We start from the raw sequence: 72089 nt of genomic DNA on the forward strand, positions 1-72089 counted from the left end.
ATCACAAAGCATCATGATGATGAACAGTATGCCCAGGAGTCTTCTGCTGGGGGATCCTTCACTGTAAGAGCTCATCAAGGTGAGCCCATTCACTGGGGTGCTAAAGTCATTCTCCACCTCAAAGTCCAGACAGAGTACTTAGAGGAGAGGTGGGTCAAAGAAGTGGTGAAAAAGCATTCCACTTCATAGGCTATCCAATCACCCTTTATTTGGAGAAGAAACAAGAGAAGGAAATCAGTGATGATATTGTAGAGGAAGAGAAAGGTTAGAAAGAATATGAAGATAAGAATGATGAGTAGAAACTCAGGTTTGAAGATGTGGACTCAGAGGAAGAGAATGACACTGAGGATAGGAAAATGAAAATAAAGAAGATTAATGAGAAATATATTGATCATAAAGAACCAAACAAGACCAAGTCCTTTAGAACCTGAAACCCTGATGACATCACTGAGGAAGAAGATGGAGAATTCTACAAGAGTCTAACCAATGACTGAAAAGACCACCTGGCAGTCAAGCACTTCTCTGTAGAAGATCAGTTGGAATTTAGGGCATTGCTGTTTATCCCTTGATGCTCTCCTTTGATCTCTTTAAAAACAAGAAGATAAACAACATCCAACTCTATGTCCATAGTGTGTTCATCATGGACAGCTGTGATGAGCTTATACCAGAATATCTCAACTTTATTCATGGTGTTATTGGCTTTGAGGACCTTCCCCTGAATATCTCCTGAGAAATGCTCCAGCAGAGCAAAATCTTGAAAGTTATTGGCAAAAACATTGTGAAGAAGTACCTTGAGCTCTTCTCTGACTTGGCAGAAGACAAAGAGAACTACAAAAATTTCTATGAGGCATTCACTAAAATCATAAGCTTGGAATCCATGAAGATCCATGGGGATTCTACTAACTACTTTCTGAGCTGCTGGGCTATCACACCTCTTAGTCTGGAGATGAGATAACTCTTCTATCAGAGTATGTCTTTCACATGAAGGAGACACAGAAGTCCATCTATTACATAACTAGTGAAAGCAAAGAGTAGGTGGCCAACTCTGCTTTTGTGGTGTGTGTCCAAGTGGAGCTCAGTATCTATAAGCCTATTGCTGAGTATTGTATGCAGCAGTTCAAGGAGTTTGCTGGAAAGAGCATGGTCTCTGTGACCAAGGAAGGCCTGGAGCTATCTGAGGATGAGGAGGAAGAAAAGAAAATGGAGGCGGGCAAGGCAAGGTTTGAGAACATTTGCAAACTCATGAAAGAAATCTTGGATAAAAAGATCGAGAAGGTGACATTCGTCGACAGCTCATCACAACTGTCCATGATGAACACACTATGGACATAGAGTTTGATGTTGTTTTTCTTCTTGTTTTGAAAGAGATCAAAGGGAGACCGTCAAGGGATAAATAGCAATGCCCTCCAATAGGCTTGTGTCTTCACCCTGTTGCATTGTTACCAGCCCCTATGGCTGGAGAGCCAACATGGAGCAGATCATGAAGGCCCAGGCACTTTAAGACAATTCTACGATGGGCTACATGATGGCCAAAAAGCACCTGGAGATCAACCCTGACCACCCCATTGTGGACACACTGAGGCAAAAGGCAGAGGCAGAAAAAATGACAAGGCTGTTAAGGACTTTGTGATGCCGCTATTTGAAACTGCACTGCTCTCCTCTGGCTTATCCCATGAAGACCCCCAGACTCATTCTAATCACATCTACTGCATGATAAAGCTAGACCTAGGCATTGATGAAGATGAAGTGACAGCGGAGGAACCCAGCATGCTGTCCCTGATGAGATACCCACTCTCAAGAGTGATGAGGATGCATCTCAAATGGAAGAAGTAGATTAGGTGTTGCCACTGAGAAATATGCCCTCTGTGTAGTGTCTCCATGGCTCCTACAGTAGCCTTGAATGGCCCTTTCCCACCTGGCTTCCTCTGCTGATTGATGTCCTAGTGGTTTTCCTCCTGTCCTTAATGTCTAAAGGCAGGAAACAGGGGTCTCAAACCCTTATCCCTTACCTAGTTTGGCAGCAGGGTTGGGTGATATGTTGTGGTTTTTATTTTTGTTTTATTTTGTTCCCAAATTAAAAGTATGCAAAGTAAAGGGGAAAAAAAAAGAAAAAAAATATATAATTCTTCAGTTGTATGCAAAACAAAATTAATTCAAGTAAATTGAAAAGAACCAATTATTTTCTTTTATCAGAATCAAGTCAAATTGATAAACAATATATATATATTATATTGCTAAGTTAAAAATATGTGAATATTTTGTATTGATGCATTTGATTATTGCAATTTTAGATCATTCTCTTATTTCCCAAACTATAATTTAAATTTATGTCAAGCACTTACCATCTGATAGGGACTAAATTTTACAGATCTTGAGAATTTATGTGACAGTTATCTATAAAAACTACACTGAGGAAAACATTTTAAAATTGTCACAAGGTATTAAAAATGACTTGTTAGGGGCTGGGGAGATAGCTCAGCTGGTAGAGTGCTTGCCTCGCAAGCACAAGGCCCTGAGTTCGATTCCCGGTACCGCAAAAAAAAAAAAAAAAAAAAAAAAAAGACTTGTTAGAACTACATTGTTTTTATCAGAAATTTTAAAAGCTTCATCTCCATATTATGACATTTTATATTCTTTTAAAACTGGAGACTTTATTTAAATGATGTATTAGAATCAGTTCAATATAGTGGATAAGAGTATAATCTTTGGAGCTACCTATCTGAGTTTGAATCTTGGCTCTGCCACTTTCTAGCTGTATGATCTTGAGCAAGATATTTGACCTTTTTGTGCATTGGTTTCTTTGTAAAGAATATATATAATAATTCTATTTATTGTATGGTATTATAAACATTGAGTTAATACTTGTGAAACACCTAATCATTCATACACAGTAAACACTATAACAGTTTTCTTTAAAATAAACACATGAATAAATTCTCAGTGAAAAAAATTCTGACAATACTAAAAACATAAGGAAGCAACAAAGCACACCCATGCACATAAAACTCATCACCAAGAAACAATATGAGTTTTATGAATATTTCAAAATTCTATGTGAACATGGATAAAAAGAATAATAAATTAATATTTAGGCATGAAAATAACTTGGCAGAAATATTTGCATGCTTTTTGAAATTTAAAGCATTAGATTTGATTTTATTTGGATTTAACAAATGTAAAGGAAGCTAAAATATAATTGAGGGAATGGTAAATGTCATAACTGTTTATTCAACACAAATTCATATTTTATTAAGATTCTCCCACTTTTAAGAAAAGATATTATGAGAATCATTAAGGTATTAGAGTCTATTTTTCTTCATCTTATTATTTAAATTCCTGTTATAAAAGATGCAGTGATTTAACATTCTGGAATATTTTCATAACTCTCTTCATCAATGCATTATTTTTGCATAATTTAAGAAGTTTTTCCTGAATTTATACCTTTGATTGGCACATTCTGTTACATATTACAGCTTCCTCCCTTTCCTGTTTTAATGGGCATCTCTGATCATCTTTCCTTTTTGGTGTATAATAATCATCCTGTGTTGAGTCATCCTCAGTCTGCCTGCCTTAGCAATCGTTCCAGTTGTTTTAATTTGTTTTCTGTTGCCTTTGAAATTGCTGAAATTAACCTGTTTTACACATAATTAATTTGACTTTTGGAAATGACTATATTTTTCCTTGTTATTTCTAACTTACTTGGTAGGAAATACTGATTTTGTTCTAACCTCTCCACTTAATTTCAACTTGCCTTGTCATTTTCACCTAATTATCTTTTTTCTTTCTTAAGATATTTTTATTTATATTTTGAGAAATTATCTAAAATGAGGCAGTTGTAGAAATCCTACATCTCTTGTTTGATTTACATTTTCTTTCAGATTGGCTTCTCATTTTTCCTTTGCCTCTTATTTTATTTTGATTTATTAGTTCTTGTTGCTGCTCTCTGTATGTAATTGCCATGCTATTTATTTTTATTTTTCTTGTGCTTAATCTAGCTTCTCTTACTCTGGACCATTCATTCATTCCAATAAAATTGTAGGCAAATTCTCCTTGACAGAGTTCCTATCTGAGCTGTGATTAGTTTATCACCCTTCTATTAAACTGCTGAATGTTGTCTTTGAGACATTCTCTGCAGCATGAAGGCATGCAAGTGGGAAGAAGTGCTAGGCTGATACTGAAGATCTGTTGTCTATTCTCCCTTTTGAGATCTTGTCAGGTGTCACTCCACACAGGACTTCTTGAATTGAGTATGTCCCACTGGGGAGCTGGCAAGTCTGAATATCATTCCTTTTAATATTAATATCCTTCCCTGAAAGGTTGGAGCTTCTAATTTTTAGAAGATTGCCTTATTTATCATTTCTTATTTTCTTATTGTCTGTTTCTAAATATTGGAGGGTATATTCATGAAAGCTCTCAGAATTTGGTCAATTAAAGCTTTTTATTCAGCATTATTTTTGGAAGAAAGAGTGAGAATACTGAAATATGGCATGACCTAGTTACACTGTGTCTTTCTTTTTTTCTTGTTTATTCACTTTTATAGGCAGTTTTAATACTTTGATCAATAAAATTGACAAATTCCATGCCCACTTTAGCCTTACATTTTTGGTGGTATGAGACAATAGAGAAAATAAATTCAGGAAATTACATGGTATATTCACAATGGATAGATAATATGGAATGCATAGTATATAAATTACTCAAGGACAGTAACTGAAGAAGCTTCTGGTATAGAGGGAACACATTTGAGTCTGATTTTCTGGGAAGTCCTCAGGTGATAGTTGTATGCGGGGGATTGGTGGTAATTTCTCTGGTAGATGCAGTATGTGTAGAGCTTCACAAGAATTATTTTGTGAGTCCTCAGGTTGGTTTTGTGACTGAAGAACTTTTAACATGCAATGCATGTGAGAGACTTGTCTTTTGTGTGAATCATCTGATGCTCATGTAGGTCTGATGTCTAGAAATCTTTTTGACACTCAGCACAACTGACTTCTCACTCCTGTGATAGAGATATCTAAAGATCTTTGGTCGTTCTTCACACATTTATGATTTGAGGCCTCCGTGGAATTTTTCTTGGTGTCCCTCACATGTGGAGGTTCTCTCTTTGCTGTGGTGGGTAGAGACAGTCTCAAAGGAGGACTGGACTAGCCTGGAGAGAATTCCTGGTTGTACCTCCACAGGGCCATTTTGATAAGAAGGTCTCTTCAGGGACCCTTATTGGGAATTAGAGGTGGCTACCCTGGCTCTTTTGGAGTTGTGTTGGTTCTCACAAGAAGCACCTACTTCTTCAGGCCTCAGACAGTTCTTTTCCTGGATAATGCTTAGAGAAGATATTTGAGTTCCTGAGGAATGATACTGTCATTTACTTGAGTATTTTTCCGGGAATTGTTGCATTTATTTTTTTCATCTTCATTTCCTTGTCTTGTTTCCAACGGAGTATCTGAAGGGGTCTGTAAGGGTAGCCCTGTAATGTCTCCTGTTGTAGTTTCTTCTGACAGCTATTTTTTGAGATGAAAAATGACTTATCTTAAGGGCATATTAGGGAAAAAAAAGGTTTTTCTGTTGTTGTATATGAACATGGATTAAGACAGGTGGCTTCTTGCAATCATGGGTCAGGTCTTCTATTAATTTCTACAGGTTTCTGCTACTTGATTCCCATTTCTCTTTCACAACAGATTTGTCCCTACAGTTTCCATTAATCATGTACTGCTCCAGGATCAATTGAGTAATAATTTCATCCTTTTGATTATTTTCTGGCTGCAGCCATGGGTGAAAAATCTCATGAAGTCTTTGCAATTCCTCTCTTGCACATGAGTTATTGCTATATTGAATTGAGTTGAGCTGAGAGCTTGAGAACTCAGAGATATCTCTCTTCTGGACAGCAGATTGATTGGTCTAAATTCAATATTTTCCAATTCAAGATTATTCTGGAATGTTTCACACTGTAATGAGTTTTTTTTAGATCTAAAGCTATTTTTAGCAAAATTTATCAGAAAGACTCAAATTTGATAATTTAATCTCTGCTGTCTTCTTGTCTCTGAGGATCTATTTCAACAATTGGTGGATGCTTAAGTTGTAAGCTCCTTCTCAGTTGAACTTCAAATGGGGTAATCCTGGGCTGCATACTGCACTGAACCAAGACATGACTAGCTTTCTTCTTGGGGTGAATGTCTATACTGCGTCTTTCCATGGCCACAGTTATGAACTTTTGTCATAAGGGTTCTTCCATTAATTAAACATTCTTCTTTTCTCTTCTGTTTCTGTCTCTTTTCCTCCTTCTGCCTCACTCTCTCTAAATCTGTAGCTCTTCAGTGAAGGGAAATTTTAATTTATTTTTCCATTTTACTCTAATTTTTCAGTTCTTTTTTCTTACTTTAATACTGCTATAATTTACTTAGGGCTCTGACCTACTTGAAATAATCTCTCTAATTAGACTTCTTCTATTTTGACTCTAAATATTTAGAAAAATAGAGATAATACTTTTAACCAAAACAAACAGACAACCTTAAACTTAGAGAACTTGGTAATTTTTAGTAATACTTCTGTGCTACCATTCAATGCAACATCATTAGAGTAATTCCTTACAATGCCACTTGATCTTCAGAGGGGAGGGAGAACTGATGAGATGTCCCTGAAAGACCTTTTAGCAGCACAGATTGTATCCTTACCAACAAACTTCACACTACAGCAATTAGAATTTCAATTCATACAGATTTTAAACATGGACAAAAATAGTAACTGTTACGGAACAATGCTGAGCTTCTTTCAGATGTTTTTGGTGCTTAGATTTTATTTTAATTTTTAGTCAGACCTAGATTTACATCCTGAATCTATTCATTGTACAATCCTTTGTAAACTATTTGATCTTCATTTTTTAATGTCACAAATGACATAATGGCTACTCAGAAGGTCAGATAATATTGTATGTACATAGTACCTAAAACTTATACTTGCCTAATATTTTCTTCTTATGATTTTTTCATTTATGACTTTTCAGGGCTTTTGGTGATTTCCTGTCAATCATATCGTGATATTGTAGAGATAATCATCAAGTGATCTTTTCTCTCTTATCTGTTTAGGTTCTTTAAAAATAGAGATCCCAGAGTGAATAAGAACAAACATTTTAGATTTGATTTGTTCTTCTATACAATCAACTTGCAATCACATGAATTCTCAGGAAATATGAAGAAGATTACAATTTGATGTTTCTCTTCACTTGAAGAGAGGCTCTTGTATTAGAGGTATGGTTAAGAGGGTAGCAGTTAGGAGCTCGAATTTTGGAACCAGATCTTTGGAATTTCAAACTAGTCCTCATCCCTTTGTACTTTGATGAACTTAATTCTTAAATTCTGTACCTTAAACTTTTTAGCAGTACAATGAAAAAAGTAATAGTTCTTAAGTAATGTACATATACACATGTATATGTGTGTATAAAATGTATATACATATATATGTATATCTCTTTATTTTTGCAGAACCAGAGCTTTCACTGAACTATATCTCTAGACTTTTGATTCTCACTACTTGCTGAGGCTGAGCTCAGCCTCCTTGCTATCTATCCTCTTGCCTCAGCATCCTTGAATAGGAGGGATTATAGGTGTGTGCCACCATTGCAAGCTTAATGATTTTTAAGGGTACTAAATGAACTAATTTATATGAGGAAGTTAAAAAAAATGTGTGGCATAAGGATTCATTGAAATAAATGTTGTCTCCTATAAAAGCATGCTGATACTAATAAGATTTAGTCCAATTGTTACCTTAAGATTTTCTTGATCCTCTTCATTTCTGTAGGTAGACTTAACTGCTCTCTTCTTTGTGGCCCATTTAACATAGCATATTGATATGGTAACATGTTTTTATATTTTATCACACTTCAAAAATGATCTGCTGTGTCCTATAGACTGTATATCCTAAAAGGCACATATCACATAGGTTTTTCTGTGAATCTTCAATATTTGACACATTCTGTTATGCAGTAGATGCCTAATATGTGCTGAGTAGTGTTTAAATGTAAAAACTCAGGAGTTAGACTGCCTTCATCTAAATCCTGGTAGTGGAGCTTACTCGTTGTTTGAGTATGGCTTAATTACTTAGTGTCCCTATTCCTCAGTCTCCCCTTTGATAAAATAAGGATAGACAAGTACCTATACGTCACGGTTATTATAAAAATTGAACTAATACATATACAGATGGAGATTACAACAGGGTTTGACTTATAGCTGGAGCTCAGTAAAAACTACTTTGTAATACAATGCTCTATTCTGAAATTGAATAAACAAATAAAAATAGTAAAGAATGCCATATTCTTGCCCACAGTTCCCAAAAGTTTCATGATGCAGCTATCATGGGACCATGCAAGGGAAGAGATCAGGCTGTGATTAGAAAGTCGAGACCCCATGTTTAAAAGACTTTCTTCATCTCTAATTTTCCCCCATTCTGGGAAGGAGCAATACTTTATAGTTTAAAATGTAACAAAAATAAAAAATTTTCAGGTAAACTTTCTTCTGTACACTAAGTACCCTACTCAAAATCTTAAAGATTTTAATCTGAATGTGCTCCCTTACATTTAACTCGGTTGATGTCAAGACCTGGTTTCTTAGAGACATTAGTTTTTGCCATTGCATTCTTTACTGCCTTCACAGATTGGGCCTTACCTAACAAAGAGATCCACTGGCTGTTTCAGTTTGCTGAGCTTTAATTTCATGGTCCACTAGGAAGAAGATTCTTTGATGTTATTCCTACTAGCCATTGGAATAGGGTGAAGCAGGGTGAGCAGAACAATAGAGGAGATTTATGTTGACTTGTAATTTCTAATAGCTTGCAGTTTGTGCAAATAATAATAGACAGTTCCTTAGTGGAACAAATTTAATCCAAAACAAACAATATTTTTTCCTCCTTGAGTGTATTCAATTTGTATTATTTTTTCTAGTATCAATGGATCAGAATTAAGAATATTTACAATTTAAAAACCATTCATATTGCAAATAGCTTTCTTTCCTTTTTTTCCTTCTTTCACAATACACATACACATTTAAAAATTTTTAGTTTTAACTGAGTCACAAAAATATAAAAGTGGTACATATTAATGGGTAATTCTTTACATATATATATATTGCATAATGTTTAAATTGGATTAACCTATTTATGTCCCCAATTATCAATTCTTTGTGGTGAAAACTTTCAAAATCCTTCTATCTTTTTGATATGTTGTTATCAATAGTGACTATACTGTGCAACAATACCTCAGAGCCAAACATTTGATTTTAACTGAATAAGCCTACTCTTGGGGGAAGGAATGATACAACTTATTTCACCATCCCTACCATCTAGCACAGTACTCACTATAAACAGTTGTACTCAGTAATTGCTTATTAGTTGAATGATTACAAGTTTTCTAAAGGAGTACATTCCTATTCACCTACCATTTATTAAACACCATCTTCTAAGTCAAGTGGTAAGCTTCTCATTCATTTACCCATTTTGCTCTCACTTATAATCCTCCCAAGAATTGATTTTTAAAATTCTCTTTTGCAAAAGTGGAAATAGAGAGCATATGCTCTAAAGTAATATACCTCAGGACACAAATATAAGTAAAAATGGTGATATGACACAAAACAACTTTCATTGTAGGAAGGCTCCAGTTTTGTCTCAACAAAACTTATAGTCATTAGAAGAGGCGATTTTGAGGCCACAGATAACCTAACTATAACTTAAGAAAACTTACTAAGCCAGATCTCCCTAAATATTACTTTTCTGTAGTTATTGCTTTAATCAATGTCCAGTTGGAACTTTAGCACAGTACTGTAGTGCCCCATGATTTGGGTTTTTCTGGTCTTATTGCTCGTTTTTGTGTAAGGTACTACCTTAGGAAAAATGGGAAAGTTACAACCTAGAGAAAACCTTGGGATATTGCCAATTTATAAAATATAAGATGATTACTGATAGTTCATAATTTGGTACCCTCTAAAAAGTTCTCTCTACATTCAAAGTCATGGAAATAATATAAAGTACCAAAAAAATGAGTTTTGTTTAGGTTTTAAAAAACCTTTTCTGAAAGTTCTTCCTTCTCCTTGGGAAGCACTGAGTCCTAGATTTGTTAATTGAGTTCTTCTGGACTGACTGTTTAGGAGTAAAGGCAAGTAAGACAGCAGGCTCCTGTCTTCAAGTTCTATAACCAAAGAGATAACCAGGGTCCTTTATATGTGTCTTGTATGTTTGAACTGACTGTGTGAAAGAAATTCCATTCTTTCAAATCAAAGAGTTTGCTTCTTTTGTGTAATGTTATAATTCCTTTACAAGTCTAAGAATCAGTTGTAGAAAATATATCATTTCTAAGAGCAAAACTATAAAAAGTAAAATACAATGAGAAGCTATAATTTTTCTAGGTTACCTGAACAGTCAGTGTGCACAATTGGAGTAGACTTGATCTTTAGGGATAAAGTCTGGATTTTATAACATTTTCAGATTTCATATGCCTCACTCAACATTAAAGTAGGATATGTATATATATATTTCCCTTAGGAAATTATGTAAATGTTAAGTAAATTAGGAAAGACTTAGTAGTTTTGAAAATAGGCTCAAAGATCATTAGAAATTTTTGCTTTATTATTATTTCAACTTTGCAGATAAAACAGAACTTAAATAATCACATGTTGTGCTGCCCAGGTTAAGAAACTCTTACACAAAATGCTTGGGACCAGAAGTATTTAAATTTGAATTTAAAATTTTTTTTTTATTCTGGAATATTTGCATATACATAAGAAGTCTAAACACAAAATTGATTTTTATTTTATGTACATGTAATATAGCCTAATGGTAATTTTATGCAATATATTTAGTATGAATGAGTTTTGATTGTATCATATCACATGAGGTCACGTGGAATTTTTCACTTATAGTGTCATGTAGGTGATCTTGGAGCGTTTTATGTTTCATAATTTTAGATTAGGGGTAATCTACAGTAAAAATAATTGTGAGTTGTTAAGTTGTTTTACTTTAATTTATATATTACTGTCATTTGAAAAGTCATCTATCTTATCTTCATTTTAACATATTTCTCTTAAATGTCTTTCATAATTTTTATTCCTATTTCAAAGGTGGGGTAAAAGAGGCACCACATAGGAGGCTAATTGCCTAACCTGTTATAAGTTTTATTTATCTTTCCAGTACTTCACACATCTTGAGAGCTTGTTTGGAGGTTCTAGCAGGGGAGCGCAGCTACTCGTATACCCTTGACCCAAGAACGGTCCTCCTCTATCGGGCGGGGAAGGTCGTCCTCTTCGACCGAGCGCGCAGCTTCGGGAGGGACGCACATGGAGCGGTGAGGGAGGAAGGTGACACCCGCCTAGCCAGCCAGATCAGCCGAATCAACCCTGGCGATCAATGGGGTGACAGATGTCGCAGCCAGATCGCCTTCACATCCACTTCACACATCTTATTCTATGCCTTAGCCTCAGGAGAACACAGCAGTGTAAATTGTTTTGGGGGGGATGGAATATACCATTATTTCTACAGGTTTTACATATTATCACTAGCATTGCATTATGCAAGAAAATTAAGTAAAAATACAGATTTCATTTATCTGGTACTATAAAACAAAATAACTCCTTAGTCTTTTTATGCCTGTGCCTTTGGTTATGAAAACAATGTGCCATATGACTGAAACTCAACCGAAAAATTGCTCTTTATTGTTTGTTGAATGTGGAATTAGTTTAGGACTTCTGCTCTGCTTAATAACAATTCCCAAGAGCAAGTATAGTGCTCAGTGCCTTCTGTCCTGCACCATCCCAATAATTCTCTGAACACCTTTATACCTTCTCTGCCCATAATTTACCCTTTACTTGAAGAGAAATAGGGTTACTCAATTACCCCACATATATAATACCCCACATATATATATGAAGGATATTTCAAAGACAATATTTTTTCTGTGGCTTACTTAACTAAAATGTTACTTCCCCATTTTAGAATGTTTCAATTTTACATATTAGAACAACAGTAAAATGGAAAAAGAGGAAATTAATATTACCTTGGATAGCCTGTTTCTTCTAGGTATTGTAATATTGGGTTGCCATGAAAATCATCTTTTTGAATACTTCCTGTCCTATAGAAGTGCACTTATTTATTTACTTATTTATTTTTGTGATGCTAGGGATCAAACCCAGGGCCCTGTGTACACTAAACATGTACTCTACTACCGAGCTATACCCACAACCCCTGAAGTCTACATTACAAACTTCAGTTTGACCTTGTTGGATATCATTATTTCCATTACTTCTTTGCTTCTCCTAATTTGAATTCCAACTTTTATATCTGAAATAATTTATTATTGATTATGTTACTATGGAGACCTAAAATAAAGTAATAATGGAGATTTCCATGGGAATGGAAAAAATACTAATCTTCATAAGAATGAGAAAGGAAGAAACGAAGTTGTGATATTCATACTAAAGTCAATTATAAAGCAAAAAACAAATTTGAAAGCACATTTTACCAGATTATTTTGATGGCTTTAACAATTTAAATATTATTAGGTATTTCCAGGTTTCTATAAGCATAACCATGGTTCATAGATTTTGCAGACTTGCTCCTGCTGTTTCTGGAAATAGCCACCTGATTTTAAATGTACCATAATCCACTATCAAATTGTTTGAATTTAAGAAAGAACAGGAGAATAATAAAAACAATAACAGCATTAAAAACTAATGTTTCTTCTTGAAGACAATATGGCTTGCCTATCAGAAACTATGTCACTTGTACCTGGATTTCACAAATTCTGGAGCATAGAAAAAAGTTTATTTACTGTAGCTCTTTTCTAAATTAATAATCTTGCTAGCATCCTTTGGTGCCCTGTTTTATGCAGGGCAACCAGGCCTGTTCACTCCAGAGAGAGAGAACAGCTGCAGACACTCTGCCTTGGTGGCCTGATATGTTAACCAAAGATATTTTCAGCCTTTGATTGTTACTAAATATAATGGGTAATGATATATTAGAATATAGCAATAATTGTAATTTATTCTGCAATCATAATTTGGTAGACATTTCACCAATCATGGTATTATGTGCTATTTTATTTACTACAAAAATTCCATAAGGATTACATAAGTCTCATTTCTCAAATGAAGAAATAAGTTCAGAAAGGTATAGTAACTGACCCAAGAATGTACTATAATGAGTTCCAGACATGGGATTTTAATTCAGGATGGTGTAATTTGCCAGAGGCCACATAGACATTAAGCTGTGTTATCGAGTTTTAAATCATTAAAAAGTTTTCTGACTTGACTGAGATTCTTATCAGCATACTTTCACTCTGAAACCTCTAATTTATAGTTCAACATAAATGAATTCTATGACTTACTTCCTCCTAATAGTTCTCCATTTTCTTCACTTTGCTCTTGAGTAGCCTTTTAGTTTTCACTGCTTCTGGTTTGCGACAGTTGTCTATCATTATCCTGGCATGGCCAGTGTGTGCATTTGATGCTATCCATCCTACTGTTCTTTTGATACTCAGATGGTTGTTGACATTCAGACTCCCTGGCACAGTAGTTCTTTCTGGAACTCAGTAAGTTTGGGTGGTAGGAGGCAAAGCAGGATGCACTCTTCCTTGATCCCCATTCCCAGTCAGGAAGGCCTTTTCCTTGGGTTTCAACATAAACTCAGCCTCTGCAATATAAATGATATTCTAGTCCTGGTAATGTAGAGGTACTCTGAAGTTATTGGAGTTGAAAGGAATGTATTTTAGTGAGGGAGATGAGATATAGCAATTTTACTTTTTGAATTTTATTTATTTTTGTGAACAAAATATATATATATATATATATATATATTTCAATCCTTTAGAACAATAATAATAATAATCTTAAAAAAATAACAGTGATGCTTTACTGAGTTTAGGTGTTAGCTATATGCCAACCTGTTTAAAAGGATTAGCTCAATTCATGCTTAAAATGGTCAATACATGAGGCAATATTATTGTTCCCAATCTACAAATGTCTGATGTGATTTTCTTTATAAATGACAAGACTGACATTTGAACCCAAGTCAGTCTCACTCTGAAACTAAGGGTCCTAACAGAAAATAAAGATGCTGCTTCCTCTATAGTGTAAAAACACCCAAACTCATAACTTTACTATCACTTAAAAATGAATGGATTCTGCCACTTAATGTTTTTGGGAAATAAATTGTTAATTGACGTCTCATTAATGTCTCATTGTGACTGTGCAAACATTTCTCAAAGAACAACTTTAAATGAACAAAATTTCAAATGATTTAAGTAAATACACTGATAAATTAATATTTGAAAACCTTAACACAGACATAACAGAAAATAAAAAAAATAGAAACTTTGTAAAAGCATAAAGAAATGAACTGAGCTTCAAAGAGATGAAGCAAAGTACTTTCAGAGTACCACCAAGATTTTATTAGACCACAGTGATCTGCTTTGGAAGCCTTTGAAGTTAAATACCCCTAAGAAACTTGAAAGTATACAGCTTAGAACCCAGAATAAAACTCCTTGCGGCCTCTAATCATCTACTTAGACAGCTTTTTGAATTACAAAAGAAAATCACATTTGGACCTGGCATGTATACATTATGCAGAATAAACCACAGAGAACTGCTAAATTACTGAAAATATTGATCTCTCCATAAACGAACTAGTCTCGATTAGATAAAACATTACCATCTCCTTAAGAAATGGGGAAATGTGTCAGAAAATCATGGGTTTAAACCTTGACACCACAGCTTATGGACTGTGTGGCCTTAGGAAAACTACTTAATCTCTTAGAGTGTAGAAGTTCATGTCTGAAATGAGGGTACTAATCCCTACCTGCCAGTATGGATAGTGAGAGTGATATTAATAATGTCAAATGTTTGGTACAATGATAAGTACACAGTATGTCTTCAGTAAATCCCCACTATGTCAAGTATGATTTTTCAGATTCAAAATTTTAGGGACAAAATAAGAATTTTTGAAATGCATCAGAGTCCAAAGAACTCACATATAATTTTAGAATTTTTCCTTACTTAATAATTCTTTTTCATCTTAATGTAGTCCGTCTTAGAAAGACATTTTTTCATTTCTTTTATTCTCTAGTTTATTTATCATGCATACTTGGAGGCACAAAATATATTTTTTGCATTTACAAGTTCTTGATATCTACAGTTAAAAATGTGGAAAATACAAGAAGAAGAAATAGAAAAAGTCCTATACTGATTACCCTTATAAACAGCCACTTTTAAGCATGTTTTAAACTTTTTATTTGTTTTTCTTTATATATTTTCACAAGGCTAATTCAATGAATATTTTGTTGGCCTTAAACACATATTAAACTGGGTACAATCATTTAACATGTTTAACTGCACATTTTCACAGTATAATTCAAGGCTTACCTTTTAATCCACATGGTTACTTACAATGCAGATACATGGATAAGATACATTTCTTGCACATTCTTAAAATTCCATTTATTCATCCTTAACCAAATGAAATTAATTTCCTTTGACTTTTTTTTTAAATTCCATATGAACTGTCTTTTAGTGGTGATTCTCTGCGTCTTTATCCAGTCAGCTCACTTCCTTCTGCTGATCAACTTAGATACTAGCAAAAAGCATGCATAAGCTTAGCAAAGTCCCAATACATTGTGTACAACCATAGAAACGAAATGATATACCCCATTTGTGTACAATGAATCAAAATGCAGTCTGTAAAAAATTAAAAGCTAAATAAAAATAATTTAAAAAAATAAAATTATGGCATTTGCAGGCAAATGGATGAAATTGGAGAATATCATGCTAAGTGAGATAAGACAATCGCAAAAAACCTAAGGACGAATGATCTTGCTGATAAACGGATGATGACACATAATGGGGGGGTGGAAGGGGGGCAAGAATGGAGGAAGGAGGGACTGTATAGAGGGAAAAGAGTGGTGGGAGGGGTGGGGGGGAGGAAAAAATAACAGAATGAATCAAACACCATTACCCTATGTAAATGTATGATTACACAAATGATATGCCTCTACTTCATGTACAAACAGAAACAACATGTATCCCATTTGTTTATAATAAAAATAAATTAAAATAAATAAATAAATAGTTAAAAAAAATACTACTGCAAAACCTGTAGAATCTCTTTGATTCCTGAGTACACTTGGAAATTTTACACTTGGTCTTTTCTGTTTGTTCTATGATACATTAATGATTCACTTCTGTTTATTTAGATGAATGCAAACAGTTGTACTCCATTAAAATTGATCTAACCAAATTCAATTTTTTCCTCCAAAATAGTTTTATCCGAACCTTGAGCTGTGCCTTAGGGAAACTTTTATTCAGATCAGACCAGTAATTCCTGTTTGCAGCCAACTGTAGTCTCTCTTTGGGAAATGTATTATAAACCTTTATCCCCCTGGTATCAAAATCAAGGAGCTTTATAGAAAATGAAAAGGAGCAGCTGGGAGATCATAAATGCCAAGTTTAATTAAAAATCTTTTCATTTTGTGGTACTCCATATACATGATTGTGTATTCTGTGCAGATTGAGAGGTTTCCTAATTACTTTGCTCAGTAATGTCAGGGAAGGATTAGTTTCCACCTGGAAATGCAGGCACCAACCCAGTTACTGTTGTTCTACTGGTGAGGATTATAAATCTAGTATATGATAGTTCTGCAAGGGAAGGATTTATCTGATTTTCATATAGATCTTACAGATAGTCTTACTATCTAAAAGTGTATATTTGGGAAAACCCTGTCATAAGACACAGTCTTACGTTATAATTTGATAAAGAGTGCTGAATTATATGAGTTCTAAATATTCAGAATTCATGGAACATCAGTATCAAATGGACCCATGGAGACCATCTGTTCCCCCAGGATCTCACAAGGAAAACTCACACATTCATAATTACAGATGTAGTAAATGGTAAATCTGGGCCTTGAACTCAGATTCCCAAATGGTATTAGATTCTAGGTTTAGTGTCTGTGTCCCCAACTTGATTTGTTTTGATTATATGCCCTTAGTGTAAAGATTCTGGGAATTATGATTACTTATATATCAGAGATGGCCTTTAGATAAGTAGTCGAGGGAAATATATACAATTCCATTCAGTATAAAATTTCCTGGAGAGCTAGGGAAATGTTTTGTACATGTGATTTGTATTAATCAGATACCATGGCATAATGAAAAATTAAAGGATGATAACTGGAAAGAGTTTAGTATTTTTAAAATAAATAGTTCACATTTTCTTCAAAATATCATATGGAAGCTATATGGATTTAGTTTAGTTTGTGATGAACTTGTGCAATAATCTTTGAGACAGCCTTACAAGTATCTCAACTCATAGGTGTGATCACTGGTATTTCAACATCCCTACACTATCACATTATTGTGAGTTCTACTTGTTAAGTAAATAGCATTCATAGACATTTATTTTATTTGATGTACCACAGATAAGTTACAGCTACTTTTATTTATAGAATAAAAGAGCCAAGCTTGCATTGATTTTTTCTTCTTTTTTTTTGTGTGGGGGGGAGAGAGGGTACCAGGGATTGAACTCTGGGACACTCAGTCACTGAGTCACAGCCCCAACCCTATTTTGTATTTTTATTTAGAGACAGGGTCTGAGTTGCTTAGCACCTTGCTTTTGCTGAGGCTGGCTTTGAATTAGTGCTCTTCTTGTCTCAGCCTCCTGAGCAACTGGGATTATAGGTGTGAGGCACCGCGCCAGGCCAAGCATGCATTCTTTATTGTGTTTAGAATTAGATCTTCATTAGGTGTAGCAGTAAATATTTATGGAGTACTTTTGACTAAAAATATAGTTAATTGAAGTATCACACCATTAGGTCGATATTAATTTCTAAGTAGTCTTGATTGGTTTACTTCCCAGGCACTTTGTTAGATTGACTAGTCTAGACCTGCTTATGTGGATTTTCTTATTTTTTGCCACCATGGTATTTATTACATCCCCCTTAAGAAATGTCTGAGAATCTAAACACATTGAAGAACCTGGATGGATCAGAGATGAAAGGATTAGGTAGGTAAAGGAAAAGGTAGGTAGCCAAATATTCTTCCACTGTTCCAAAACGGAGTGTATTCTATAAATGCTTGGTTCCTTACTTAACACTATGACCCAGATTCCTTGATCTAGGTGTAGCAATAGAAAGTGGAGAGTAAGAAATTGACACTGAAGCCAAGATAGAGTTAAAATTTCAGTTCTATTTGGTATTTAACATTTGACTTGAAACAGTATTTAACTCTTTAAACCCACAATAATAATTACATTAACTTCTTAGGATTTTTTTGAAAGATAATTAAATGCATTATTCTATGCAATATACGTAGTACATGTATGGAACAAAACAAAGGAGCAATTATAGGCAGGTATAATGAGGATAATTATGATAAGTAGATATCTTCCTATCCTTAACCACTGAATTCCAGAGAACTCAGCAGGTAAAATCACCTTTTTGCTCTTAGTATACTGGTGTGTCTCCTCAAAGGAGTATGCAGACCAAAAATAAAGGAGAGTGGAGAAGAGCGGATAGGGATTGTCTAGAAAAAGAGGACAGAGAGAGAGAGAGGGATTTATCAAGACCTTTTATAGTAAGACTGCCTGCTTGACTCTTGATATTTATAAATATTTCTTCACCCTAGTTGAGAAAGTTATATATCTCTAGGGAATTCTACTGTGGGTAAGGATTTTAAAAAATATATTGGAGTGACCTTTCTGCTTGTAAGGAAAACTAGAAAAAGAAAAAAAATCCATTTGTCATAGGCTCCACAGCAATGAACTCTCTGTATCTCTCAGTTAAATTGAGAAAATACAGTTTATAAATCTTTGAAGGGCATTCAAAGAAAAGCTAAACAGTAAAAATTTGTCCTAAAAGGACAAAAGATTGGGATGTAAAATACTCTGTTAGAAAATGCACTCTGATTGCTCATAATTTCAACAAGGGCAAGAAGTTACAGGTATTTTATAAAGTTGATTTATGTGAACACATAAACTAGATTTAGCCGAATCAAGGTTTTGTTGCATATTAGTATGTGCAAGGTTTATCAGGAGGGAAACCTCCAGATTTTTAAAATGTTCATTTTTTGAGTGTATAAGAAGTTCTGTTAGATACCTGAATACAAAAATATATAAGCTCTTTAGCAACTCAGCATACAGTTCTGCCTGAGTACTTTGCAGGAGACTATTTGAGATCACTTATTACATGCTATCATCAGAAAACATTCATGTGCCTATTGCAAACACTGCACACTGAGTTTCTTAATGCCAAGTGTTGTGTTTTTTCCCAGTGTTATTTCTTAGAACTTGGCACAAAAAGCTTCTAAATAAATCTTTGTTGAGGAGGGGGAAACAAGATATACTGAAGGAGAAACATTGAGTTCTGGTAAAAGTATGGAAGAGTTAAAAGTCTGAATGAGGACTTCTGCTTCCACCTTAAATTAAGCAATGGGAACTCAATAAATGCTTTCTCATGAAACAAATAAAAAGACAAAATAAATAAAGCAACAATTTAAGACATTGGCTATCAGACAATGAAGGATAGTGATCTGTTAGGGCTGAGTAATAAATATAATGAGCCTTAGGATTAACCCAGGTCATGACCTGAAGAAAGTTCTCAGGACACAGTGTGGGGAGAGGGAAGTGCAATGGACTCTGGTGGTCTCCCTGAGTTGAGGAGATGGAGCTAGAGAATGGGGTGATGGAAGTATCTCCTTGTAGTTCTGAGCTTCTAGAGTATGAATCATAGTAAAGACCGCTGCACAGAAGATCTCCTGAGTACTCAGCAGATTTCTGATTCCTACTTGCATCTGGGGTGTTAGGAAATGAACCGAGGCCAGAGGAAGAACTGTTCAAAGGGATGAGTGGAAACTGTACCTATTTTTCACATTGGTTCTGGAATATTACCTATTCCCAGCAGTCAGAGTGCAAGATCTAATAGTTCAGGGTGCATCAGATAGCATGTTCAAAGGGGCCTTCCCTCAGTTGATGGGTAAATTAACTCTCATTCAAGTACTTTCCCAAAATAGTACATTTATATGCTTATCTTCCAAATATATCACTAACTTACAACTACAGTTTTACAACCTTGGAACATCAGTGGATCACGGATCTCTGACTCCTTTCAATGAAAAAAAAAATATATATATATATAAATAATACTGAGGCTTAGGGTTCTTAATTGTGAATGGAAGAACCCAGATTTTAATTGTGCAATTTCTATAAATATTGTCATTTCTAATAGTTCTTATATTAGTATTTCATAGCATGATTTACCTCTGTCTCATTTATGGATCTATAACAAATAAGTAATTATCAAATTTGCTTTTATAATCTTGGATTTTTAGATTATTGAAATCTACCTACCATTATATCAATAATCTATATCTACATATATGTGGGTGTGTATATACTCATATAATTCTAAAATTATTTCAGCATCTTATATTTTGCTATTTTCCATGTTTGTCAGTATCATGGAAAAAACACTAAATTAGCACATTCAAAGGAAGAAACCAAATTTTTGGTGTCCTAGAATGAGTATTGTACAAGACTTCATAAGTTTTGACATTATGGTTAATGTGACAGATTAATTTTCTCATTTATAAATTGAGAGAACTGTTTAGTGTGATGATGTATCTAAGGTAATATCAAACTTTAAAGTTGATAGGGTTTTGTTGTTTTTTTGCAAATTGGACACTTTTTTAGATACATTATTGCTCAAAGTTGCTTTTGAAAGTGTAGGCTTACCAGGTGAAATCCACCAAGCATGTTCTTCTTTGCTACCACATGCATCTCTGTTTTCTCTTCAGACGCTGCAAGAAGCAACACAAGAGCAACAAGCAATAGCAAATAGTGGTTCTTTATTATGTGGTTCTGATCAAACAGTTTTGCCAAATGTGAAGCCCTAAAAAATGTAGACTGTATTGAATTAAAATATTTCCAGATTTCCAGGTAAGGAGTATTTTTCTCCCACAAATGAATTTAAGAATTAACAGGGCAATGTGGTATTTAGTGCAGTGACTTCAATAAAATAGCTGTGTTTCTTATTGATTTATTCTAGAAGCAAAATCAATATAAATCACTACTTAACAATAATTCACAGACCACCAAACTTTATAGATTGGCAATTAAAATTTTCCCAAGTAAGCAATTTTCAAAATAGATTTTATTTCCAATCAGAATAACATATTCATTACTGAATAAATAAATAATAAGAAAAATAAGTAAATACATGAAATTAGACACCTGGCTATAAGTGAAGTTTAGCCATTTAAAAAAATAAAATATGTTATTTAATATGTCCCTAGTGTTTGGCCAACACTGAATTTGGAATATTTAGAAAATCATCTTTATGGTTCTCTTCTTGGTGTAATTTGACAGTGTAGTGCTTATACATTTCTCACTCAGTGGAAAATCCATTATCAATATTAGCTGTACAGAGGTATGAGCTGTAACCATACTCAAAGCTAACCTCAATTCTTGTAGAAAAGTCTTTCAGAGAAAAAAATTCAATGATTTAATTACCTACCATACTTCTGCTCATTCAGTGTGTGCACTGCTCTTGTGAAAATTAATGATCTGGTAACGATTTACACCATGGAACCAACAGTCAGAAGGAGCAAATGTAAAAACAAGTGTTGGATCAAACTATTGTTAGTCATCACCAAATACAAGACTGGCAGCAAAGGACCTGTAGTGAGAGGCAGCTGATAGGTTTCCTCTGTGAATCACCATGAGGAACACCAAAAATGCATGGTCCCTACTGCCAAGAAAACTCTGAGCCCTATAAAATACTTGTTTGGAATATAGTGAAAATTAAGGGATACACATTTTTTTGCTTTGTTTTCACATTTGCTTTCAAGAGACTTGTGTTTTAATGGTTAAGATTCTCTTTTTTTTTTTTTAGTTGAAAATAATTTCTAAGACATTATCCTAATGAATTCAATGCATACTTTTTAAACACACATGTTCAGAGAAGTGGCAATATCAAAGAGATAATGGCTAAAGTTTTCTCAAAACAAATAATATAGACTTGCTGATACTTGAAGCAATATCTACACCAAACAGAATAAATAAAAAGAAATCCACACTAAAACATATTATTTAGAGAATTAGAAGTATATCTATGAGAAATTCCTAAAGCCACTAAGAGAAAAGACAAATTATCCCAAAGGAACATTTGTAGTGTAACAAAAGACTTCACAAGAGAAACAATAGAGGAAAAAAGACGATAGAAAATTATTATTTTTTAGGACTAAAAATGAACAAAAAGAAATAGCTTAAATTAGAATCTCATAAATAGCAGAATAACGTTTTAGGACTAAGGAATAAAAATACTTTCAAATAAGTAAAATGGAGAGAGTTAGCCACCAAAGTACTTTACTAAAAGAATACAATGTATTTTAAGGAAAAAAAATAATTCTACCTTCATATAATAATGTGTAATTGTGACATTAATAAATATTAGAGAACTAAATTATAAAAAAGTGCTCATTTATGTTGGGAGATAAATGATTACATACTGGTTACATTCTTTTGTGGTCCTTATATTATTCAGAAAAGTTATGATATTTAATAACCTTAGAAGGCATTAAATTGTTAATGGACTTGTAATGGTAACTGCCAGAAGAATCTAAACTCAATGTAGAACTTTCAAAGCAATGGTAGAAAAAAATATAGAAAAGTGAAAGTTAAAAAGCAATAAAATGTGTTGATAAATGTACAAATATGTAGACATAGCTACATATATAACTATGTAGGTAATCATGTATATGTAACAGCTAGTGTATGTATTCATGTACCTAGCTATCTTGTACAATGATACTTACAACTGTATAAAATTATGTATATAATATGAATATTTTTGTACATTTGTATTCATAAGAAATACATATAGGACTGAACGTTCCAGTTATAAGGGACTATGGGAATGAATTTTGAAAGCAAAACAATCTTCAGTTTAAAGAACAATATTTTAAAAAGCACATAAATAGTTTAAAACTTTTAAAAAAGAGAAAAATGTGACCTGACAAATATTAAATTAAAGAATATGATGCTGAAATAATATCTGATACCATAGACTTTGCATCAAAAAATGATCAGAGATAAACAGCTTATTTAAGGAAAAAGGTTTAACATATTGAGAACATTTTTATGTACTCAATAAACAACTACAAGTATATTAAAGGCAAAATAAAAACATACTAAGAGGTGATGAATCAATCATCATCCTGTTTGGGTAATTAATAAAACATTTTTTTACTGATAGGCCAAACAATATTTTGTAAATATATAGATTTCAACTAAAAATTTAAAGTCTTTGAAGTAGACATTCCCAGACATTATTTTAGCATTATTTTAGCATTCACAGAAATTATTTTAGCATTATTTTTATAATTGAACTTATACATTGTTATGGTCCAGACTTTCCTTACTGAGAATATACATTTACTATCAAATTTATTCACTAAGATAAATATGCAAAAATGTTGATAGCAGCACTGCATATAATAAAAAATAAGAGAAATAGAAGGAAAATGGAAATGTTCCCTTGTGGTCCGATCATACGTATTAAATAGTATTGCGATTGAGAAATGACACAATGCTTGAATTGACTGAGGGAATGTCCTTTTAGGTGAAACAGTAGGTTCCAGGGCATAACACACGGTGCTGCACACAAAATTAAACACACTACTTGATGGTGCACACATCTGTGTTTTGAAGATGGCATGGTACATCTCAACACAGAACTCAGGAGTAGTGAGTTCTATGCACTTCTCTGGAATTAGAGGCAAGAGAGGGGCACCAATAAGGTAAGGGTGGAATTCTGTTGTTTTTATTGTAAGCTCCAAATATTCATTTCATTTTCATAATTCTTTTTTATTGGTTCTTTTCAGTTATATATGAGAGTAGAATACATTTTGATAGACTTATACAAGCATAGAGTATATCTTCTTCTAATTAGGACCCCACTGTTTTGTATGCACAAGGGTGAAATTCATATATGTACTCATATGTGTACACAGGAAAATTAGGTCAGATTCATTCCACTGTTTTACCTATTTCCCCTCCCTTTCTCTTTATTCCTCTTTGTCTAATCTTCTGCGTTTCTGTTCTTTCCCTTCTGTCTCTTATTGTGGATTAGCTTCCATATATCGTTGAAAACATTGGACCTTTGGCTTTTTGGGAATGGCTTATTTCACTTAGCATAATAGTCTCCAGATCTATCCATTTCCTGGCAAATGTTATTGTCATTCTTCTTAATGACTGAGTAAAATTCCATTGTGTATATATACCACATTTTCTTTATCTATTCATCTGTTGATAGACACCTAGGTTGGTTCCATAGCTTAGCTATTGTGGTTGATCTGCTATAAATGTTGATGGGCTGTATCACTGTAGTATGCTGATTTTAAATCCTTTGGATATATACTAAGGAGTGTGATAACTGGGTGAAATGGTGGATCTATTTCAAGTTTTCTGAGGAATCTCCATACTGCTTAGAGTGGTTGCAACAATTTGCAGTTGTATCAGCAATGTATGAGTGTACATTTTCCCACATATCCTTGCCGACATTTACTGTTACTTTTATGCTTGATAATTGCCATTCTGACTTAAATGAGATGAAATCTCAGTGTAGTTTTAATTTGTATATCTCTAAATGCTAGAGATGTTGACCATTTTTTTCATATATTTGTTGACCATTTGTATTTTTTCTTTTGACAAGTGCCTGTTCAGTTCCTTTGTCCATTTATTGACTGGATTATTATTTTTGGGGGAGGGGCGTGTTAAGGTTTTTTTTAATATATCCAGGAATTAATGCCCTATCTGATGTGCATGTGCAAAGATTTTCTTCCATCTGTAGGCTCTTTCTTTATACTCTTGATTATTTCCTGTCTGTGAAAAAGCTTTTTAGTTTGATGCCATCCTAGTTTTTGATTCTTGATTTTATTCCTTGTGCTTTAAAGGTCCTGTTGAAGAAGTCAGTTACTAAGCTGACATGTTGGAGTGTTGGGCCTATATTTTCTTCTAGTAGGTGCAGGGTTTCAGTCCTTTATCCACTTGGAGTTTTGTGCAGGGTGAGAGATAGGAGTTAAATTTCATTCCACTACATATGGATTTCCAGTTTTCCCAGCAACCATTTGTTGAAGAGGCTTTTTTCTAATGTATATTTTTATCTAGTCAGGTTAAATGTGACTATGATATATCAAATTTGACCAATTTAAACATTAAAGTGACATCTTTCATGTTTAAAGAAATTCATGAGACTGAAATAATGGAAAAAATTATTAGAGTTTCCTAATATATGACCAGTAAATGTTAGCAATTACTATCTTTTTTTCTCAGTGGTCTAAAAAATTAATTTATGTTAGTAAAAACTGTTGCATACTTGATTTTAACATGTATTTATTTCTTGATCATGCTAGAACTACTATTGCACTAATTATATTATACCAATACATTATATGCATCACACATTTATGCAAAAATAGAAATAAAAAAAGTGAAATATAATGGTACATAGTCAGTAGTTACAAATATAAATTTACACTTCTAATGCTACTTTATGTTTTAAAAAGGGTTTAGAATCCTTTTAAAAAAATCTTAGGTAGAATGTGAATTATTGTTTTCATTTCATATTATGAGTGACAAACTCTCATCTTAAGGATATGGCAAAGCATCTACACTACCGCCTTGCTATCATTAGTATTATTAGCAATTATTTTAAAAGTGTAGTTTCTATGTAAAATTTAAAACTGATTGTTCATTTTGGGAGAATTAATTTTATTAAAGTGGATGAAGTATCCGTGGATCTACATAATGGTTTGCAGTTTGTAGTGATGTGCTGGAAACACATGGCAGTGTGAGGACCCCAACCTACCTTTCTTCCTGAAATTAATGGGACATGTGCTCATCTGAAAAAGAGAAAATAATCAAGTGCCAATCATGATATTAAATATCAGCAAAGGTTATTTTACTTTTTAATAATGTGGATGAATTGTTTTTACATCGCAATATTTTCTCCCTACACCTAAATGACAGTTGTGCGCACCCTCACTTTGGGTTTGCTTATTTCATAAGTAAGCCTAAGTTAATCACCAATCCCAGCTGCCAATATCAGTAAGGGTATGTTTTATTTGGGGGCTATCGTTTGTTTTTTGTCTAAACATTAATAGCCTACTAGATGGAACCCATTTGGTTAATGTGTTGATTCACTCAACAACTATTTATCAAACCTACTGTGTTTAGCCAATCAGATAATTCCTGACTTCAAGAAGCTTTTGGTCTAGTGGGGAATTCAAATGGGTAAACAAATATAATGCAGTTTGTCAAGAACTATTTTGGAGATATTCACATAATGCTATGAAAGTCCATTTATCCTCACAACACTCTGTGAGGTCAGGAGGGCACTAATATTTCCTCCATTTACAGATAAGGAAACAGAGATTTAAGGAAAAAACACAAAGCCCACAAGCCTGTCAGATGCCTGTGCTAACACAACAGCTTCTTTATCTGGGTCTGTGAGCCTTCCATTGGCTCATGCCTGTTGCATTGATTTCCTAACCTAGGCACAGCTAAGGGAATGTTCTGCCCATCTTTCAAAATGCTACATATTCTTTTCTTCATCAGAAGTTTAGTATAAAAAAAATCTATGACTTTATGAATTTAGTATAAAAAATCTATGAAATACATTAATAATGTTGATAATTGGTGATGAATGTATGGGGATTCATTAGGAAATTCTGTTACTTTGTAGTGATATGAATTTCCATAATAAAATGTTTTAAAATATTATCCCAAGGAAAACTTCATGAGTTCTTTTCAAAATTTAGCCAGGCCATCATGATATCATGTTACATTAGGTACTAAGATATTAAAAATCTCTCTTGCACCAGCAGGGAAAATAACCTGTTAGGTCATTTTATGTCCAATTTTTATGATGGCATAATGTGCATCATCTATATTCTCCACCACTATTTTGCACACTAGTTAGGACAATATAGCCCTATTTTCAGAATCACTCTAGTTAGCCAGAATTTTTAAAAGAAATTGTTAATCACCCTAAAGAAATTGCAATCATTAATTAGCAAGGAAAGATGATAGCAATGAAATTATCATAAAATTTAAAGAGCATGAAAAGCATTTCAAAAACATATTTTATAAATTAATTTGAAGCACTAAAGTGTAGTGATGATTTCCTATTTAAACCTAAAGCTCTCTTAATTTGAGTATAATCCTTTCTTATGAGCTACAGCTTTGCAGTCTGTATAAGACAGACTTTCAAGAGAATATTTTATGGACTGTGGTTAAGCACTGAAATTTCCAAACTACCCATCTCGTCTTCATTTCCTCACATCATTTTGTTACATTCATAAATCACCTAAAATGTTAAGCTTGTCTTTTTATGATCTAATGAATCACCATTGAAATATTTTTTCCTAAAATTTCATGGGTTTTTACTGAATGAAGGAAATCTGAGAAGGGAAAGGCCAACCAGCATTTTGCATTAGGTTGATTATGATTTCAATAAAATATTAGATCTCTATTCCCATACACTTGCTAGGAAGGAAGTTAGAAGCTTAAATATAAAGTGATTGAGGTCAATGTAGCAGATGTGAAATGCTAATATCTCTTGGTTGTTTTAGTAGTTACCCTGTTGGAGTTAAATTTTTCCTATTTAATTGTTACTTTTCCTTTCTCATCCAAAGAATAAAATACATGAGTCCCATTGAGTTCCTTGTGTTCAAAATCTTACCTCTGATACCAGATTTATGAAGAAAAATCTGTGTTCATAGGGCCATAATGTCAGAGAAAACTTAGGAACCATCTCTTTTAGTCATCTTTTTATTAATTTAGGGAAGTTGACCCTAGGATAAGAAGTGACCTCTTGCAAAATCCCACTGACAATTGAGAAAAATTGGGATAAGAACCCAGAACACTTTTAAATCAGAACACTTTTTACCTATTTTACTCCTTATACTGGTACTTCTGTGATTCACCATGCAATAAATCATACAAAGAAAATGGAGCCTGAAAATATTTTTTTCTTTTCTTTCAATTCTTCCACATCTTTATTATGAAGTCACAAATAGATATTTCTTTATAGAACTCTTGATACAGCAAAGGTGGAGAATATTTGTTCACCCAGGTCTATCATTACCTATCAATAGAAAATTCACATGGATTATCACTCTACACAATAAACTCATTCTCTTTCTTTCCCTGCCCACCTCATCACAAAGAAACATACACAGTGATTCACTAAAACCAGAATGCTACCGGCCAAAAAATGAACCTATCCACACTACCAATGTTCTGCAAAGGGATCTAAATATCTGAACTTTCTAAAGTTCTTTTAGGAAGTGAAAGAGATGAAACATAAACAGAACACAAAACAGAGGCAGAATCAGATTATAAAACTACAAACATGTGTTTATGTGGGATGTTAAAAATAACCACCCAGTTTAAGATGACAGAGCAGAGATGTCTTCTGCTAGCCTCTTATTTAATCCATACATCTTTAAATCTCTCAAAGATCCAAAATCTCACAGTGGCTTCATGTTCTTTTGAAGTCTTATCACTGATTTTTCTGGCTCATCTCTGCAATGTACTCAATGTTTGTTTCCCAAAATTTGTATACAGAAATCTTGAGAAGGTGATGATATTAGCAGGTGTGGAATGTTTTGGAGAATACTTTGGATCTTAAGTCATGAGGGTAGTGCTCTCAGAAGCCACTTCAGTACCATCATGAAAGTGACCTGAGAGAGTTCCTTTGTGTCTTCCACCAGGGGAAGGACCAGAGGGAAGGCACCATATAGGAATCATGCATGAGCAGGGAAGTGGACCTCATCAAACATTGCCTCTGCTAGAGCCTCGATCTTGTCCTTCCTAGCCTCCAGAATTGGGAGGAACAGATTTCTGTTCTTTATTAGTTAAACAGTTTTTGATATATTGTTAAAGTAATCTGAGTGCATTTAAGATAATCTTATTAAAAGTGTTGGGAATGTAGCTTAGTGATAAGAGTTCTGACCTAGTAAATGCATGAAGCCTGAAGTTCAATTCCAGGCATTGCCAAAAACAAAAACACAACAAACCAAAAAACACGTTGAGTAACCTAATACTACCATGTAGAACTTTTGTACTGTGGCAGGTATGTGGTGAGCATGTCCAGTGGGGGTGATAATAAATATAGACAAATATGCATCAAAATTCATCTCAAACTTAAGCATTGATGGTAAAAAGAAGTCATGATAAAAATAAATATTTTATAAGATATATTTAAAATTTAAATCTTATCTCTAGATATTATATTTCATTATCAGCTTAATTTTCAAGAAAATAGCCCTCTTAAGTCCAGAAATCATATTTTATTATAATGTTATTCTAATTCTTTCCAATGCAAAGTTAATAACATACATTTCATAATCTGAAATTCTTTAAAAATATTATCATGCAGAAAATGTACTTTACTATTTGAATTAATATGCCTGTCTTATTCTGAATATTCTGATTCACTTTCAAGGAGTATGAAATACTAGGAGCATAAATAAATAAAAATATTCATTGTTGTATTTCATTAGAGCTCAGACAATGAACAGATAAGGAAATTTCCATAAATTGATGTGTTGAATTTTAAAATCATTTTTATATTGAAGCTTGTAATTTTCCATTTGAATATTCCTTTGATAAAATAATTCACTTATTTTTTAATAAAGACCAAATAGGAACATAGAGCACTACAGAAACTCAGGCTCAAGAGTGTGTGTGTGTTTGTGTGTGTATCTGTGTGTATCCTTATGTGTGTGCGTAACGTCCTCTGTCCCTTATGAAAGTTTTTCTTTATGGTCTATGGTAGAGATTATGGCATGGAAGGCACTTGAGACAGAAGAGACCTTCTGTAGAGCTGCTGTATCTACCTGGACCTGGGAAATGAAAAGAAATTAGAAAGGAGTCCTTGCTTCCTCTGCAGATAGAGTAGATTCCATTTCAAAGCAGAAAGGATATTCCCTTCCCACAACCCTTCCACATCTTTTGCCAGTTTCTCGTTAGCAGAAATTAAGAAGCCAGGGCAAGGGAACCTATTGTTCCAACTCCATAAGTATGAGACTGAGTAGAGAAGGGTGAAATTAGGTCTGTGCAGTATTTAGGGAAATAGCTAGCTTAGCATTTCTAGCTCATGTACAAGAAGATGTGTATATAGATATTTACTTCACATTGAGATCATTAAATAGGGAAGCAACTTAAATGTTCAATGGGATATCAAAAAATAAGAGTAAATTAGAGTATCATGTATCAAGTAGAAAAACAAAATTCTTAAAACATAATTCATTTTATTAAATAATGTTACAAAAGAAAAATGACACTGTATAGATGTTTAGGAAACAGATCAATAACAAATAAAGATGTTTTGTTCTGGGTAACATGGAAGTGAATATAACTTAAAAGGAATTCAGAGGAGAGTTGACTGTATCTTTAATGCATTATTTCTTTAAAAAACATAAATAGAAGAAACATGACAAAAATAATGACACTATAATTGAGTGGTATAGGCATTAATGCTTATTATATTATCCATTATTTCTTGAATATTTAAGTTATCCCACAGTTTCTAAAAGGATAAAAAGGAAAAAAAAAAAGTGAAGCATATATCAGTCTTACTTATTCCTAGTGATTGTAACTTGGTCAGTCACTTATCATTTCTGAACCTCATTTTTCTTATTTTAAATCTCCCACAGTGTCCTTGTGAGGACAAGAGATAATGAATGTAAAGTGCCTATCATTTGAAGGCCCTCAATAATGGTGACTCTTTTATTATTATAATTAATAATATTTTGTTCTACATACAGCACCCATTTATTAAGATAAGTGAAAATGATTGACACCAAGCAATTGAGAAATAGATTTTGTTCTTATTTTTCATATAGTTTCTAATCTTTCAGTAATGCTTAAAAATATTAAGTTGTTTAAATTGTTTATTTAAATTTACTTAAATTCATACATGAAAACTTTAAAACAGCATATTTTATAGATTATCTTGTGATATTTTAATACATACCAATTATGTAATATTTAAACCATGGCAAATGTCTCTATCTCCTCAAGCATCTCCTATTTCTTTGTGAAAATATTTAAAATCCTTTCTTCTAGATTTTAAGATGCATAGTTTATATTTCAGTTTATGGATAAGAAAATTGATGCTCCATTAAAGTAAACAAATTGTTTATGTTCACCCATCCTTGTCTATACCAATATGCCATATTGGATTCTTTTAACACTTAACATTTCATAAAGTAAGAAGGCAAATGAAAATGTAGATTATGTTAATAAAAAGATGGAATGCAGATTAAGGACAGGGCATTCATCTTTCTTTGCCAGGGGTAGACTTATTTTATTCTTATTGTCTCAGTATAATTAATAGAACTCTCATTTATTCTTGAAAACATTAGTGTGAATGATAAATTATATGTTCATCTCACAGATTCAGTAAAGTGATAGACTAGCTTTAGTTCATGCTGGGTAAGATTTTGCCCTATTCTGATGGTAACATTCTAAGGAAGATCTTATCAAAATACAGCCAATCTAAAAAGTAATGAGAGACATAAAAGTTGTATCATTGAAAAACTCTTTAAAAAATTTCAGGCATTCTTACAAGGAAACAGAATTTAGGAAATGATAGAGTTTCTTTGTTTTTTTATTCTTAGTGCAGTTTTTGAGGGGGTATAATGAGTTTACCACTGAGCTACATCCCTAGTCAGTCAGTCAACCATTCAGTTTATATATATATATGGATGTATATATAAATATGAATATTTATAAATATAAATATAAGTATATATAAATATATATATAATATATATATAAAATATATATATATATGAAGCCACATAGAATACATCTGAATTTTCCTCTGCATGTACATATACATGTGTGTGTGTGTGTGTGTGTGTGTTTCTGTTGTATACACACACACACACACACACACACACACACACAGGGTCTTGCTGAATTGCTGAGGGTCTCACTAAATTACCAGGGCTGGCCTCAGCCTCTTAAATCCCTGGGATTACAGGCATGGGCCACCGTGCCTGACTTATTTTTTCAAATTCTCAAAGAACCATCATGCAGAGGAAAATTCAGATGTATTCTACGTGGCTTCATGGAGCAAAATGAAGAGCACCACTGGTTGTTAAGGTGACACACAGTTTTATGCTCAACCAGAACTTTTTAGTGATTTTTTTATTGATCACTAATATATCATCTCACATGAATTATCTGTTGAAATTGTTGCCAATGTTTTATTGGGTTTCTTTTCTTATGATTAATTTTTTCATACTCCATATGAAATTTTTGACAGTTATACATATGTGTGTATGCACACATATATACATGTATATACATATATGTAAACATATATATAAAGACTAATTTAACAAGCCTTTGAATTATCTTTTTATTTTTATTGTAATGTCTTTTAAAATATTTATTAGCACCTTATAATTATACTCAGTAGTGGAGTTCATTCTGACATTCATACATGCATGGAATATAATTTACCCCATTTTGATCCCAGTACTTCCACTTTCCCTCCCATACACCTGCTCCCCTTCCTTTATTCTACTTATTTTACTTCTAAATTTAATCATTTTTTAATTGGTACTTTATAGATATACATAAAGGCAGGATTCACTGTGGCATATTCATATATCTCCATAGCATAATTTTATCAATTTCATTCCAAATCTTTTCCTGTTGTTCTCCCTCCCCATTAAGTTTCCTTCCTCTCCTCCACTGATCTCCCTTCTATTTTCATGACTAAGCAAGACATTTCTCAAAAGAAGAAATACAACTGGCCAACAAATATGCGAAAATATGTTTAACATTTCAAGCAATCAGGGAAATGCAAATTGGAACAACACAGGGATCTCATCTTCCTCCAATTAGAATGGCAATCATCAAGAAAAGGTACATCTGCAAATTAGAACATCTTTGTAAAGCAGTGTGGAGATTCCCATGGAATCACCATGTGACCCAGCTTTCTCAATCATTGGTGTTTATACAAAAGAATTAAAATCAGCATACTATAGTGATACAGGCATATCAATGTTTATAGTATCACAATTTATAATAGCCAAGTTATGGAAAGTTATGGAACCAATCCAGATTCCTGTGAATGGACAAAAGGAATTTTTAAAAAGTGACACCCCCCCACACACACACACACACAATGGAGTTTTACTCAACCATAAAGAATGAAATTGTTGCATTTTCTGATAAATGCATGAAACTGGAGAACATCATGCTAAATGAAATAAGCCAAACTCAGAAAGTCAAAGGTCAAATGTTTTCTCTCATAAGTGAGTGCTAGAGTGAAATTAGGAGAAGAGAAGTGTACGCAATTCAATCATGATGTCATTTAAAAGTCAAATGTTATAAATTTTGGTGATGCTGCTCATTATGGAATCCTCTGCTCCTGAGTGCAAACTCTAGCGTTTCTTATAAAACTATTATCTTTTCACATTTTCTTTTATTAAAAGGAAGTCTTAACTGTTCTGTTGTAATCTCTGGAGCCTACTCTTGTTGCATTTAGACTTTTATAACTCCAGTTACATGTAAATTTATTTTACACTAAACTCTTTTCCAGTTATGATGTAAAGGAGAACAAGGGATGACTTGCATTTTTAAAGTGTTTTTATTTTGTGTACAAATATGCTTTCTCTCTCTCTCTCTCTCTCTCTCTCCCACACACACACACACACACACACACACACACACACACACACACAAAGTTTAGCGTAAGTTGTCTTCATTATTATACCCCTTTTCAAACATATTTGCACATTAGTTTCATCAACACTCATAGGGAAATTATCTCTTTTGTTCTTATAATTTCTATGAGATAGTAAATGAAAAGTTTGATTTTAGCTCTACTTTAAAGATAGAAAAATAAATACTCAGCAAAATTTTTCTTGCTCAAATAATAGGGTGTTTGTTTGTTTGTTTTTTCAGGTGCTATGGGTTGAAGCCAGGGCCTCATGCACTTTAGGCAAGTGCTCTACCATTGAGTTACACCTCAGTCAAAAGGGTAATTTTTATTGGTAACTTAGGAGGAAAGGCATCATTTTAGTGTAAAATGGAAACATTTTATGTATCTAAAAATAGACTTTACATTATCAGTGTTATGTCATAGAAAAAGCATCACAATTATTATTTTACCAAAATATACTTTAAATTTTTCTTTTTGTTTAATCTTATAGTTTGACTATTCCCCAAAAGCTCCAGTGTTAATACAGGAACATTCAAAGGGGAAATGGTTAGATTATGAAAACTATAACCCATTCTACCCATCCAAGTTTGAATGGACAGACAGGGAAGTAACTGTAGGCTGGCAGGTCATGGCTGAAGGTGGTGGGTCATGGGGGACAAGTCCTGGAGGGGTCCATCTGCCCTACTGCTCCTTCCCCTTTCTCTGCTTCCTCGCTGCCAGGAACTGAACAGTGCTCCATAGCCATGTACTCCCACCACAAGGCTTGGCCTCACCCCTGAATCAGAGCAACGGAGTCAGCACTCATAGTCTGAATCTCTCAAACTGTGAGCCAAAATAAACTGTTCTTCCTCTATGTTGTTCTTGTCACATATTTTAGCCACAACAATGAAAAGGAAACTAACACAATTAGCATATTTTAATTGTATATATTGAACTTCAAAGTAAAATTTCAACACATATTTATAGCATGCATTGATTAGATCCAACGTCACTTTACCCACCCCTGCTTCCACATACACAATTCCCAACCTCTAGCAATCACTATTTTATACTCAGTTCCACTTTAATTAGCTTTTACATATGAGAAAGAACATGAAGCTCCTTGTCGTTCTGTGTCTGGCTTATTTTACTTAACATGATATCATTCAGTTCCATGCATTTTACTGCATATGACAGGATTTAATTCTTCTTTATGGATAAATAATATTCTATTTTGTATATATACTATAATTTTTTTTATCCACTCATCCATTGATGGGCACCTAGACTGACTCCATGTCTTAACTATGACCATTTTGATTGACTCACTCATGATCAGAAAGGTAAAATGTAGGAAAACAGTAGTTAATACTCTTCCTATTGTACTGCAATGATTCTTAATGAATATTTTTGTTTTGGAAAATTCCAATGTACTTTACTTGAACAAGATTAATATTAACATTGTAAAAGAGAAGAAATCATCTGCACTGGAACCAACTCAGACTTAGCAGATAGTGAAGAAAGAATCAAGTATGTATGTATGTGTAGGAGTGTGTGTGTAAGGGAGCAGTAGGGGAAAGAGAGAGAGAGAGAAAGAGAAAGAAAGAAAGAAAGAAAGAGAGAGATGGGGAGATAGGGAAGGAGAAGTTGTTCAGGGTTTGAGAGGTTGAAAGAAGGTTTTGATTGTGAGTCAAACTCCCAGCATGTATTATAATTCATAAACTGTGTACACTTTTTATTTATGATCTATATGAGCACTAAAGCCATAGGAACAGTAGTAAAGTTATCAAAGTACAAATCCTATTAAGATTAATTTATCAAATTAAACCAAGAAAGATTTAGTAAGGGAATTACATGACTTTTATTTTCTGAAGATCACTTAAAAGATAAAAAGCAGGAAATTCAGATGATTTTCAATATTAGATATACATTGACTACTCCGGATATATTCAGATATATTATAAACTTTAATAACAGGAAGGAAAAGAGCTACAAATCAGCAAATGAATTCCCAGTCATCTGCTGGTGTAACATAGTCTATTAAATAGGAATGTTTATAAGCATGATCACCTTAAATTTTGATGCTGATTTATAATTACAAATCCTAGTGAAATGAATTTCACACATCTCAGTTATCATTTATGGAGAAACACAGATGTGAAATGTAGCTCTGTAGTTTCACTTATTTTATAATCATCTTGATCAGCTAGGTATTCTTGATGTCTCTACTTTAGTGATTATTAACCCCATCTGCACATTATTGTCCCCTAAGGAGCAATTTAAAATAGCAATGCTAGTGTTTCATGCCTAGAAATTCCGGGGTTTGTCTGGGGAAGGCCCATGTCATTTCAATCAGGCCTTCAAGTGTATCTAATGTGCCAACAGGATTGAGGCCATGGCTCTTTTTAACATGACCAATTGTGTTAAAGAGAAAAACAACATCACAAGAGACCTGTCCACCTCCCCATTAATAATTTATATTTTATTATTATTGCTTAGTTTCAAGAGTGGTTCACTTGATATAAGAGGTTTTATATCAGATTGTGAGGTAGAATAAATGAAATTAGATTTATTTCTACTTAATTCAAAGATGAGGGGAGAAAATCTGCAGAGTTGTGGATGAATAGTGTATAGAAAAAGAAAGGTAGATTGTGAAAAGAGAAACAGCTATTTCTGGGAGTAAGAGGATACTATAGACAATAAAAATTTATGAATCCAAGCATTCTTATAACAACTTTATATGTATGTAGATGTTTTGAATTTTCTTCGTGAGGAGATTGTCTCATAAAATTAACTGTGGTTATCTATTGAAAGACTACTTCATAAAGATTTTGACCATCAAATTATGAAATCAATCCAGCTATACCTCCAAGAATTTAGGCTTTCAAGATAATGATTGTATTTGTGAAATCATTTTATAGATAAGGGAGTAAGGCATTCATTCCTAGAGAAGAGGCAAGCACTTTATTTCACCCTGACTTCACAATGTGATTCTGGAAACACATAGATCAAGATAAAGAGTAACATTTTGAAAAACAGTAAATCCAGCATCAAGAAATCTTTTCTGTGTGAGATCCATTTCCTCCATTAGGAGTGTCTAGCATCTTTATTTTTGAATGATTCATCTAAACTATTTTGGAGGGAAGAATTGTTGCTACAAGCCATCTTTAGTACTTTGAGAAGGTGTTTCGACTTATGGGGTTCTATTAGGTTTGAGCCCCTTAAAGAATGAATGTAAACATTGATGTGGCTGCATTTTAAGTCCTTTGGGTATAAACTGAGGAGTGGGATAGCTGGGTCAAATGGTGGGTCCATTCCAAGCTTTCTGAGGAATCTCCATACTGCTTTCCAGAGTGGCTGTACCAATTTGCAACTCCACCAGCAATGTATGAGTGTGCCTTTTTCCCCATATCCACGCCAACACTTATTATTGCTTGTGTTCTTGAAAATAGCCATTCTAATTGGAGTTAGATGAAATCTTAGGGTGGTTTAATTTGCATTTCTCTAATCGCTATGGATGACGAGCACTTTTTCATATATTCGTTGGTCACCTGTATGTCTTCTTCTGTGAAGTGTCTACCTGTTTCATTAGCCCATTTATTAATTGGGTTCTTTGTATTTTTGGTGTAAAGTTTTTTAGGTTCTTTATAAACTTTGGAGATGAGTGCTCTGTCTGAAGTGTGTGTGGAAAAGATTTTCTCCCACTCTGTAGGCTCTCTTTTCACATTATTGATTGTTTTCTGTTTCGAGAAAAAACTTTTTAGTTCGAATCTATCTCATTTATTGATTCTTGCTTTTATTTCTTGTGCTATGGGGGTCTCGTTAAGGAAGTCTTGTCCTAAGCCAACATGATGGATATTCAGGCCTACTCTTTCTTCATTTTGGTGAAGGATCTCAGGTCTAATTCCAAGATACTTGATCCATTTTGAGTTGAGTTTTGTACAGGGTGAGAGATAGGGGTTTAGTTTCATTTTACTGCATATGGATTTCCATTTTTCCCAGCACCATTGTTGAAGAGGCTATCTTTTCTCCATTGTAAGTTTTTGGCACCCTTGTCTAGTATGAGGTAACTGTACTTATGTGGGTATGTCTCTGGGTCTTCTATCCTGTACCGTTGATCTACCTGTCTATTTTGGTGCCAATACCACGCCGTTCTTGTTACTATTGCTCTATAATAGAGTTTAAGATCTGGTATAGTGATACCCCTGCATCACTCTTCCTGCCCAGGATTGGTTTGGCTATTCTGGGTCTTTTTTTCTTCCAGATGAATTTCATGATTGCTTTTTCTGTTTCCATGAGAAATGTCATAGGGATTTTAATTGGAATTGCATTCAATCTGTATAGCGCCTTTGGAAGTATGGCCATTTTGACAATATTAATTCTGCCTATCCAAGAACATGGAAGATCTTTCCATCTTCTAAGGTCTTCCTCAATTTATTTATTTAATGTTTTGTAGTTTCATTGTAGAAAGCTTTTACCTCTTTGGCCACTGAAAGACATACCGAATCTTTTGGTAGAATCTACCGAAGACATTGATAAATCTCTAGAGACATATGCTCCTTCCAAACTGAACCAAGAGAACATACACAATTTAAACAGATAAATATCAAGCAATGAAATAGAAGAAGCCATTAAAAACCTACCATCTAATAAAAGCCCAGGACCAGACGGATTCTCAGTCAAGTTCTACGAGACCTTCAAAGAAGAACTCATTCCAATACTTCTCAAAGTATTCCAGGAATTTGAATAGAAAAATTCAAATACTTGATTCCCAAGTATTTTATTTTTTTTTTTGAGGCTATTGCAAATGGAGTTGTTTTCCTCATTTCCCTTTCAGATGTTTCATCACTTGTGCATAAAAATGCTTTAGATTTATGCATGTTGATTTTATAACCTATTTTGCTGAATTCATTGATAAGGTCTAGACGTTTTCTGGTGGAGTTTTTTGGATCCTCCAAATATAGAATCATGTCATCAGCAAAGAGTGACAGCTTAAGTTCCTCTCTTCCTATTCGTATCCCTTTAATTTCTTTACACTGTCTAATTTTTCTGACTAGTATTTCAAGGACAATGTTGAATAGAAGTGGTGAAAGAGGACATCCCTGTCTTGTTCCTGTTTTTAAAGGGAATGGTTTCAGTTTTTTTTTCCATTAAGAATGATGTTGGCTGTGGGCTTAGCACAAATAGCCTTTAAAATGTTCAGGTATGTTCCTATTATCCCTATTTTTTCTAGTGTTTTGAGCATGAAGGAGTGTTGTATTTTGTCAAACACTTTTTCTGTGTCAATTGAAATAACCATATGATTCTTATCCTTAAGTCTATTGACATGATGGATTTTGTTTATTCATTTACAGATGTTAAACCATCCTTGCATTCCAGGGATGAACCCCACTTGATCATGGTGCACAATTTTCTTAATATGTTTTTGGATATGGTTTGCCAGTATTTTGTTAAGGATCTTTGCATCTATATTCATCAAGGATATTGGTCTAAAATTTTATTTCCTTGATGTGTCTTTGCCTGGTTTGGGTATGAGGGTGATATTAGCTTCATAGAATGAGTTTGGTAGGGTACCCTGCTTTTCTATTTTCTGGAATACTTTGAGAAGTATTGAAATGAGTTCTTCTTTGAAGGTCTTGTAGAATTCGACTGAGAATCCGTCTGGTCCTGGGTTTTACTTGGATGGTAGGTTTTTAATGGCTTCTTCTATTTCATTGCTTGATATTGATCTGTTTAAATTGTGTATGTTCTCCTGGTTCAGTTTGGGAGGAGCATATGTCTCTAGAAATTTATCAATGTCTTCGGTAGATTCTATTTTTTTGGAATACAGATTTTCAAAGTAGCTTCTCATTATGTTATGTATCTCAGTGGTGTCTGTCATGATATTTCCTTTTTTATCAGGAATTTTAGTAATTTGAATTTTCTCTCTTTTTCTCTTTGTTAGTGTGGCTCAGGGTTTGTCTATTTTGTTTACTGTTTCAAAGAACCAACTTTTTGTTTTGTCAACTTTTTGAATTATTTCTTTTGTTTCAATTTCATTGATTTCAGCTCTGATTTTAATTATTTCCTGTCTTCTACTACTTTTGCTATTATTCTGTTCTTCTTTTTCTAGGGCTTTGAGCTGTAATGATAGGTCATTTAGTTGTTGACTCTTCATTCTTTCCTTCAATGTGCTCCATGCAATGAATTTTCCTCTTAGTACTGCTTTCATAGTGTCCCAGAGATTTGATATGTTGTATCATCGTTTTCATTGACCTCAAAGAATTTTTTTATCTCCTCCCTGATATTTTCCGTTATCCATGTTTCATTCAGTAGCATATTATTTAGTCTCCAGCTATTGGAGTAATTTCTGTTTTTTATTTTGTCATTGATTTCTACTTTCATTCCATTATGATCTGATAGAACACAAGGCAGTATCTCTATTTTCTGCATTTCCTAAGGGCTGCTTTGTTGCATATCACATGGTCTATTTTTGAGAAGGTTCCATGCGCTGCTGAGAAGAAAGTGAATTCGCTCGTTGATGGATGGAATATTCTATATATGTCTACTAAGTCTACGTTATTGATTGTGTTATTGAGCTCTATGTTTTCTTTGTTTGGTTTTTATTTGGAAGATCTATCCAGTGGTGACAGCGGTGTGTAAAAGTCACCTAGAATTATTGTGTTGTGGTCTATTTGATTCCTGGAATTGAGAAGGATTTGTTTGATGTACAGGGATGCGCCATTGTTTGGAGCATAAATATTTTTGATCATTATGTCTTCCTGATTTATGGCTCCCTTAAGCAGTATGAAATGTCCTTTATCCCTTCTGACTAACTTTGGCTTGAAGTTCACTTTATCTGTTATAAGGATGGAAACCCCTGCTTTATTACTGAGTCCATGTGCATGGTAGGTTTTTTTCCCATCCTTTCACCTTTAGTCTGTGGATGTATTTTTCTATGAGGTGAGTCTCTTGCAGGCAGCATATTGTTGGGTCTTTCTTTTTAATCCATTCTGCCATTCTATGTCTTTTGATTGATGAGTTTAGGCCATTAACATTCAGGGTTATTATTGAGATATGATTTGTATTCCCAGTCATTTGGGCTTATTTTTGGTTTTTAACTTGGCTTGGTTTCTCCTTTGTGTGGATTTTTCTTTAAGGTAGTTCCTCCCTTTGCTGATCTCCATTGTTGTTTTTCATTTCCTCCTCATGGAATATTTTGTTGAGAATATTTTGTAGCGCAGGCTTTCTATTTGTAAATTCTTTTAACTTTTGTTTATCATGGAAGGATTTTATTTCATCTTCAAATCTGAAGGTTATTTTTGCTGGGTATAGGATTCTTGGTTGGCAACCATGTTCTTTCAGAGCCTGAAATATGTTATTCCAGGCCCTTCTAGCTTTTAGAGTCTGGGTTGAGAAGTCTGCTGATATCCGTATTGGTCTCCCCCTATATGTAATCTGATGCTTTTCTCTTGCAACCTTCAAAATCTTATCTTTATTTTGGATGTTAGGCATTTTCATTATAAGGTGCTTTGGTGTGGATCTGTTGTGATTTTGTGTATTTGGTGTTCTGTATGCCTCTTGTAATTGATTTTCCATTTCATTCTTCAGGCTTGGAAATTTTTCTGCTATTATTTCATTGAGTAGGTTGTTCATTCCTTTGGTTTATATGTCTGTATCTTCCTCAATTCTGATAATTCTTTAATTTGGTCTTTTCATGATGTCCCTTAGTTCTTGGAGATTCTGTTCCTGTTTTCTTACCATATTCTCTGTTTGGGCAACTTTATTTTCAAGATTAAATATTTTGCCTTCATTTTCTGAGGTTCTGTGTTCCATGTGGTCTAGTCTTTTGGTGATGCTTTCCATTGAGTTTTTTTTTTTTGGTTTATTGTTTCCTTCATTTCAAGGATTTTCATTTTTTTTTTTTTTGTGAATCTCTATCTCTTTGTTGAAATGATCTTTTGCTTCCTGCACTTGCTCTTTCAACTGCTTATTGGTTTTATCAATCACTGCCTGCATTTGCTCTCTTATCTCTTCCTTTGCTTCACGAATCATCTTAATCATGTATAATCTGAAGTCCTTTTCTGACATTTCTTCTACCATACTGTCATTGGATTCTGTTAATATAGAATCTAGATTTGTTTGGATCATTTTCTTCCCTTGTTTTTTCATGTTGTTCATGTATCTTCCCCTCTAGCAGTGCAGATCTGGGGTATTGCAGATTTCCCCCTATAGGCTTATAGTGGCCCTATAGGTTTCCTAAACCTTTTCTTTAAGGGGGAGATCAATATTAGCAGTGACCAATTCAGACAGTATGCAATCCTAGACCAAATAACTCCTATGAGGACATTAACAATATTGTCATAATAAACAGAATGAGTTCAATTATTATCTTCAGTGTAACAGATTTGCAATAAGGTCTGCAGTTTCTAATGGAGGACAAAGAGGATGCAGAGGGATATACGCTGTAGCTGTTAATGGAATAAGAAAAGAATATATAGAAGTTCTATATAATAGAAAGGGTGGGAGTATAATCAAAAGAAATTGGTTGCTAGCATGCAAAAAGGGAGAAAGAGAATCTGAGGGAACAGGTAAACAAAAGGAAAAGAGAGCAAGAAAAGTAAAGAAATAAAAATTTAAAATTGTTCAATAAGGAGAAAAAAGAAAATCTACACTATACCAGTCATATAGTATTCAAACCCCCCAGTGTTCAGTAGCCTGATGCATGAGAGGTACCTGATAATGAGCTTCAAGTCTCCAGCAGGTGTCTCAGGATGGGATTTGTCCCACCTAAAGATCGGAGCTATGACTTCCAGGATTATCCAAGTTGGCTGCTCTGGCTTCCAAATGTGTTGGCAAATGGGGAGCTGCAGCTTGGGATGTGGGCATGGTCGGCTGGAGGTCCTGGAGTCGGGATGTGGTTGGTCAGGCAGGGGTCCTGGAGATGGGGTGTGTTCATTGTGGTTGTGGGATCCTGGAGGCGGGGTGCAATTGGTTGGGCTGAGGGATCCTGGAGACAGGGCTAAGTCAATCTGGCCAGGGATCCTACAGGGCCTGGCTGTTATCTCAAAATGGCGACAGCCATGTGTAATCAAACCTGCAGGTACTGTGACAGTGAACTTCCAGGCAACAGCAGGCAGCTGGTGCTCCACTGGTGGTCAGTGATCAATTTGCTGACTGCTGTCGGATGACTGGGAGGTTAACCTGGGCGGTGGGTGATGGAGAGATGACAGGCAGAGGTAGGCAAATGATGGATGATGGGCGCCTGACAGTGAGCAATCTGCACTCAAAAAGGCTTCGATATGCTGGGTGACTTTTGTTGTGTTCTTGATAATAACCATTGTAATTGGAGTAAGATGAAATCTTAGAGATGTTTTAATTTGTATTTCTCTAATTACTAGAGATGTTGAACACTTTTTCATATATTTATTAATTATCTGTATGTCTTCTTCTGTCGGGTGTCTGTCTAGTTCCTTGGCCCATTTATTGATTGGTTTCTTTGTATTTTTTTATAATGTTTTGTAAGTTTTTTTATAAATTTTGGAGATAAGTACTCTATCTGAAGTGCATGTGGAAAAGATTTTCCCCCACTTGGTAGGCTCTCTTTTCACATTATTGATTGTATCCTTTGTTGATAAAAATCTTTTTAGTTTGAGTCCATCCCATTTATTGATTCTTGCTTTGATTTTTTTTGCTTTGGGAGTCTTGTTAAGGAAGTCTGATTCTAAGTCAACATGATGAAGATTTGGGTCTACTCTGTGTTCTATTTGGTGCAGGGTCTCTGGTCTAATTCCTACGTCCTTGATGCATTTTGAGTTGAGTTTTGTGCAGGGTGAGAGAATGAGGTTTAATTTTAATTTATAGCATATGGATTTCCAGTTTTGCCAGCACCTTTTGTTGAACAGATTATCTTTCCTCTATTGTATGTTTTTGGCTCCTTTTTCTAGTATGAGGTAACTGTATTTATGTGGTTTTGTCTCTGTGTCTTCTATTTTGTACCATTGGTCTGCCTGTCTATTTGGTGCCAATACCATGCCATTTTTTTTTACTACTGCTCTGTAGTATAGTTTAAAGTCTGGTATTGTGATACCTCCTGCTTCACTTTTCCTGCTCAGGATTGTTTTGGCTATTCGAGGTCTCTTGTTTTTCCAGATAAACTTTATGATTGCTTTCTCTATTTCTACAAAGAATGTCATTGGGTTTGTAATTGGAATTCCATTGAATCTGTATAGTGCCTTTGGTAGAATGGCCATTTTGACAATGTTAATTCTGCCTATCCAAGAACATGGGAGCTTTTTCCATCTTCTAAGGTTTTCTTGAATTTCTTTCTTTAGTGTTCTATAGTTCTCATTGTAGAGGGTTCACTTCTTTTGTTAGATTGATTCCCAAGTATTTTATTTCTTTTGAGACTATTGTGAATGGGGTAGTTTTCCTAATTTCTCTTTCAAAGTTTCATCACTTATTAATAGAAATGCATTAAATTTATGTGTATTGATTTTATATCCTGCTACTTTGCTGAATTCATTGATTAGTTCTAGAAGTTTTCTACAATTGCACAGCCACATCAATGTTTATAGCAGCTCAATTCACAATAGCTAGATTGTAGAAACAACCTAGATGCCCTTCAACAGATGAATGTATAAAGAAACTGTGGTATATATACACAATGAAACATTATTTAGTCAGAAAGAATAATATTATGGTATTTGCAGATAAATGAATGGAATTGGAGAATATATTGCTAAGTGAAATAAGCCAATCCCCCCAAACCAAATACTGAATATTTTCCCTGATAAGTGAATGATGATATATAATGGGAGTGGGGAGTGGGGTGTGAGAGAAGAATGGAGGAACTTTAGATTATGTAGAGGGAAATGAGAGGGGGTATGAAAAATGGTGGAATGAGACAGACATCATTACACTATGTACATGTATGATTATATGAATGGTATGAATCTACGTTGTGTACAACCATAGAAAAGAAATGATGTACCCCATTTGTGTACAATGAATCAAAATGCAGTCTGTAAAAAAAATCAACAACAGCAAAAGAATGAATATAATATTTAATGATGAATAGGAATCCTCCTCCTAGGTGGTATCTATGCATTAAAATAAACTATTCCTCTACCTGTCCACATGACAAGGTGCCCAAATCAGTATTGCTCAAGGATTTCACGGTTATAAAATTTATGCTCCTCAATCACTGGTTATCCATTTGTATATCTACTTGCTTTCTTAGACCAGCACACCTCATGGTGATAAGTTAGACATTGTGTTGTGATTATTTTTCTTCTATCCTATATCAAATCAATTTAGAGAAACATGGGGAAAATATGAGCATACACAGAATACTCATAGGTAGTTCATTCTTACTTAAAATCTCTCTGTTAACTGATCATGTTAAAACAGCTTATTCTTCATTTTGTACTAGAAAGGTGTACCTTTAAAAATAATGAATCATTTTATTTTTCAAATTTTTGTAATCATAATGAGACCACATTTGGTGAGTAGCTAAGATCAGATTACCTCTCTACAGAATCAAATGCATGTTAGAAACACAGAAACCCTTTTGCTGATAAAGGTTTTAGTAGAGGAATAAAAATAAATAAATGGTAACTTTGGCTACTACAAAAGAGATCAAATGCTCAGAAGTGATAGCTTTTTTTCCCCCACCTGGCTCCCTGTGGATTTTCTTTGTGATGCAGTCTGGTGGGTAGGAGGAACATACACAGAGCTAAAATGAGCTGCAGCTACCTTGTCAGGCTACATTTTTCAGCTTCCTTTCTAGTCTGCCATTTGAGTTGGCCTGGCCAAATATAGTTTTCTTAGGCTTTATCTTCACAGAATTAAAGAAAGGTGACCTCGTTTAGACAAAAATACTGGTAGGAAATAGATTTCCCCTTAACCGCAGCCTATTTTGCCAGCTACATAAACCCTATTCAGAAAGAGCTGTGTAGGGCAGTTGAATCTGAATGTGACATTATTGAATTTGAACGCTTGGAAACTTTTTGACAACAGAGTTTTGAAAATTTTTAAAAAATGTATATTTCTTTTGAATAGTTCAGAGGAAAGTTAAAATTACCATTTCTGTGAAAGACAGTCTTAACAGAGGATATTATTTTATGACTTTTTTGAATCCTATTCATATTTTTTAAACAGAAAAGCAGAAACATAAATTTGTCATGCAGTATCTTCATTTATTTGTAAAACTTTTAAATCCACCAATAGAAGCAGTTAGGAGTGTCAGATATAAGATAGGGCTAGGCAATATTAGAAACTATTAGTTTTAGTCATTGGAAATCATCCTTTTCATGAATGAGGATGGTTTTTATAGAAAGGGAAATAAATGAATGTTGGCCAGTGAGGTCCTGCTCAGAGACAAACTTTAGTACAATATTGCTTGTCCCCAAATCACTAGCGATGGGGGGACCCCCAAGAGGGCTGGGCCCCTCTCAGAATCACATTGCATTCCACTTGATCATTTTTCTTGGACTCACTTTTTTTCTATAGCCCTCTTTCTCAGAAAGGATGAAATAAATGTATTAAATAAATGTTCTATACTTCGAGTGAAAGTGTCCTTCATATTAACATAGGTGTTTTATAATTAGATAATAAAACACAAGAAATGATTTGAAGTGAAAAACAATGAGGCAAAAATGGTCATTTGCTCTTGGAAAAAGCTGAAAGCATATGTTCATTTAAGACTGATCAAAAAGAGACCATGATTGAAGGCACAATAAATCCTACTGAGGATATTGTGTTGCAGCCATCTACCAGAATATCGAGTGGAGTGTGTGCCTATTCAATTTTAAATAAAATATACTTTTATGGAAAAGACATCATATTTTTTCAAGCCATGAATTTGAGTAGCAAAATATAATAGATAATTGTGACTTTTTTTATGTCCCTGAGGCTTGGAGAGAGTTTAATATTAGAGATATGGAAATTTTTAGATTCTTTCAATGTTTGGTATGTAAAAGCAAAAATAAGGCAATGTGATATGGTTCAGGGAATCTGGGCTGTCCTGAACAATACACAGCGTGTGGCAAATTGCTGGAACTTCCATGCAATGAAGAAAGTATTGTGGGTTAACTGGAGATCAATATAGTTTTAAAAAAATTATTATGATTCTTGCTTATGTTATGGATATGGGCTTGAATCATATTTGGCTTTCTTGGTTTTGTCAGTTTTAAACTAAAAATAATGCATTTTTAGGAATTCTTTAGTGGAATATTTGCCTTATGCAGCCAGCTAATACTTCCTCCAAGGGTGATTTTTCTGTATGCTCTCTGGAAGTAGTTTACATGATATGGCTCATTACAGGAAAATATGTTTCTTCCTTGACCTAGTTACAAAATTCTCTGGAAGGAATTGATTAAAATTGTATTCCATGTCTGACAGTGATGGTTAAATTCCTAAATATACTACCTGGTATCCTTGTAATATTATGTACTACTTTAGAGTAACTCACACAGTTTGCTAGGAAACTAGCTGAAAAGGATGTACAGTCGATTGGAGTAAGAAAAGTTGTAAAAGACCAGCTAACTATGGTTTATTAATTTATGATACACTCACTATGAGGAGACCATATATTTGCCAACATACTTGAGTAATTCCCATGAGTGATCAATAATTTATACAGCATTATTAGTTGCAAATGATAGAAACCAATACTGGTTAATGTAAAAAGCAAAAAAGTCATCTTGCACAGGAGCATTGAGTTGATGGTGGAATTTACCAGTGTACTAGAAAGTTATGTTTGGGAAGTTCCCTGATGGAGAACAGGTGAAGTCAAGGTCCTGCATCTTATGATGCCACCATTAGAATCACTGCCAAGGTATGGAAATCCATAATGCCTGAACACTTGCTGCCCTGCCCAATGGCAAGACTTGCTTCCACCATTGTCCCTGGGAATCATCTCCACCTAACTTTCTACCTAACATCTCTACCTAACTTCTGCTTGACTCTTGCAGGACTTAAGTGCCCAGTTTTTGCTCACCCATTTGGCAACTATTTTATATGATCTCACGCCTCCCCCAAACCCAGTGCATCCTTGTCCCAGCTTTCATTTGATAATCTGACCTCAAATTTCCCTGATTTAAACAAACAAAAGAGGAGCAGCAGTAATCAGAAGAGAACTTGGATGTACTCACTGACAGTAATATAGCTGAAGCCATATATTCTGCCTCACTTAAAATTTGAAAAACAGACTATTCTACTTGTATCAAATCCTTCCAGATAAGCATTGCACCACATGGAGATTGACTTACTCTAGGAATTTGATCCTGAAAGTACCTCTATTTTTGTATTGTCACTATTTCCCCTATATTGTATAAATTCCCCTTATTGTATAAATATATAAATATATATATGAAAACTATCCAAACAAATAAGCAATAACCTTTTGATTTTACATACAATTGAACTACTTGCTAAACCATTTCACTCTCCTATTTTTCAAAGCTCCTCAAAAATCTCTCTGTACTTGCTGTACCCACTACATCTTCTCCCTTGTCTTTTGATGAAATCCAGTGAGGTGTTTCTATCACTCCATTAAACTGTTCTTTCCATTATTTCTTAACATGTGCTTTATTATATAAGCAATTAATAATAATATGTTCTCATTTCCCTCAATTCATTCACAGCTTTAACAAAATAGAACAGTTGTCACCTTGTTTTCTTTATTCAGCTTTGCTTGCTTTCCTCCTCCCTTGTCAATCTTGTTTTTCTCCCCCCCCCATTCTTCTCAACCTGCCAATATTTTAATGCTGTAACACTCATTCTTTGGGTATCCTGTCTTGTCTGAATACTCTCATTTCCTGAGAGATCTTATCTAGTCACATAGTTATCAAAACCATAGCTGAGCTGAGGACTTCTTTCTACTTATTTCAGTTAAACTCCAGTTCTTCACACACCTTCTCATTTTAATATTTACTACACTCTATCATTGACTCAAGTCAAAACCCTTTTAGATTTTCTTCATGTCTTTCTTTCACATGCTAATTTCAAACCATCACTGCAAAAATTCTGCAAGCAACTTGAAGGCATATTCCAAATCTTAGAATCTCTATTCACTTATGTTACGGACACCTCTGATTAAGCCAGCTTTGTCTTCAACCTGGATGTTCCAGTAGCTTTCTAAGATAATTCCTGTGCTTTTATCCTTGCTGAGATAGAAGATAATCTACCCAGAAATATGAAATATTTTTTGAAGACTCTGAGATCATGCTACTTCTCACCTCAAATTCTTCCAATGACTTCTGTCACTCAGAATAAAATGAAGATCCTCACCAGATGTATAGCATGTCAAGAGATCTGGTCTCCTGTGAGCTATCTATACTCTGACATTTTGCCAATCACTCATTGTATTGTAGCCACATTGGCCTTCTTGACATCTCACAAACATGTTGCTCCCACTTCAATAACTGATTCATTGCCTGGCTTTTATCTTTTCTGTAATAACCCCCAACACTACCAGAATCCTACTTATGATACCAGCATGATTTTCTCCCTACCTTCCTTCTAATGCCATCTTCTCAGATAGACCTTCCCTGACAAACCTACCGAAAATTTAACACCTGCAAGTTTTGCTCTTGAGTTTCTTTGCCTTCTTACCCCAATCCATTCTTGTGGGAGGTGACTGCCTGACATGTGGAAACTGTTAGTCAGCAGGAGCTGTGTCTTTTCTGTTGTTGCATTTTTTTTCTGTATTAGCACCTAAAACTCCAGGTAAATATCTATTGAACTGGGAATTTAGAACTATGATCATGTAGTCAATTAGAGATATTTAAGTATGTATCATACTGGAGATATGTAACATTTTAAAGTAGTACACTATAAGGAGTAGAGATCCTTTGCATACACCACTAAAAATCTTGCTGGGTGTGATAGCACGTGCTTGTAATTCCAGCGGCTTGGGTGGTTGAAGCATGAGGATCACAAGTTCAAACCAGCCTCAGCAAAAGTGAGGTGCTAAGCAACTCAGTGAGACCCTGTCTCTAAATAAAATACAAAATAGGGGTGCGATCCAAGATGGCAGACTAGAGGGTTACTGCATCTCCAGTCACTCCAGAACCCAGGATTCAAGAAGGAGAGGCATTGAGAGACTCGGACTAACATAGAGACATGGAGTCAGTCTCCCTCACCAGGTGAAGTTCGGTCCGGGCAGCAGACCCGGACAGGTGCGGCTTCTCAGAGCAGGGCAGGGCAGCTAGAGTCTTTCCCAGGGAGCCCTGCTCCCTCCGGCGGCAGGCTCCTTCCACGGCCAGCTCCTCGGAGCAGGCCGCCCAGTGAGAGCCTTTCTGCACAGAGCCAGCTCCAAGTCCCGGAGCCAGCGGCGAGCTCTAGCCCACAGGTAGCCTCTGGGACCAGGGCAGGGCAGCCAGAGACTTCTCCAAGCAGCCCTGATCCCTCCAGCAGCAGGGTCCTTCCACAGCCAGCTTCTCAGAGCAGACAGCCCAGTGAGAGCCTTTCCCCATAGAGCCAGCTCCAAGCCCTGGAACCAGTAACAGGCTAGGGGCAGCTTTCTTCGGAAGCACTGCATTATCAAGTTCCTCCAAGACTTCAGGCTACTGAAGGCTGGGAGGTGATACACTGGAAGTCTACCGGGACACTATAAGCCAATAGAGGAAATCCGCAATATCTCAGAGTCCCACTGATATCTAAGCAATATGAGAAAACAAGGGAAGAAAATGTCCCAAACAAACGTAGATACTATATCAATGAAACGCAATGACAGCACAGCAGAAGAAATGTCAGAAAGGGAATTCAGAATGTACATAATTAAAACAATCAGGGAAGCAAACGAGGAGATGAAAGAGCAAATACAGGCATTGAAGGAGGAGATGAAAGACCAAATGCAGGCATTAAATGATCACACCAACCAACAGTTAAAAGACCAAATACGGGAAGCAAGAGATCATTTCAATAAAGAGTTAGAGATACTGAAAAAAAACCAAACAGAAGTCCTTGAAATGAAGGAAATAATAAACCAAGTTAAAATTTCCATAGAAAGCATAACCAATAGGATAGAACACCTGGAAGACAGAACCTCAGACATTGAAGACAAAATATTTAACCTTAAAAACAAAGTTGAACAAACAGAGAAGATGGTAAGAAGTCATGAACAGAATCTACAAGAATTATGGGATATCATGAAAAGGTCAAATTTAAGAATTATTGGGATTGAGGAAGGCTTAAAGCAACAAACCAAAGGAATGAACAATCTACTCAATGAAATAATATCAGAAAATTTCCCAAATCTGAAGAATGAAATAGAAAACAAAGTACAAGAGGCTTATAGGATTCCAAACATACAAAATTACAACAGACCCACACCAAGGCACATTATTATGAAAATACCTAACATACAAAATCAAGACAGAATTTTAAAGGTCACAAGAGAAAAGAATCAAATTACATTCAGTGGGAAACCAATAAGAATATCAGCAGATTTTTCAAATCCAGACCCTAAAAGCTAGAAGGGCCTGGAACAACATTTACCAAGCCCTGAAAGAAAATGGATGCCAACCAAGAATCTTATACCCAGCAAAACTTACTTTCAGATTTGACGACAAAAGAAAATCCTTCCATGAAAAACAAAAGCCAGAGGAATTTACAAAGGAAAACCAGCATTACAGAACATTCTCAGCAAAATATTCCATGAGGAACAGATGAAAAACAATGATGCATATCAGCAATGAGAGGAACTAGCCTAAAGCAATAGCCAAATAAAGAAAAATAAAATCATGTCAAAAAATAAAAATGAGTCAAATGGCTGGGAATACAAATCATATCACAATAATAACCTGGAATGTTAATTGCTTGAACTCATCAATCAAAAGACATAGACTGGCAGATTGGATTAAAAAAGAAAAATCCAACAATATGCTGCCTGCAAGAGACTCATCTCATACAAAGAGATACCCATAGACTAAAGGTAAAAGGATGGGAAAAAACATACCATTCACACGGACACAGCAAAAAACTTGGAGTATCCATCCTCATTTCAGATAATGTGGACTTCAAGCCAAAACCAGTCAGATGGGATAAAGAAGGACTTTACATACTGTTTAAGGGAAGCATAAATCAGCAAGACATAACAACCATAAATATCTATGCCCCGAACATTGGCTCATCCATGTATGTCAAACAAATCCTTCTCAATTCCAGAAATCAAATAGACCACAACACAATAATACTAGGTGATTTTAACACACATCTCTCACCACTGGACAGATCTTCCAAACAAAAATTGAATAAAGAAACCATAGTTCTCAATAACACAATCAACAATTTAGACTTAACAGACAAATATAGAATATATCATCCAACAAAGAACAAATACACTTTCTTCTCAGCAGCACATGGATCCTTCTCTAAAAAACACCATGTTTTATGCCACAAAGCTACTGTTAGCAAATACAAGAAGATAGAAATACTACCTTGTATTCTATCAGATCATAAAGGATTGCAATTAGAAATAAATGACAGAATAAAAAACAGCAACTTCTCCAATACCTGGAGATTAAGTAATACACTATTATATGATGAATGGATAACAGAACACATCAGGAGGGAAATAAAAAATTCTTAGAAGTAAACGAGAACAAAGACACATCATTTCAAAATCTCTGGGACACTATGGAAGCAGTACTTAGAGGAAGATTTATTTCATGGGACGCATTCAACAAAAGAAGTAGAAATCAACAAATAAACGACTTAACACTACAGCTCAAAGCCCTAGAAAAAGAAGAGCAGACCAACACCAAAAGTAGTAGAAGACAGGAAATAGTTAAAATCAGAGCCGAAATCAACAAAATTGAAACAAAAGAAATAATCGGAAAAATTAACAAAATAAAGAGTTGGTTCTTTGAAAAAATAAAAAAAATTGATTAACCCTTAACCACACTAACAAAGAGAAAGAGGGAGAGAATTCAAATTACTAAAGTTCGGAATGAACAAGGAAATATCACAACAGACACGAGTGAAATACAAAACATAATTAGAAGCTATTTTGAAAATCTAAGTTCCAACAAAACAGAAAACCTCGAACACATCAACAAGTTTCTAGAGACATATGAATTACCTAAACTGAATGAGGAGGATATACACAACTTAAATAAATCAATTTCAAGCAATGAAATAGAAGAGGTCATCAAAAGCCTACCAACAAAGAAAAGTCTGGGACCAGATGGGTTCTCAACCGAGTTCTACAAAACCCTTAAAGAAGAGCTCATTCCAATACTCCTCAAAGTATTCCATGAAATAGAAGAGGAGGGAACCCTTCCAAACTCATTCTATGAAGTCAATATAACCCTGATACCTAAACCAGACAGAGACACATTGAGGAAAGAAAATTTCAGACCAATATCCTTAATGAACATCAATGCAAATATTCTCAACAAAATTTTAGCAAATCACATACAAAAATATATTAAAAAGATAGTGCACCACCATCAAGTGGGTTTCATCCCAGGGATGCAAGGTTGGTTCAACATCTGGAAATCAATAAATGTCATTCACCATATCAACGGACTTAAAGGTAAGAATCACATGATTATCTCGATAGATGCAGAAAAAGCATTCGATAAAATACAGCATCCGATAAAATACAGCATCCCTTCATGCTCAAAACACTAGAAAAAGTTGGGATAGTGGGAACATTCCTTAAAATTGTAAAGGCCATCTACACTAAGGCCATGGCCAATATCATTCTAAATTGTGAAAAACTGAAAGCATTCCCCCTAAAAACTGGAACAAGGCAGGGATGCCCTCTTTCACCTCTTCTATTCAACATTGTCCTTGAAACTCTAGCCAGAACAATTAGACAAACCAAAGAAATGAAAGGATTACGAATTGGAAAAGAAGAACTCAAACTATCCCTGTTTGCTGATGTCATGATTATATATTTAGAGGAACCTGGAAATTCCACCAGAAAACTTTTAGAACTCATAAATGAATTCAGTAAAGTAGCAGGTTAGAAGATCAATGTTCATAAATCTATGCATTTTTATACATAAGTGATGAATCTTCAGAAAGAGTAGTTAGGAAAACTACCCCATTCACAATAGCCTTGAAAAAAATAAATACTTAGGAATCAATCTCACAAAAGAGGTGATAGACCTCTACAATGAGAACTACAGGACACTAAAGAAAGAAATTAAAGAAAACCTTAGAAGATGGAAAGATCCCATGTTCTTGGATAGGCAGAATTAATATTGTCAAAATGGCAATACTACCAAAAGTGCTATACAGATTCAATGCAATTCCAATTAATATCCCAATGACGTACCTTACAGAAATACAGCATGCTATTGTGAAATTCATCTAGAAGAATAAGAAACTCAGAATAGCTAAAGCAATCCTTAGCAGAAAGAGTGAAGCAGCGGGTATCGCAATGCCAGATCTTCAACTCTATTACAAAGCAATAGTAACAAAAACGGCATGGTATTGGTACCAAAATAGACAGGTAGATCAATGGTACAGAATAGAGGACACGGACACAAATCCAAATAAATGCAATTTTCTCATACTAGACAAAGTGTCCAAAAATATGCAATGGAGAAAAAATAGCCTCTTCAACAAATGGTGCTGGGAAAACTGGAAAACCATATGCAACAGAATGAAATTAAACCCCTATCTCTCACCCTGCACAAAACTCAACTCAAAATGTATCAAGGGCCTCAGAATCAGACCAGAGATCCTGCATCTTACAGAAGAAAATGTAGGTCCAAATCTTCAACTTGTTGGCTTAGGATCAGACTTCCTTAACAGGACTCCCATAGCACAAGAAATAAAAGCAAGAATCAACAACTGGGATAGATTCAAACTAAAAAGCTTTCTCTCAGCAAAGGAAACTATCAGCAATGTGAAGAGAGAGCCTACAGAGTGGGAGAAAATCTTTGCCACTCATACTTCAGATAGAGCGCTAATTTCCAGAATATATAAAGAACTCAAAAAACTCTACACCAAGAATACAAATAATCCAATCAACAAATGGGCTAAGGAAATGAACAGACACTTCACAGATCTACAAGCAATCAACAGATATATGAAAAAATGTTGAACATCTCTAGTAATAAGAAAAATGCAAATCAAAACTACCCTAAGATTCCATCTCACCCCAATTAGAATGGTGATTATCAAGAATATAAGCAACAATAGGTGTTGGCGAGGATGTGGGGAAAAAGGTATACTCATACATTGCTGGTAGGGCTGCAAATTAGTGCAGCCACTCTGGAAAGCAGTATGGAGATTCCTCAGAAAGCTTGGAATGGACCTACCATTTGACCCAGCTATCCCACTCCTCAGCCTATACCCAAAGGACTTAAAATCAGCATTCTACAGAGATACAGTCACATCAGTGTTCATTGTTGCTCAATTCACCATAGCCAGATTGTGGAACCAATCTAGATGTCCTTCAATTGATGAATGGATAAAGAAACTGTGGCATATATATATACAATGGAATATTACTCAACCATAAAGAATGAGAAAATTTTGGCATTTGCCGACAAATGGATGAAATTGGAGACTATCATGTTAAGTGAGATTATCCAATCTCAATAAAACCAAAGGATGAATGATCTCGCTGATAAGCAGATGATGACATATAATGGGGGAGGAGGGGTTAGCGTTAGGGTAACGGTTAGGTTTAGGGTTAGGGTTAAGGAGGGGGGCAAGAATGGAGGAAGAAAGGACTGTATAGAGGGAAAAGAGGGGTGGGGGAGAAGGAAAAAAAATAACAGAATGAATCAAATAACATTACCCTATGTAAATTTATGATGACACAAATGGTATGCCTTGACTCCATGTACAAACAGAGAAACAACATTTATCCCATTTGTTTACAATAAAAAAAAAATACAAAATAGGGCTGGGTGTGGCTCAGTGATTGAGTGCCCCTGTGTTCAATCCTCACTACCAAAAAAAGAAAAAATAAAAAATTCTAGTTTACCCGCTGTAATCTTAAAATGCAAGTATTCACTGAACCGAGAGTGCAGTTGTATTCGTGCCATATAAGAAAATGTGTTGTTGTAATGTGATATAGTTCAACGATTAGTTCCAAAAATAAATATGCTCTTCAGGCTTTTTTTTTTTATAAAACCTGAGGCAAATTTTAAAAACTCAATATATAGATTTTTCTAAAATGAGAGAACTTAAAGCATTATGAGAAATGGAATCCTTAATATTGTCATCAGTCACACATATTGAAACTACACAATGCTGATTGCATAGTGTTATAGATGACTGCAAGAGAATCACTCGAATAGGTATTTTGTACACCTAGCAGTTTAATTATTATGCTAAATAATGGAAAGATTTTAAAATGAATGTTATAATTAATAATAATGTCAGGGAAACTATAAGGCAAATGACACATACTGTGGTAATTCCAAAAATGATTAAAAAAACCCAGATTTTGTGACCTTATGAAACATGTGTAGAACAAGACAATTTATATTCTTAAGAATTTTACATACTAGCAGAAAACAGTTATATACATCAGGCTCTATGTAATATAGAATGTGATGAGAACAATAATTGTTAAAGAAGCCAAAGGATCCAGAGGAGAGTAAGGTCAATTCTAACCACACTGATCAGGGATGGCTTCATGAAAGAAGTGTCATTTTTGTCAATTTTTGAAAAGCCTATGTAGGAGATAGAGAAAGTAGGAATTGAGTATGGGGGAAAAAAAAAAAAAGGAAAGAGAAATTTCCAAAAGTGTAAAGAAGTTAAAACAAAGATCATACTGTAATAGACATAACCTTTGTCAATAATAAAGAGGTATTTGATTTTTGTTAAATACATATGCATATACTTACTTCTAATATATATATGCATGTGAACATAAGTATATGTTCTGAATTACATAGTCAAGACATCAGATGGAGACTAATTTTACCTTTAGCATCAAACCACATTGTTATGGCCTTAATAGTCAGAGCAATAAGAGGAAATTAACCTAAAGAATTTGTTATTTCTATTAATAAAGTACACCCAGCTTAATTGTTAATACTGTATCCTGACTAAAGTTTTCTTTTAATTATTAGTTATTTGAATGTACAGAAAGATTCTTGTTTACATGACTATTAGCATAGTTTTCAAATGTAAATAAAACTTGAGATTTTTGAGGGAAATGTATGTCTTTCACTATTATTTTATATTCTTAACAATAATTTATTGAGTACCTGCTTGTGTAAGACATTATGCAATACCTGAAATTGATTCCCCAGAACTTCCTGAACAAATGAATTAAGGAACTAATTGATAAGCATGCTTGATCAGTGAGAAGTAAAGAGAATGTATATTAAGTACCAGTGAGGTATATGTTATCCATTATAGTGGAGGAAAAAAGTCACATCCAAATTTTGCAAAAGTAGGTGGAAATGTGAATTCTAAGAAATAATCTGAGAGTGTAAATCCTAAAGCACATGATGTTTGAAACATTACAAGAATATGTCCTGAGAATAAGAGACTTTTTGTATAAGTTATTATAGGTATTTTCTAGTTATAAAAAAGAATGTATTTGATAATTCTGGTTTAAGAATATACATTTTCAATTTTATTTTTCCAAAGATTAAAATAATCCAGTTAATCAATTTGTCATAATTTGGCTGTTCTTGTCACTTTTCATGTATTTTCCCCCTGTGGGTTTTTTACTTGTTCCAGTCCATGGTACTCTTCTGCAGAAACAAATGGGCTCAAACGGACTTAAATTAAAACTTCAAAGATAAATTTATATATATATCCTCACATATGTACATGAAGCAGAGGAACAGTAATCATCAGAATATGTTCCTGAGTCTTTGACAAAATTAAAATGAAGAACTCTGGCTACTATTCAAAACACTTTGCTCATTTTTCCCTCAATATCCTGCTAAGTCAAGGTCTTTTCTTTGTCAATGGAGTTCTTGATCAGTGCCATCTCTTTGTAGTGGATCAGCTTTCTTTCTTAGATTTGTTAGTACTTCTGACTCACCCAAGTTGAGTATTGATAGGTAATAGACCTTAACTGAGTAAAGTTAATTGACAGGAGTTCTGATTATGATTGCAACCTCTTTGTTAGAACGACTGACAAAACAGTAAGCTGTTCTTGTTTAATTAGTTTTTACATAGCAAATTTAAGGGTAAGTTTATTAAGATGCAAGAGAGTGGAAGGCCAAACCATCTGTTAACATCTACTGTTCTATTACTGGGAAAAAATATTTGTGAATTTTGGATACTGTGAAAATAATATCTCTGGCTAAGAATCAAAATACTTAGCTAATTCATTCTTTAATGATATTTTGAATTTTCATGCACCTTTTCCCTGGTGACTTCCTCTTCAATATTCTTTCTTATTTCTGTTAAAGTGTTATCTATACTAATAATATAATTTTTTTACAGAATTATATTATATTTTTCTTTTAGTAATACAGAATAATATTCTAAAATTATATGCATAAATGTTAATAATATTTATGCAATATGATTAAAGAATGAAAAGTTTCATTGATCTTAAAGTGTATAACTCCGTTAATTTGATTGAAAGATAAAGTGACTTCTCTAAGGTATGGAAATACTCTAGATGCATTCTGGATCCTCCAATGCTGTAAATCATCTTTTAGTGCATCTAGCACTCATGATACTTCTTACCTTTTGTGTTATTGTCCCCAGTCTGATGTTGTCCAGTGTTAGTTTCATAGTTAGCAAAGTCTATGATAAAAGAGTCATGATTCCCAGCGCAAGAAACCAGAGCAGTTATGAGGACTTCAGTCACTGGTAGTATTAATTTGTAAGCATTAGATCATCATATATTTCTGACTTATATAGCTGATTATGCATCCTTTAGAAGAGAGAAAAAAAAAAACCAGAAAAACAGTTAAGAAAATTTAATTTAACCTGGTAAGAAAAATCATATTGAAGTAGAAGGAGTCGAATATTTTAAGAAAACAAATTCTTAGTGAGAGTTAAAAAAAAAATACAGATGAATCTAATCTGATATTTATATCAAGTGCTAGATTAATTAACTACAACTAATAACCTTATAGGAAAAAATGTAGCCACCCTATATGTTTAGTCAGCTATATCGCTGCTGTGACTAAATGATCTGACCAGCACAATTACAGAGCAGGAAAGGTTTATTAGAGGGCTCACAGTTTCAGAGGTCTTAGTCCATAGAAGGCTAGCTCTATTCCTTGTGGCTCAAGGTGAGGCTAAACATTATGGTAGAAGGGTGTGGCAGAAAGAAGCAGCTCACATCATCAGGAATAAGAGAGAGAGAGAGACTCCACTCTACAGATACAAAATATATACCCCATGGCCACACCCCAATTCCTACCCCCTCCAGTCACACCCTACCACTTCAATTAATCCCATCATGGATTATTTCACTCATCTTGTTAACTCTTACAACGCAATCATTTCTCCTCTGAACCTTCCTGCATGTCTCACATGTGAACCTTTGGGGGGCACCTCACATGGAAGCCATAACACTATAATTAATATATACATTATGTAGTACTTAGTTTCTTTTTAATTGGTGGTAATCACTTATACAGAACAGTGAGTTTCATTGTGGCATAATTGTACATACATAAAAACACTATTTGATCAGTTTCATTCCCTTTTATGATTTTTAGGTAAGTTTCTTCTGTTCCTAATTTCTTCAGGGTTTTTATCATGAAGGAACATTGAGCTGCATCATAGACCTTTTCTGCACCTATGGAGATGACCAGTAATTTTTGTCCTTTGTTCAGGTGCTAAATTCATTTATTGATTTGCATATATAAACCAGACTTGTAACCCAGGGATGAAGCCAAGTGATCATGGCATGTGATCTTTTTAATGTGTTGTTGAAATTAATTTGTTAATATTTTATTGAGGATCTTTACATCTGTGTTCATCAGTGACATGGGTCTGTAGTTTTTTGTTCTAAAGTGTCCTTATCTGGTTTTGACAGGGTGACACAGGCTTTGCAGAATGAGTTTGAAAGTGTGTCCTTCCTTTCAAGTTCACAGAATAATTTTAGGAGTATTGGCATTAGATCTTCTTTAAAGAGTTGGTAGAATTCAGCTATGAAGCTGTCTGCTCCAGTTGTTTTTGTTGTTGGGAGTCTTTTAATTACTACTTTAATCTCATTGCTTGATATTGGTCTGTTTAGGTTTCTGATGTCCTCTTCATTCAGTTTTTGTGCTTTGTTTGTATCTAGAAATTTGACCATTTCTTTTAAATTGTCCAAATTTTTAGAATAGAAATGTTTAAAAGAGTCACCAGCAATTTTCTAGATTTCAGTTGTGTCTGTTGTATTTTTACCTTTTTATTCTCCAATTTCATTAATTTGGGTCTTTTCTCTTTCCCTTTTGATTTGTCTAGGAGTTTATCCATCTTGTTTATTTTTTTCAAAGAACGAACTCTTTGATCCTTTATATTGTTCTTTAGTTTCTAATTTTCTAAACTCAGTTCTAACATTAAATATTTATTTCCTTCTGGTTTTAGATTTTGTTTGCTCTTGTTTTCCTAAAATCTAAAGATGCATTATTAGGTTGCTTATTGAAAATACCTGATTTTTTTTTTTTTTTATGTAGGCACTCATAGTTATAAACTTTCCTCTTACAACTGCCTTTTCTGTGTCCCAGAGTTGCTGCCGTGTTGCATTTCTATTTTCATTTGATTCTAAGAATTTTTAGTTTCCTTCTCAATTTTTTCACTGACACACTCATCATCTCAAAGTGTACTATATAATCACTGTGCGTTTGAATAATTTCTACAGTTTTTCATTTCTAGTTTTACTCCACATGGTTGAAAATATGCAAGAGAGTATTTTAACTTTATTTCCTTGTATTATCTAAGGCTTACTTTGTGGCTTAAAATATGAACAGTTTTGAAAAAACTTCCATGAGTGGCTAAGAAGAAAGTGTATTGCATTGTAGTTGGATAAAATATTCTTTAGATGTCTGTTAAGTCTAATTGATCTTCATTAAAGTTTAAATGTGATATCTTTTATTTTTTTTCTGTCTAGATCACCTGTCTCTTGGTGAGAGTGGAGTGTTTAAGTCCCCTGCTCTTATTATACTGGGGTCAATTGACCTCTTATATAAAGAGATATTTGCTTTATGTAATTGGATATACCAATTTTCAGAGCATGAATATTCAGAAATATTATATCATCTTTCTCAATTGTTCCCTTCTACCATATGTAATGACCTTCTTTGTCTCTATTGGTTAATTTTTGTTTGAAGTGTGCTTTGTCTGATATGAGAGTAGTTTGTTTTCAGATGCTATTTGCTTTGAATATTATTTTCCATCATCTCATGTTCAGTTTGTGAATAATTTCACTTCCAGTGAGGTATGTTTCTTGGGGACAATTTCCAACTGGATCTTGTGTTTTATTCATCTCTGCTAGTCTATGTCTTTTAAGTAGAGGATTAAGACCATTTACCTTTTAATGTTTTTATATAAAGGTATATTTTACTTCCTGACATTTTGTCTTATTTCTAATGTTTGAATTCATGCTAAGTTTCGTTTGCTTATTTATTTTTCTGACATGATCTGTTCTTTTCCATGTTATTTTGGTTATTTTAGCTTTCCCTTATATGTGTAGGATGCATTTAAGTATCTTCTGAAATGCTGACTTAGAATCAAGAATTCCTTGAATTTATTCCTATCTTGGTAGTTTTTTATTTTTCTTTCCATTCCAAAAGATAGCTTTGCTGGATATAGTAATCTAGGTTAGCAGTTTATTCCCCGTCCCTCCTCAGAGTTTTAAAATATATCATCCCATGCCCTTCTAGCTTTTAGAATTTCTGCTCAGAATTCTGCTAGTTTTTTGTTGTAATTATTTTGATGAATTTACCTTTGTAAGTGTCTTGGTACTTCTGTTTTGTAGCATTTAAAAGTCTTTTTTAAATGTTGGCATTTTTACTATGATATGTCTTTGGTGGTTCTTTTCTAGTTCTATTTGGAATTCTAAATGCCTCCAGTACCTGCATGTGTTATTATCAAGATTCAGTAAGTTTCCTATATTTCTATGTTGATATTTTCATATCTGCTTTAATGGATATCTCTTCCACTGTTATGTGAGGGTCTCTTATTGAGCTGCATTCTTTGTGCTCTGAACTTGGAATATATCTCAGTCAGTGTCAAAGTACTATTGCTGTTTTAGTCAGCTTTTTTGCTGCTGTGACTAAATGACCTGACTAGCACAACTATAGTAGAGGAAGAGTTTATTAGAGGGCTCACAGTTTCAGAGGTCTCAGTCTATAAACAGCAAGCTCCATTCATCAGGGCTCAAGGTGAGGCAGACATCATGGCAGAAGAGTGTGGCAAAGGGAAGCAGAGAGAGAGAGAGAGTCTCCACTCTCCAGATGCAAAATATATACCCAAAGTAATGCCCCAATTCCCACCTCCTCTGGACATACCCTACCACTTCAGTTGCCACTCAGTTAATCAGGGGATTTAATTAGTGGATTAAATCACTGATTGGGTTAAGACTCTTACAACCCAATCATTTCTCCTCTGGACCTTCTTGCAATGTCTACACATGAGCTTTTGGGGAACACCTCACATCTAAACCATAACAATTGCAGCAATATGATCACTCCCTAGCATGACGTTGAAAGGAGATAATATTAGCAATGACTATAGTCATTTCAAAGCAAATCATATACAATCAATAAAAACTTACTGAAATGTTCTCCAAAATTCCACTAGTCCAAAAGTTGAAAAGGGTAATAATACTCTAGGATAGGATTTAAAAAAAAAAAGTATTATAGAGAGTAACATCACTATATGTGCACTATATGAACATTAAAAGGGAATAAAAAGAAAAAAGGAAAAACAGTAGGGGGGGTATTAGATAATTCAGGAAGAGTACATATAAAAGAAGATAAAAAAAGAATATATTCACTTAACACATTGAAACATTAAACAATAGGAAAAATGGATGAAATTACGCAGTATCAAATAATGTGGGAACCTATAAAATGAGAGAGGGGCCATGCATAGTGACAAATGCCTGTAATCCCAATGACTCAAGAGACTAAGGTGGAAGGATCACAAGTTTGAGGCCAGCTTCAGCAAATAAGTGTGGTCCTAAGGAACTTTGTGAGACCTTATCTCAAAATTAAAAGTGAAAAAAATTGGCTGGATATATAGCTCAGTGGTAAAGTTCCCCTGGGTTCAATCCCCAGCACCAACAAACAAACACAAAAATGCTGAAACAGAAGACAGTACTAATGGTGGGAGTTTAGGGGGGAACTATTATTAAAGAGTCAAATTGTTCTTTGTGGATCTGTTTGGGATGGAGACATTTCTACTGGACCTTGCATGTTTGGAGTCCATACTGTTTGGGGAGGCATAGTAAATATGTATACTTCTTTGGCTGGTCCTCTAAATTTCTCTAGGAGTGGAGGTAACAACCATACCAGCTATCTCTGTGTTGGGTTGGAGAGCTGTTTAGATTTTTCCCTCATTTAGCTCAGTGTTTGGCTTTAATAACTGTGTAAACCTCAGGTCTTGACACATAGACCTCATTCTGTAGACCTCTAGTGGAAACCTAGTTGTCTCCTACAGTTATTTTGTATGTGTAGGCACCGGATAGCTCTCTGGAGAGTCCGAGGAAATGGCCCTGATTGCCTGGTGTTTCGGTCACACCTCTCCCTGGCTAGGACTATAGCCTGTATGTGCATCTGTAGAAATGCCATCCATACTGTGGGCTGTCAAAGCAGATGTGCACTTATCTGTGCAGTTTCTGGGGTGTGCAGAGCATGGTAGTCCATGGCAAAGGTGTGGGGTGCCCATGGCTGAGGCACACATAGGCCCATGGTACTAGCATGCAGTGTTCCTCATCAGGGATGTGTACTGCTCTCCGGGCACCACATTCCCTGGTAGGGATTTTTACAGTAGTTGTTCAAAGGGCCTATGGCATTCCCTATGATAGTATTTGCTGGTATCTCTAGGTGGGATGAAGCTGTAGAAGTCGAATCCCTTCCACAGCTTCGGGCTTAACTGTGGTCACTATAAAATGGTGACACAGTACAGTTTTCTGCTGGAAAATTGAGAGAAACAGAGAACTTCTTATTCAGGAGAGTTTCTAGTTCTGTCCCAATTTAACTTAGTCTGTCACTCACCCATTGGTTCTACTCTTTTCTCACAGCTTTCCAAACTGCAGAGAAATGGAGATCTGCTGCCTATCTCATCGCTGCCTATCTCATCTTGGTTCCCTTCACAATTCTTAGTTTAACGATGCTTCATGTATTTCTATTTTTAAGTTGTTACTTATTGCATGAATGTGAAAATAATCATTAAAAAGTCAAATGCTTTTCTATGTAAGTCTGGAATAATTTACAGAAAAGATATAGACAATGTAGAGTTTGTAGCACATGATAGCAGCCAGAAGATTCTGTGGAAAGGGCTGAGTCTCATTTTATCAGTGCAAAGTAAGACTCTCTGCAAAGGGCAGAGAGAAGATGGGTTGCTTTGTAAGGGAAGGACTTCTTATATAACTACAAACTTTGATATAGAATGGGTTTCCAAATGTACTGAACATTAGAAAGGTTTTCATAGAAATTTAGACCATATGTCTTTCTTTAAGGTTCTAGGAGACAGGATGGGAGGTGGTATAGGTAACATTCAATGAGTGGAAGGTATTTATCATATATCAGTAAACTATCATATTAATGACAGAAGAAGATTCTGTAATCTCCATTTCATGAATGGCAAAACTGTAGCTAAGAAAAGCTCAGGAAATGTTTAAAGTTCCTCTAGCAGGATGTGCTTAGTGCTCCACCCTTTCACAAGGGCTTATCAGTGTGATCTTTTAATCAAACTGCAAATATCTACATCTGCCTTATCAGACCTTTGATACCAGCTATAGATGCCAGCTAAAAGTGTTGAACAATTATGACCCTGGGGGCCATCTTCAACCAGGGGCTCTCAGCCAATATTTCAAGGTTCTGCTTTCTACAGAGGAGAATCTGAGGCCTTTATTTTGTAATATTAAGCAGATCTTGCCTGAGAAATCAATCTCAGTACAGTAGTCCGTAGTCACCTACTGTAATAGGTGCTTTAATAATACATTCTTTATCCGACGTTCTCTGTTTTTCAGACCTCTACTTCCTCACTCCCCTACCAGTGTTCCCTGTACCTCCCAAATACACCACTTGCACTCAGACTGCTATGTTACTGTCTGCTTCTGAAGGAGCCAATTTTCAAATGATGATATGGCCAGAATTTAAACCCAGGCCTAGCTCCAAAATCTGTGGCTCCTCCCTGGTGCTGTATTATTTTCCATTCGCTAAGTGCCTACTAAAGCCCCTTTACATTCTAATAAAATTGTGTGATTCTCTGTGCTACATGTCCTTATTAATGATTTTTAAACTTCTCTGACCAATGAAGAGGTTAACTGTGCTGTTTTGTTCTATTTAGAATAATTTGATGTAAATTATTAATATTACCAATGTACATAATTAGAAATGCTTTATGATCAGGTTCTAAAACAGAGGGAATGTTTAAAAGCTTGGTAGAGTTATTTGTATTTTATTTCAGTCTCCCATATTTAATATTCAGGAGAAATTGTTTACCCATAAATTGCCTATTGTTACCTATCATCGTAGGGATGTTATCCAACCACCATTAGCATGCTTGTACAATTATTTTTTGTTTTAAAGACATTTATGCTTTCATATGCTTGGAAACTCAGAAATAAGTGCATATGGTATACATATATATAAAATAATATTATATATAAATATACAATTTTTAAAATTTATGCTTCCATTTGTTCTTTTTAGTTATACATGACAGTAGAATCTATTTCGATGTAATTATACAAGCATGAAATATATCTTATCTGGGTGTTTAATGTGGCTAAGCTTTCAAAATTGGGTTTTTTAAAAAATGGCTCTCTCTAGCTCTTTTATTAATAAATGCTATGAAATGTGTCTTGATTAAAAGAAATAAAAACAACTATGGAGACAATCCAGATTATAGGCATTATTTTAGGCATGATTAATTTTGCTTTAGGTCATGTGAAGCAAAACAAAAAACTGGAGTTATAAAATAGCTGACAGTGAGGTGCTTAACAAGGCATGTTTTTGGAAAATGGTGAGAGAATAGAAACAAAAATTAGAGTGGATCCTAATTTATTGCAATTCCAGAGTTGGAAAATATACCCATTTTTATTGTAGTTATATTTTGCCCTCTTTCAGGAGTGTTATATCACACTATATGAGATGTACCCCTCCTATACATCCCTGCCAACTGGTCAACCATCAAAGACAAAAAACTTACCTTATGAAGGAGACTCATTCACTTTGAGACATTTACATTTCTTGAAATGTCTTTCTTATGTCCAGATGGTTTATTTATTTATCATGAATTGGTTCTATTTTTACTATCTGGAACAATATAGGAACAAAACAGTGTATCATCCCTAGGATCAATGACTGTTAGTACTGTAAAGATAGCTGTCATTTTCCCCAAAGCAATGGCAGTTTTATCCTCCCAGTTAAATTTCAGCATAGTAGGAATATGGACCATGAGCAACTTGGCACCTTTCAGGATAATCTCTTTTACTGTTCCTTCTTATCTAGAACTGCAGAGTTAATAGTTCTGTGAAAGAATAAAAAAGGAAAAAAACGAGATTAAATATGTGTTAGAAATTAAATAAATGTTTTATATAATGTTAAGAAAGAGAAACTGAAAGCAATATTGATTAAATAATGCCACACAAGAAAGTATTTACAGAAGATAACACATACTGATGTGCGATCTGCCATCCATTATTATAGAAATCCTTTTAATTCACCTTAGAAATTACATTGTAGTAATTTCTAATAATTCAGTAGTATTTTCCAAGGGAATATACTAGAAAGACCATTTGGAGCCTCCTAAAAGGAATTCTAACATATCAGAATAACTTTGTAAGTCTCCATTTCTAGTAGATATTGTATGCCATTGTAATATGGCAGAGCTATCTGCCCATGGAATATAATATTAGAATCAAATGATAATGTTTTCTTGCATACATAGTTTTAGGATTTTATTGTCTTGTGTCTCTTAGCGAGGAAGAGTACCTGATACTTAATTGGTGTTTCAATGTTGAAAAAAGAAGTACATCATGGATGTTCATTAATTTAAGCTTTATCCCAAAATGGCATTGGCTTGACTCTACTACTTCTGAATTTTATATGAGGTCAGGCCTTTTCTCATCTAATACCTCTAAGGAAATAAAAAGAGAAATGAATGAGAAGCAGATGTGGGAGATTCGGTATTTGTTGATCATTTATTATATGTTCTTCCCAGCACCTCCTGGCTTAAAAGGGAGAAAACCTTTCCATTTATAGAATGCTTTTGGATTCTGTCTTCTTTATATCCTCCCAACTGGAGAACCTGAATTGTTGATGGAATGAGGATGCTATTTTGATGTTAATGATATACTATTCATTAAAATTATCTAATAAGAAAATTGTCAAAATTTGTAGAAATGTTATGTGAGAGATCTGAATTGAATATTGTTTTGACTTTAAAATTCTTTCTATCCTATACGACCAAGTTTTCTCAAATGTAACTACTAGTAATAGTTTATTATTCTTTAAAAATTAATGCTTAAAATATATTATTTTTAGATAATATGATGGATTATAAATATAAAATATGAAACTGTGGTTGACAAACTAAAGTATATCAAGATTAAATAAATTCCTTTGCTTTCCCTAAGTATTTCTTTTGTCAACTTAATTATTCACAATTGTACCCTAAAGACATTGGAAAAGCTATCTTTTTAAAAAATTAATTTGTACTTTTTAGTTATCAATGACAGTAGAATGTATTTTGACTTATTATATATACTTGGAGTATAATTCCCATTCTTGTGGTTGTACATGATGTGGAGTTACACTGGTCATGTATTCATACATGAATATAGGAAAGTTATGTCCCATTCATTCTATTGGCCTATTTCCATCCCCCTTCCTTTCCCTTTGTCCAATACAATAAATTTCAATTCTTTCCTCCCCCACCCCTTATTGTGTGTTAGCATTTGCATATCAGAAAGAACATTTGGCCTTTGGTTTGTTGGGATGGGTTTGTTTCACTTAGCATGAGAGTCTCCAGTCCTATTCATTTACCAGCAAATGCCATAATTTCATTCTTTATAGTCAAGTAATTTTCATTGGGTATATATACCAGATTTTCTTTATAAATTTATCTGCTGAAGGACACTTAGGTTGGTTCCATTAACTTAGCTATTCTGAATTGAGCTGCTATAAATATTGATGTGACCTCATCACTATAGTATGCTGAATTTTAAGTCTTTGGGGTATAATGGAATAACTGGAGGAAATTGTGGTTCCATTCCAAGTTATCTGAGGAATCTCCATACTGCTTTCCAGAGTGGTTGCACCAATTTGCAGTCCTATCAGCAATGTATGAGTGTACCTTTTCCCCCACATCCTTGCTGAAATTTATTGTTACTTGTATTCTTGATAATTGCCATTCTAATTGGAGTGAGATGAAATCACAGTGCAATTTTAATTTGCATATTCTCTAATTGCTAGAGATATTGAACATTTTTTCATATATTTTTTGACAGATCATATTTCTTCTGTGAAGTGTCTGTTCAGTTCTTTTTCCCACTTATTGATTGTTATTTGTTTTTTTGGTGTTAAGTTTTTTTGACTTGTTTCTATATCCTGGAGACTAATACTCTTTCTGAGGGGCAAGTGGCAAAGATTTTCTCCCATTCTGTAGGCTCTTTGTTCATGTTTTCAATTGTTACCTTGGCTGGAAAGAAGCTTTTTAGTTTAATACCATCCCATTTATTGATTCTTGATTTTACTTCTTGTGCTTAAGATCTTGTTGAGGAATTTGGTTCTAAAGCCAACATGATGGAGATTTGGGTCTGCTTTTTCATCTAGTAGGAAGAGGTTTTCCATAGGTCCTTGATCCACTTTGACTTGAGTTTTATGCAGGGTGAGAGATAGGGGTTTAATTTCATTTTGCTACATGTGAATTTTCATTTGTTGAATAGGTCATCATTTCTCCAATGTATTTTTTGGCACCTTTGTCTAGTATGAGATAACTGTATTTATGTGAGTTTTTCTACGTGTCTTCTATTCTTTACCCTTATTCTATGTATCTGTTTTGGTGTTAATACCATGCCATTTTTGTTACTGTAGCCCTGTAGTATAATTTAAGGTCTGATATTATGATGCTTCTTCTTCAATTTTCTCACTAAGGATTGCTTTTGCTATTCTGGGCCTCTTATTTTTTTCCAAATGAATTTTATGACTGCTTTTTATATTTCTATGAAGAACTTCATTGAAATTTTCATAGGAATTGCATTAAATCTGCATAGTGGTTTTGGTTATAGCCATTTTGACAATATTTATTCTGCCTATTCAAGAACATGGGAGATCTTTCCATCTTCTAAAGTGTTCTTTTATTTCTTATTTTAGTGTTCTGTAGTTTTCATTGGAGAAGTTTTTTTCCTCCTCTTCTGTTAAGTTGATTCCCAAGTATTATATTTTTTTCAAGGCTATTGTGAATCAGATAGTTGTTCTAATTTCTCTTTCAGTATTCATCACTGATATATATGGAACACAACTGATTTATGGGTGTTAATTTTATATTCTGCTATGTTGCTGAATTAATTTATGAGTTATAGAATTAATTTGGTTGAGAGTTTGGGTTTTCTAAATGTAGAATCATGTCATCATCAAATAGGGATAGTTTGAGTTCTTCTTTTCCTTCTTTCATTTGTCTGATTGCTCTGGCTAGAGTTTCAAGGACTGTGTTGAACAGCACTGGTGAAAGAGGGCATCCTTGGTTGTTCCAGGTTTTAGAGGGAATCCTTTCAATTTTTCTCCATTTAGAATGATGTTGGCCTTGGGTTTAGAATATGTAACTTTTACAATGTTGAAATATGTTCATACTACCCTATTTTTTTTGTTTTAGTGTTTTGAGCATGAATGGATGCTATATTTTGTCAACTGATTTTTCTGCACTATTGAGATAATCATTTGATTCTTGTCTTTAAGTCATGAATGTAATGAATTATGTCTGCTGATTTCCATATGTTGAATGAAACTTACATTCCTGGAATTAACCGTATTTGATCATGTTACACTATCTTTTTAATATATTTTTACATGAAATTTGCCAGTGTTTTATTAAGAATTTTTGAATCTATGTTTATCAGGGACATTAATTTGAAATTTTCTTTCCTTGATGTGCCTTTGTCTGGTTTTGGTATTAAGGTGATACTAGCTTCATAGAACCAGTTTGGAAAGTTTTCCTCCTTTTCTATTTTTTGGAATAATTTTAGGATTATTGGGGCTAGTTCTTTGAAAATCTGGTTGAGATTGGTTGAGAATCTGACTTTTCTGGAGCTTTTCTTTGTTGGTAGACTTTTGATGATGTCTTCAATTTTGTTGCTTGAAATCAATCTGTTTAAATTTTCTGTTCTCCTGATTCAACTGGGGTAGGTCATGTCTCTAGAATTTTGTCAATGTCTAATTTATTAGAGTATAAATTTCAAAATACTTTCTGATTATCATTTCTATTTCAGTAGTGTCATGAAATTTCCTTTTTCATCAGAAATTTTAGAAATTTAAGTTTTCTCACTTTCTTCATTTGTTTGGCTGAGTCTATTAATTTAATTTATTCTTTCAAATAACTTTTCTTCTGTTGATTTTTTGAATTTTTTGTTTGTTTCAATTTTTTGTTTGTTTGGCATTTTCTGGGAGTTGCTTTGTGGCCTAGGATATGGTCCATTTTAGAGAAAGATTTGTGTGCTACTTAAAAGAAAGTGTGTTTAGTCAGTGATGGATGAAATATTCTATAAATGTCTGTTAAGTCTAAATTATTTGATTGTTGATTTTAGACCATTTACATTCAGTGTTTTTATTGAAAAATGATTTTAATTCCCTCTCATTTTGATTTATTTCTGGTTTTTAATTTGAATTAGTTTCTCCCTTGATTGATTCCTCTAGTATAGTCTCTCCCTTTGCGGTTTTCACTTTTATTTTTCATTTCTTCTAAATGAAATATTTTATTGAGTATGTTTTGTTGTGCAGGTTTTCTAGTTGTAAATTATTTAAACTTTGGTATACCATGGAAGATTTTTATTTTATTGTCAATTTTGAAGCTTAATTTTGCTGGGTGTAATATTCTTGGTTGGCATCCATTTCTTTCAGAGCTTGGTATATATTATTCCAAGACTTCCTAGTTTTGAGGGAATGGGTTGAGAATTCAGTTAGATCTAGATTGATTTCCCTCTAAATGTTACCAGCTGCTTTTCTCTGGGAGCCTTTAAACTTCTATCCTTATTTTGTATGTTAGGCATTTTCATAAGTATGTGCTTTGGTGTAGGTCTGTTGTAATTTTGTATTATTTGGGGCCCTGTCACCTTCCTTTTTTATGATTTTGCAATTTATTATTTAGGTTTGGCAAATTTTCTGATATTATTTAATTGAAGAGTTTATGCATTCCTTTCATTTGTATCTCTGAGCCTCCATTTGTCCCAATAAATCTTAAATCTGATCTTTTCAGGTTATACCATATTTCTTGGAAGTTCTGTTCATGGTATCTCCATGGTCAACTTTATTTTCAAGACTTTATATTTTGTGTTCATTGCCTAGTCTGTTCATGATGCTTTCCATTGAATTTTTAATTTGGTTTATTGACTCCTTCATTTCTAGGATTTCTTCATAATTTTTTTTCAGAATCTCTATATCTTTATTGAAGGGCTCTTTCACTTTCTGTATTTTCTCTCTAATTTTACTCCTTACAATTTTCTGTTACCTCACATATCAGTTTATCCAGGTTCATTTTATACTCCTTCTCTGACATTTCTTTGACTGTGGTATTGATGAAATCTGTTATTGAAGTGTCTTGGTTTGTTTGGGGCAACTTGTTCCCTTGCTTTTTCATGTTGTTTGTATGTATACCCATCTAACAGTATGTATGTGATCTAGTAGAGTTTCTACCCTTGGACTTATTATTGTCCCTGAATGTTTCCGGTACCTAACTGTTTAGGGGGATACAAATAATAAAAATCAATGCAAACAATATACAGCTTTAAATCAAATAGTTCCTGCTATGACATCTACAATGTTAATTGTTATAATAAACAGAAATAGTACAATCAGTTATTGCCTACAATAATAACAGCAAGTTTGCAAAAAGAAATACAATTTCTAATGGTGGACAGGGAGAGAACAGAAATGATGTAGGATGTGATGATTATGAAGGGGGAAATGAGTAGTTAGAACTAAAAAATTAAAGGAAGTGTGAAAGAGAGAACAATAAATACTGGCTATTAACAGAAGGAAAGAGAGAAAGAGTTTCAAAGGAAACAGATAAGTGAGAGAAACACACA

At 34.1% G+C, this 72089-nt stretch overlaps 1 pseudogene; it reads left to right on the forward strand.

The window, feature by feature from the left end:
• LOC124958808 (heat shock protein HSP 90-beta-like) overlaps positions 1 to 1838 on the forward strand; it is a 2271-nt pseudogene extending 433 nt beyond the window's left edge.
• Positions 1839 to 72089: the final 70251 nt, after the last annotated feature.

This window comes from Sciurus carolinensis, chromosome 11, assembly GCF_902686445.1.
Source record: "Sciurus carolinensis chromosome 11, mSciCar1.2, whole genome shotgun sequence".
NCBI lineage: Eukaryota > Metazoa > Chordata > Mammalia > Rodentia > Sciuridae > Sciurus > Sciurus carolinensis.